The sequence below is a fragment of the Scyliorhinus canicula genome, chromosome 22, assembly GCF_902713615.1.
Source record: "Scyliorhinus canicula chromosome 22, sScyCan1.1, whole genome shotgun sequence".
Lineage (NCBI taxonomy): Eukaryota > Metazoa > Chordata > Chondrichthyes > Carcharhiniformes > Scyliorhinidae > Scyliorhinus > Scyliorhinus canicula.
The window spans coordinates 17417563-17488405 of record NC_052167.1 but is presented as its reverse complement, the minus strand read 5'-3'; the positions used below and the strand labels follow the sequence as shown (position 1 = coordinate 17488405).

The window sequence follows — 70843 nt, the reverse complement described above, 5'->3', positions numbered from 1 at the left end:
TGTATTCAAAGCAAAACTATGTTACTACATGTTCTTTTTTTTTTACATCAAGGGTTTCCAATCCAAAGAGCCGTGCTGGGGCAGCAGCTATTTACTGTCTTTCTTTACCACTTTGATGATAAATCAAAGCCAGGTGGGAATGCAAACTGTGAGAAGGGTAAACAGAGGCTGCAAAGACATATGGGCCGGAATTCTCCGGCCGTTCGCTGGCGGCAGGATTCTCCGGCCCCGGCAGCAGTGCACCCCCACCCGTGGGTTTCCCGGTGGTGAGGGGTGTCTTCAATGGGAAATCCCATTGACAGTAGCGGTGGGAACAGAGAATCCTGCCACCACGGAGCAGCGCACCACCTCCTACCGCCGAGAATCACGCGGCTGGGGGACTGGAGAATCCAGCCCATGAATAGGTCAAGTGAGTGGACAACAAGGTGGCAGATGGGGTATAATGTGGGGAATGTGTGGTTTACTGTGGTCGTCAGAATAGAAAAGCAGAATATTTTTTTCAAGGCGTGAAACTTCTAACTGTTGATGTTTTCTAAGGAACACAAGGTGGTGCAGCAAGCAATTGCCAAAGCAAATGGCGTGTTGGCTTTTATTGCAAGGGGTCTGGAGTGCAAGAAGAAAGACATCTAGTTGCAGTTGTACAGGACTTTGGTGAGGCCACGTCTGGAATACTCTCTGCAGTGCAGTACTTGCATTGGAGAGGGTATAGCAAAGTTTCACTAAATTGGCCCCTGGGGTGAGCTGGTTGTCCTTTGATGGGAGGCTGCCCCATATGGTTTATGGTCTTTTAAAGTGGAGTTGAGGATTAACGCATCCGATCACTGAATGGCGGAGCAGACTCGATGGGCCGATTGGCCTACTTCTGCTCCTCCGTCTTATGGTCTTAAATTGGGCCTATGTTCTCCAGTCTTGGGTCTGTATAAGGGTGAGAGGTGGTCTCATTGAAACCTACAAAATTCTGAAGGGTCTTGATAGGGTTGATGCTGAGAGATTGTTTCTGCTGGTTGGTTAATATAAAACACGGGGGCTCCGTTTTAGGATAAGGGGCCAATCATTTCGGACTGTGAAGGGGAGAAATTCATAGAATAGAATAGAATCCCTACAGTGCAGAAAGCGGCCATCCGAATGGCTCATTTAATTATCATTATCTGGATCAGACCCAGAGCGGGTAACTCTCAATCGGCGGTGAGCCCGATTTGGGCCTCGTCTGCAATTCACCCGTCACACCCGTCACTGCACCCCGCACAGTGTGGTGGCTGAATTGCATCCATAATGTCTGTTTCTCACCTGAATGAACCTGGATCGAGGTGATTTTGTACACCCCCTGCCTCATTCAGACTGGACAAACAGGTGATGGAGAGATCGAGCCAGCTGCCCCAGGCCTGTTCAAATGAATGATTAAGTAGGTCCCATTAAATTATTTCAATTGGGATTCTGTGCTGTTTGCTGGAACCTTCTACAATTCGAAATATAGGACCAGGAGTAAGTTTAATTCCTTGAGCTTCTTCCATCATTCAGTGAGATTATGGCTAATCTGCAACCTAACATACATATATATATAAATATATTCCATATATCCGTCTTTCGGATGGAGCCTGCATTCTGCCCAGTAAAATGTACACTTCTAATGTCAACGAAAGATGGATATAGGGGAAAAGAGAGCACAGGCGCTCAAACACGGGGGTACCATTTTATAAAATGTAAGAGGAGGTGGAAATCTCACTCGGGTTCTGCTGTTTGTGAAATGACACTAGATCATTTTGTGTAGCAAAGTTTTTTAATCAATGCTGAAATTCACAATGGTTTCTAATGAAATTGCAAACAGCACATAGTAGGTAACTGTTACCATCCTGTATACTGGAAGCACTTGATTCTCCAAAAGTAAACTTCACTGTAAGAGGCAATTATTGGTCAAAGTAGTTGACTGTTCAGCTCTGGCATGATCATAACTGATATTTCTATACATTTGCAGTGGATTTAAAAGCCTCATTGATGCAATGATGAAATCCCTGCCAAAGGATATTGTGTCGTACAACAAACCAGTCAAATGCATCCATTGGAACGGATCTTTCAAGACCTCTGAGACACAGGAACACTCTTATCCAGTTCTGGTGGAGTGTGAAGATGGGGAGACTATACCAGCCGATCATGTTATAGTCACTGTTTCTTTAGGTAATAAATGAGTTCAGTTTTCTTCTGCCTCTTTCAGAAAATTGACACAGGAGCTTGGTGTGTGTATGTACAGAGATCTGGCCTTTCAGGTACAAGTTAATGTGATGTGTACAGTACTGACACTACTTTATTAATGATGTTACAGTGAAACACCTTTAAGTGAGTTGCCGTTAGGCAAGACTTGCGGTTTGCCTGGAATGAGCATTGGAAGTTCAATATCCACTGAATTCTCAATGCATACGCTCTGTATGCTTTTGTATAACTGAGATTCTAGTAACCCTATTAGGGAAGCCAACTTAGAGGAGTTAATGAACCTGGCAGTGTAAATATCCGAAGGAGCCCCACCTGAACTCTGTTTTATTCATCGGCCTGTACAGCATCGGTTGCTGGAATTGACACCTGAGCCAGAATTCTCCATTTGGGAGACTGAGTGTTGCTGCCGGGACTGAATGGCATGCGATTCGCATTTTGGTTGGGGTCGCTATTCAGTAAGCAAGTGAGGCTTGCAATGGGTCAGCGCTCTGCCAGCACGAATTGAGAGCAATTCCCGGCCCAGCGAACATTGTAACTGCTGGGCCTGGAATTAGCGCCAAAGAACCTGACAGCTGGAGCTGTTTTTAAGCATTCCACTTGCCTCACACTCGCTGCAGGCACAAAGATGGCTCACAGGAGACCTGACCCCTCGCTTTGGGAGTCCGAGGTGGACCCACAGCTCCATGCCAATGAGGAGAGGAGGGACACCCTTTTCCCCAGGGTGGTCCGCAGACTCGAGCCTATCCTCCTGAACAGCACCTGTGATGTGGGGGCAGAGGCAGTCAGCGCTGCCAGCCCCACCAGGCGGAGACAGCTGGTGATCCTGAGGTGTGGGTGTCACTGGTGAGGCCTCTGCCCTGAGAGGGTCAGAGAAGCAGGGAGGGTTGCAAAGTCCATGGCAGGTGTCCTCTGATTGGGGTGAGCTCTGCTGTTCCCCTGCAGTGGGGCAGCGTTTCTGAGGACTGCCAACACCTGGTGGGCCCCTGATTGAGTTTGGCCACACCCATACCCTTGATGAAACCGCTGGGGTATGAGGGTGTCCAGAGGGGCGGCCTGAATGGGCTCCCACATCACCAGAGGCTCTCTGAGCATTTATAGGACAAAGTCAGCAGTGTGAACAGCCAGGAGCCCCGTAAGTAGCACCTGCACTTAAACCACATACTGCAGCAATGGTGGTCTGAGCCAGGCCCCCGAGGGGGACAGCCCTGCTACTTCTCCCCCGGCCCGGGCAGCTACCCCCTCCCCCCTCCCCCACCCCCAGCAAGCCCAACAATTTTTAAGGCTTTTCACAGTTTTCGTCGCCTCCCACTCCCCTAAGCAACCATGACACCCAGGCCTCATTTGTAAATACTTGCACTAATTAGCGCCCGTGAGTCTTCCAAATAAGAAGGGCGGAGCATCGTGGAGGGGTGGAGCATCGCGGAGGGGTGGAGCATCGCGGAGGGGTGGAGCATCGCGGAGGGGTGGAGCATGAAGTGTCCAAGCTGCTAATGATATTAAAATCAACGCAAATGATGGTTTTGCGTGGATCTGCCGGTGCGAGGCACAAACCTTGATATCACCACCAGCAAGGGACCCGGAACATGGGGTCAGAATTGGCACCGCAAAACGCATTCTTTCCATCCCGTGCGATTCTCCGCCCGATCGTGATTCCCGCTTCCGACGCCGCGAAGCGGAGAATCCGGATCCTGATTAATGCAGAGTATCAAAGGTTCTATTAACGGTTTCCTTTAAACCCCAAGTCTGTATTTAAAAAGTTTGGATGTAATAAGCTCTTCAAAATTATACGATTTTCTTTTTTTTTAAGGTTTCCTTAAGGAACATTATCAAACCTTTATTCGTCCCCCACTTCCTGACAGTAAAATTAATTCCATTCAGAAGCTGGGATTTGGGACAAATAGTAAAATCTTCCTTGAATTTGAGAAGCCGTTTTGGGAACCAGAATGTCAACTGATCAGATTGGTCTGGGAGGATGAGTCTCCACTGCTCAGTAAACGGCCAGATCTGCAAAAAGAGTGGTTCAGAAAGATCTTTGGTTTTATTGTTCTACAGCCCATGGAAAGGTAATTATGGACTTTCTATCTAACACTATATTTCATTCTGACCTTCTTCTTTCTTGGGAATATAAGTTCTCAAATGTTTATTGTGTATTCTTTGTGTATTCTAACACAAAAATAATATGATCTAAAGCAGTGTTTTGCTGTCATTTGCTGTAATCAACCAGTTATCCATGTACAAGGATTACTACCTCTGCCCCTGCCACCTGGAGATCTGCTGTCACGTTGTGGCAGGCTCGTCCGTCTTGCCCCATCCTCGCGCATCCGCTGTAATTTGTCTGCAACCAATCTGTGACGTCCGTCATCCAACCCCACCTAGGCCGACCCCTCTTTCTGCCGCCTCCACTTTGCCCTCCAGAAGAGATCTCTGTAGCTCTTCAGCTCTGATCAAGTGGCTGAAATCCTGATTCCTTTTCTGGATGTCAGTTGTTAAGAGTTCCTTCTGCTCTTGCGTTTTAAAGCACTTCTGGCCTGTATATGGAATTTTAAGCATATGTCTTCGCATCCACATTTTAACGGCCTTGTTGATTTCTGTCTCTTTTACTAATAATAACCACAGTGTGTGAGTGTACCCTGTGTATTGGACAAATGATCACACAAGTATTTAGTACAATCGCAGTTTATTGTTGAACATAGGATTAGTTCTGTACTTAATGAATCACATGCTACTACACATTAGACTACAACTATCAGTTTAAACAACCTTGACTTAACTTCCAAATGACCTGCTCTGTGCAGGGTAGATAAGGCCTTTATCTGTTTCCTCACGTGTGGCGGCTGGAGGTTGGCTGGATCGTCTGTACTGAGTGTTGTCTTCAGGTGGAGGTTGCTGGTCCTTGAATGTAGCTGGTAGATGTGCTGCAGTTGGCGGGCAGAAGCAAAAGACACAATGCTGGTTACGCAATTCTTCTTATCCTCTGATCTTTTGCGCTCTTTTGGGCGGTCCCAGGTGGGGATCCAACGGATCAATAGGGTTTTGATCGCCCTAATCGTTCCTGGTCAATTAGGGGGTGAGTAGCTTGATGGCTGAGCGGGTCAGAGTTGGCCATGGCCAAGGCACGTAAGCCCTCCCAAATAAGGCAGACAGACGCCCCTGAGCCTGCCACTTATGTTTAGTTTCTATCTGGAGCCCATTGTCCCGGAAAGACCTTTGAGTGACCTTTAGCAGGTGTGAGTTTCTGCACAAGTCTGAGTTGTTTGTGAAATACACAAGTTGTGTCTTGTCTGTGTCCCAACCTGACCACAATTCCCATCACTTTTTGCGGGCGGCCATTTTAGATGGCCACAGCCTCTATTTTCTTCCACAGATCTTTACTTATCGTCCAGGTTTCTGAAGCAAAGAGGAAAGTGGATAAAATGTAGCACTTTGAGTTTTTTCCTTGTTACAAGTTTGGGTTTTCTTGCTGTTTACACATTCTCGATCTTCACAAAATTATTTCTGCTTTCTCTAGCCTTCTCCTAATGTTGGCATCACATTTGCCATCTTTTGTTATCCTTTGTCCCAAATAGACAAATTCAGCTACTTGTTCCAGTGTGACACCCTTCACGTCAACCTTCTTTCCAGATTCCCTTCTGTATTCCTTCCATTTGTCTTTTGGTGCTCTTACTTAATCCATATTCTAAACTTCTAGATTTTACTTGATCTCCAATACTTTGTTCGACCTCTACTGTTTCTACACGTCATGCTGAATGGTCAGTGTACCACAAGTAAGTTATGTTCTTGCCTTCAATTATTACCCCTGGGAGTACATCATATGCTGTGAATATTGGTTCTGTGAACAGACTGAAGACTTTTTGGCGACAGTACACAACCTCGTCGTACTCCACTCTTCACATGAAACTTGCCTGCTATCCATTGTCAAACCTGACGTCGCTATTTGGCCCCAGTATAAACTCTGGATAAATCTCGCATCTTTACTGATGATCTCACATTGCAGCAACATGTCTCTTTACTTTTGGTGATGAACACGATCAAATGATCATCAATGAAGCATATGTAACTATTCTTGTTCACTTCTAGATTTTTATCGAAGATTGTTCTTAAATTCCTTTTCTTGTTCCTCCTCTGGACCTAAATCCAGGATGTGTTTCACCAATTCCTTCTCCAAATATGTTGCTATTTCTTTCTATTTTGACTTTCAATATCACTTTAATCAGATCACTCATTCAGCTTACAGTTCTAAAATGATTGCTTTGAGTTTGTTGTCTAACTTGACAAACGATGGATGTCTCAAATCACTTGGAATGTATGCTTTGGTATATATTTCACCCAAAAATTCTGTTATCTCTTCTAATTCTTTTTTTAAAATTTAGAGTACCCAATTATTTTTTTCCAATTAAGGGGCAATTTAGCGTGCCTAACCCACCTAACTAGAACATCCATGGTTTGTGGGAGTGAGACCCACGCAAACACGGGGAGAATGTGCAAACTCCACACAGACAGTGACCCAGGACCAGGATCGAACCAGTGTCCAAAGCGCCTAGGCAGCAGTGCTAACCACTGCGCTACCGTGCCGCCCGTCTCTTCTAATTCTTTTTCTCCAAGGCATTTTAGATGTTCTATTGCTACTTCCTCTATGCCTGGAGCTTTTCCTGAACTCATCAGTTTCAAAGCATGGCAAGTCATATGGCGCAATTTAATTTTTAAAAAAGACTCAGTTCTAGGTGGGATTAACGGGGTTGTTCCAGGTACTTGATGCACCAGGATTAACCCTGCTTTCGAACAACATTCTGTTTTGTTTCCGGGCCCCGGCAGGGAACGCCCTCCCGAGGCTGCACTTTAGCTTCATTTCCTGCACCAAGATCCAGTGAGTGGAGCTCCTCCGTGCAGGAAGAGATGCCGCCTTAATCCCTTCTTTTGAGTTACTGAAAGAAGGTGTTTGCTTCCATCGGGTCTTTTTCTTGATTGAATTACAACAGTCCCTCTCTTCTTTCATTCCTCAATTCAAGCTCTTATTGACCAACACACGTTCCTGATGTTCCTTCACTGGATTAAATGTTTAAGTGGCCCATTACAGTTATCACATCTGTTGATTTGACTTGATCAGAACATTTGAGGATGTCACCATAAAATGCCTTCATTTCCTGCTCACTGTCCTTGGGTCAGTGCATAAACTGGCAGGACAATCACATCAAAAGGCTTCTTTCCCTTTGATCTTTCTGATGTTGTCCAGTAACCTTGAACTGATCTCTTCTTTGCTATTTTGTGTTCAAAAATGGATTCCTACTTCATTTCTATTCTTCTCAACACCCCGCGAGGTAAACACATGATTTTCCTTGTCCATCTGATCAAATTCTAAACATCTTACTAAAGTCCTAGTAAGTCAACACAACATCTTTCCATTATCTGGACGCAATTATCAAGCTTTCCTGACTGATATAAAGTTCTTAGATTCCATGTTCCAAGGCAACTGCTAGGGCAAGTGACACTTCTGTGAGTTGATGAATGGAAGGGGAGTAGGGGCAGCACGGTGGTGCAGTGGGTTAGCTCTGCTGCATCAGGGCGCCGAGGTCCCAGGTTCGATCCCGGCTCTGGATCACTGTCCGTGTGCAGTTTCCACATTCTCCCCGTGTTTGCGTGGGTTTCGCCCCCACAACCCAAAGATGTGCAGGGTAGGTGGATTGGCCACGCTAAATTGCCCCTTAATTGGAAAAAATGAATTGGGTACTCTAAATTTATTTTTTAAAGTGGAAGGGGGAGAATAGATTGAACCAGCAAACACTGCACTGTTGGTAAGGTTGATACTGTCAACCAATAGCAAAAGATGCGTCCCGGATGGCATTTTTAACACTGGCTAGAGTAATACTCTGGGCGGCATGGTAGCACGGTGGTTAGCACTGTTGCTTCACAGTGCCAGGGTCCCCGGTTCAATTCCGAGCTTGGGAGATTTGATTCCCAGCTTGGGTCACTGTCTGTGCGGAGTCTGCATGTTGTCCCCGTGTCTGCGTTGGGTTTCCTTCGTGTGCTCCAGTTTCCTCCCACAAGTCTCGAAAAACGTGCTGTTAGGTGAATTGGACATTCTGAATTCTCCCTCAGTGTACCCGAACAGGCGCCGGAGTGTGGCAACTAGGGGATTTCACAGTAACTTCATTGCAGTGTTAATGTAAGACTACTTGTGACACTAATAAAGATTATTATTATTGTAATATATATGGCTAGAGTTGAGGATGCAAAATCAAAATCTGCAAGGCATCTGCAATTTACTTTCCAACAATAAACATACTTTTCCCCTTCCCCATTTAAGATAAGTGAATGAAAAATCGCCATAGAATCCCCACAGTGCAGGAGGAGGCCATTCGGCCCATTGAGTCTGCACAGACTCTCTGAAAGAGCACCATTACCTAGATTCCATTCCTGCCTCGTGCATTAATCCTGTTCAATCCACCTAACCTGCACACCTTTGGACTGTTGGAGGAAACTGGAGCTCCCAGAGGAAACCCACGCAGACACGGGGAGAATGTGCAAATTACACACCGACACCCAAGGCTGGAATCGAACCCAGTTCCCTGGTGCTGTGAGGTGCTGCTGAAATAAAATTTTATATGCCACGTTATACGTGATCAGCATGATTCAAATTCAGTTATTTAGAGTTGGAAGCTGATTCTATTTACCTTTTGGGAAACCTGACCAGACAGTGATTATTAGTTTTCAAAATGAAAAGTTTTTCTTTCATATGAGCTCAATAAAACTAATGGTGTACACTTTATTATAAAATAATGTGTTTTGCATGACATTGCATTAATTTACAGAGACTACTCATGACCACCTAGAACATACAACAGTACAGCACAGAACAGGCCCTTCGGCCCTCAATGTTGTGCCGAGCCATGATCATCCTACTCAAACCCACGTATCCACCCTATACCCGTAACCCAACAACCCCCCCTTAACCTTACTTTTTGTAGGACACTACGGGCAATTTAGCATGGCCAATCCACCTAACCCGCACATCTTTGGACTGTGGGAGGAAACCGGAGCACCCGGAGGAAACCCACGCACACAGGGGGAGGACGTGCAGACTCCACACAGACAGTGACCCAGCCGGGAATCGAACCTGGGACCCTGGAGCTGTGAAGCATTTATGCTAACCACCATGCTACCCTGCTGCCCAAAGTAAAGTTGTAATGCACAATTTTAATTTCCTAATGCATAATTTAATTGTAATGATTTGAATTTTAATGATATTTCCATTAGCATGATTTTGTTATGTTCTGGTCATGTATAATTGTACTTAGTAAGTCGTCCTCAATCAAGAAAACTAAATGACGTAGAGGACTGAATAGATTGGGATAAACATAGGGTATTAAATTACTGACAAATGTTTCTGTTATATAATAAGAAGCTAGTACTAATTTCCTTAAATGACTCAACTGCTAAACAGCATTTGACAAATGTACAAAATTAAGAAAATTAGGAACTCTTGGAATAAACAGTTTTCAAATATTTGTTGAGTACGCTGTTACAGCACTCAGATGGTTCAAGCAGAAGGCATGATGAGGTTTCAGTTTAATTTTGACGTACAGGTTGAATGCAGGAAAATGAATATTCATAGCTTTTCCAGGCTTCATGTCTCTTGTGTTTGACCTGCAGGCATGGCCATGTCCTTTTAGCTGTGCTTGCTGGGGAAGAAGCTAACTTTATGGAGAGCCTATCTGATTCTGAAGTGAAAAATTGTTTGACACAAGTCCTACGTAGATTCACAGGTACATTTTCTAACAAGTAAGGTTAATGGGGGGGGTTGTTGGGTTACGGGTATAGGGTGGATACGTGGGTTTGAGTAGGGTGATCATGGCTCGGCACAACATTGAGGGCCGAAGGGCCTGTTCTGTGCTGTACTGTTCTATGTTCTATGTTCTACAGTATTATGGCAATGTGTCAAATTCTAACGACTGCACAAAGTACTTACAAGCTCTTTTATTTAGGAAACCCATTGATACCTCAACCAAAGGATATTATACGATCAAAATGGTATAGTGATCAATACACAAAGGGATCTTATACTTACACCGCAGTTGGGAGTTCGGGAGATGATATTGATGCCATTGCACAGCCTCTCCCACTTGCCTCTACAAAAGCACAGGTATTGTATGCATTTTTCTTAATTGAATATAGTTAACATATGTATACATATATTGCAAATAATTAAGTTACTTTATTGGATATTTGGGAGGTTAAAACAGACAAATGTCACACTTGAATTTATTACAGCAGTTTGCTCTTTTAATTCTTAAAGATCTCCTTATGGAGTTTATTGAGAGTGAGGGAGATTTTAAAATTGGCCTCTAGACTATTTGAAAAAACACAAAGTCTACAATAAGGTGTTAAGCAGCAGCAGATTTAGGGCTGTTAAAACATTCACTAATATGTGGAATGGGTCATTTATGAACAAAAGCTCTCAAGTCATTATCGAGATAACTGTAATTACAGGCAGCCAGCCATCACTAATGTTGAATCCTTCCTACGGATTATGAAAAGGGAACAATAATTTTGGCTGTGTTGAAGTTCACATATTAATTCTGTGGACTGTGAGATTTGACAAATTGATTTTCAAATCATGTACCTGGTATTTGTCACTTCAGAAGAATCCGCTTCCAAGAATTGTGAGACCTTGAATTTTACCTTTTCTCAACCCTGAACTTTGCCTCTTTTAAATATTTTCCCTTCTTCAGATACTCTATACTGGGTGTGCATCTTGCCTTTCTCCTCTTTTCTGAAATATTAACTTTTTATACAATATTTACATTTCTGTTTTCTATCGGCTCACCTTCAAATGAAAAATTAACAGGGTGATTTAATAATATTATCATTGTTGCTGTTAGCCTTTGCAGGTTCTTTTCGCTGGTGAAGCTACCCACCGGGCATTTTACTCCACTACTCATGGTGCCCTGGAGTCAGGATGGAGGGAAGCAGATCGACTAAATGATCATTATTTGCCTTTCTCTTCCATGAATGCAAAACTATAAGACTTTCTCATAACCTATCATAGTCCACGTATAAACTCTTATCTTAAATCCTTATAAGTGTCCAAACTTACAATCTAATTTGTGTTAGAAATTGGAAGGGTAAATCGCCAAAGAATTTTAAAAATTAATTATATTGCCGTTCTTGAACAGCAAACTCTTATTTTCACAAATTAAAGTCTTATGGTAGAGACCGTTTAGCCTTAGCGAACCGTACAACATTGAGAACTTGGTGGCACCTGGAAGAACAGATTTGAGAAACGCTGTTTAGAAAGAACAGGGCGGCAGGGTGATGCAATGGTTAGCACGGCTGCTTCACAGCGCTGAGGACCCGGGTTTGATCCCGGCCCCGGGACACTGTCCGTATGGAGTTTGCACATTCTCTGCTGACTGCAGGGTCTCACCCCCACAACCCAAAACGATGTGCAGGGTAGGTAGATTGGCCACACTAAAATTGCCCTTTAATTGAAAAAAAAAAGAATTGGGTATCTACATTTTTAAAAAAGAAAGAAGGCATTCCAGATGATATCTAATCAAGATGTATAACCTATCTAGGGACCTTCCACAGTAAGACTTGCAGGTCCAATATTCAGGCCTGGTTGTACTATGTCCTTGAGCTATACTCCATTCTCTCTTCGGAGCTTGTTTCTATACCTATCCACGTCCTCGAATTTCTCCATTACCGCTGTTCTGTCTTTCTCACTCCCCTAGCCTAGACAATGCTCCTGCTGGCTCTTTCCCTCTCTTCTTGCACCCCTTTGACAGACTAGGATCCACCTACACCTTCAGCGGCAGCAATTCTCTGTGCCACATGAGGCTGAACAGCTAATTTCTAATCAGTCAATGCCACAGAATGGTGGGCCCTTAGTGGGGAAAGGTATCGCGTGATGGCAGCCACGCAACGTGGAGACAGTGCAAGAGGATATTTTGCATGGCCGGAGGCCATTGTGAAAAGTAGAGTAAAGCAATAAATCACATGACTGAAATATTACACATATTACTGATATACCAATATTGAAAGATACAGGCCTCCTAGATATTTTGAACTACTTTTTAAAAACTTGATTAAGCTGTAAATCGCTTGGTTTTCCTCTCCCCAGAAACTTGTTCCTAATTACATTTGCCGTTGTGCATTACATATAGTGGTGATACTGAAAATCTCTTTATGAAGAACACATTTATAAACTCACTGCGTATAGAATACAGAGGAAGTCTTTGCAATAAGTGTTTGCAATAATAATTCACCAAGCACATGATGTTGAAAATATAGTTGAACACCAGACTAGGAGCGAGTATTTGAGACAAGTTTCTTTCGGCCAAAAGGGTAATTTTAATTTCATTTTACTACGCCATTTAAAAATGTTTCCATGGTTATCTGGTATATAACAAAAAGACATATTGTAGTGTTCCTGCAGTAGGGTACTGTACTCCAGATTCTTCCTGCAGCATCTTTACTTCCTTAATATAAGGTCGCAAGATAAATATAGGTGAGGAAGGTGATTTAAATCAACTTAGTTCAGCCACCCACAAAAAAAGTCTACATTTCTCTTCCTCATTGCATCTTCAAACTGGCTCTTGAATGAATCTAATGTTTTCATCTCCAGCACACCATTCTGGAATATTATGGTTAGGTGGAATGACTTTGCTAAATTGGCCCTGAGTGTTCAAAGGTTAGGCAGGGTTACGGGTTCGGACGGGGGTTGGGCCGTGGTAGGGTGCTCTTCCGGAGGGTCGGTGCAGACTTGATGGGCTGAATAGCCAACTGTAGGAATTCAATGATTCCATGTGTTTGTCTAGGTACTTGTTGGAAACTTTCTCCTCCGCTTTAACCAATGTTTTTAGTATCCTGGTGAATCTAGAAGTAATGCTCTGGGATTAATCTTATCCATGTCATTTTGTTATTTTCTATATCACCCCACCCCATGCATCCCTACCCAGTTTTCCCATTCGAAGGCTAGAGGGGCCTTTATTTTCTAGTCAGCCTTGTAACTCAATCCTCTAGTAGTAGTGACCAGCTTTGTGGCTCTTTTCTGCATCACAAATACCTATCACTAATCAACAATTTCTTGATGCCGGAATACCTGACTCTAATTTGTTTCGAAGTACATACTGTGAATCATAAAACCAATGTTATTTGCTGGAATTGAAAATATCTATGATTTGCACAGAGTAAATTATTTTTTATTTCCAAAAAGAAAAAAATAAAGCTATCAAACATCTGTACGAATCTCTTGTCAATTTTTACTAGACTACAAGTTTTGCCGGTCTAAATGTACATAGGTGTTATTTTGAAACACATTTGAGAATATTTAGTAGACAAATGGAAGTGACGGGGTGGTAAAAAGCAAAACTTGCTGCAAGTACGGGAGACGCTCCCCTGGGGTGATTTGGAGACAGCCCCCGGATCTCAGGGTGATTTGGGGACGCTCCCCGGGCTGGGGGTGATTTGGTGATGCTCCCCGGCCTGGTTCTGATTTGGAGACGCTCCCCGGTCTCCGGAGTGATTTGGAGACGCTCCCCGGGGTGATTTGGAGACGCTCCCCGGGCTAGGAGTGATTTGGAGACGCTCCCCGGCCTGGTTCTGACTTGAAGACGCTCCCCGGGGTGATTTAGAGACGCTCCCCGGGCTAGGAGTGATTTGGAGACGCTCCCCGGGCTAGGAGTGATTTGGAGACGCTCCCCGGCCTGGTTCTGACTTGAAGACGCTCCCCGGGGTGATTTGGAGACGCTCCCCGGCCTGGTTCTGACTTGAAGACGCTCCCCGAGGTGATTTAGAGACGCTCCCTGCTCCCCGGGGTGATTTGGAGACGTTCCCCGGGCTAGGAGTGATTTGGAGACGCTCCCCCGCCTGGTTCTGATTTGGAGACGCTCCCCGCTCCCCGGGGTGATTTGGAGACGCTTCCCGGGCTAGGAGTGATTTGGAGACGCTCCCCGGCCTGGTTCTGACTTGGAGACGCTCCCCGGGGTGATTTGGAGACGCTCCCCTCGCGCAGGCGCAGGGCCTGGTCTCGGTCCCGCTGCTCCTGTCCGGGCTGGTGAAGAGTCCAGGCGGCTCCCGGGCCCAGGGTCCGAGGCTCCATGAACAGCCCCGCGGCGCGGGCCGCGTTCCGGCGCAGCTTCGACTTCGGGAACCGGGAGCTGACCAAGTGGTTCCCCGGACACATGGCCAAAGGTGAGGGTCAGGGGGCAGTGAGTGAGGGTCAGGGGGCAGAGAGTGAGGGTCAGGGGGCAGGGACTGAGGGTCAGGGGGCAGGGACTGAGGGTCAGGGGGCAGGGACTGAGGGTCAGGGGGCAGGGACTGAGGGTCAGGGAGTGAGTGAGGGTCAGGGGGCAGTGAATGAGGGTCAGGGGGCAGTGAATGAGGGTCAGGGGGCAGTGAATGAGGGTCAGTGAGTGAGGGTCAGGGGGCAGTGAGTGAGAGTCAGGGGGCAGGGAGTGAGTGAGGGTCAGGGGGCAGAGTGAGTGAGGGTCAGGGGGCAGGGAGTGAGTGAGGGTCAGGGGGCAGTGAGTGAGAGTCAGGGGGCAGGGAGTGAGTGAGGGTCAGGGGGCAGAGTGAGTGAGGGTCAGGGGGCAGAGTGAGTGAGGGTCAGGGGCAGAGAGTGAGGGTCAGGGGGCAGTGAATGAGGGTCAGGGGGCAGTGAATGAGGGTCGGGAGTGAGTGAGGGTCAGGGAGTGAGGGTCAGGGGCAGAGAGTGAGGGTCAGGGGGCAGAGAGTGAGTGTAGGTCAGGGGGCCGAGAGTGAGGGTCACTATAGTTATGAAAGCCCACCAACGACTACTTTCTCAGAAGACTAAGGTAATTTGGCATGTCAGCTACGACCCTCACCAACTTCTACAGATGCACCATAGAAAGCATTCTTTCTGGTTGTATTTCAGCTTGGTATTGATTCTGCTCTGCCCAATACCGCAGGAAACTACAAAAGGTTGTGAATGTAGCCCAGTCCATCCACGCAAACCAGCCTCCCATCCATTGACTCTATTTATAATTCCCACTGCCTCAGAAACATACCCCGGACATACTCTCTTCCACCTCCTTCCGTCAGGAAAAATATACCAAAGTTTGAGGTCATGTACCAACCGACTCAAGAACAGCTTCTTCCCTGCTGCATCAGACTTTTGACTGGGCCTACCTCGTATTAAGTTGATCTTGTCTCTATACCTTGCTATAACTGTAACATTATATTCTGTAGTCTCTTTCCTTCCTTATGTACGGTATGCATTGTTTGTGCAGCATTCAAGTAACAATACTTTTCACTGTATACTAATACATGTGACAATAATAAATCAAATCAAGAGTGAGGGTCACTGGGGCAGTGAGTGAAGGTCGGGGGTCGGTGGATGAGGGTCAGGGGGCAGAGAGTGAGGGTCAAGGGTCAGGGTGTGGCCCTGGGGCAGTGAGTGAGGGTCAGGGGGGGGTCTCTGGGGCAGTAAGTGAGGGTCAGGGGGTTTCTGGGGCAGTGAATGAGGGTCAGGGGATCCCTGGGGTAGTGTGTAAGGGTCGGGGGTAGTGTGTGAGGGTCAGGGGAGTCTCTGGGGCAGTGAGTGTGGTCAGAAGGGGTGGGTTGAGTGGTCTTTGAGTCAGTGAGTGTGGATCGGGGTGAGGTGCGGGCTGCAGGTCAGAGGGTCAGGGAGTCAGATTCTCTGGGTTAATGAGTCCATAGGTTGGTCAGTTGTGTGGGTTCAGGTGTCAGTGAGCTTGCGGATCAGAGTTAGTGAGTCTGTGGGTTAATAGGCCTAAATGCCAGAGGGGTCTGCAAGCCAGTAAGTTGGGCTGTCTGTTGCCTTATGCACTGGCCCAGTTCTTGAACCACTGTGTCACAATACACCTATACTCCAGCAAGCATCGGGGCAGAATGTCAAATATTAGATGTGTTTCTGCAATTGGACAGCACCTGCTGTACAATTCTTTGCGTACCAAGAATAACACTAACCACCAATTTAAGATCATTGTTCCGGCTCACACTGTAACTCACTGCTTGTTACATGTGTCTTAGTAGAAAGCTCTCTTGCCTCTGAACCAGAAGGTTGATGATCAAGTCCCACTATGGAGACCTCAGTGAAAAATCTACGCCTGCTAGAAGCTACATATATTTGCATTCAGGAATCTGAACTCTTCAGGCTAAATGAATTTATCCAGGCATTGCATCTGGTTTGAGTTAATAATAATAATCTATTGTCACAAGTAGGCTTACATTAATGCTGCAGTGAAGTTACTGTGAAAATCCCCTAGTCGCCACATACCGGCACCTGTTCGGGTACACAGAGGAATTCAGAATGTCCAATTGACCTAACAAGCACGTCTTTCGGGACTTGCGGGTGGAAACTGGAGCGCCCGGAGGAAACCCACATATAGAGAGAGAAGGTGCAGACTCCGCACAGTGACCCAAGCTGGGAATCGAACCCGGGACTCTTGACGCTGTGAAGCAACAGTGCTAAACACCATGCTACTGTGCCGCCCATAAACAAAAGTACAGGGACCTTGAACCTTAAATGTTCCTTGGGCGGTACCTTCCAAACTCATGACCACTGCTATCTAGAAGGACAAGGCAGTAGATACCTGGAGGTTCCCCTCCAAGTCACTCACCATCCTGACTTGGAAAGACATCGCCATTCCCTCACTGTCACTGGGTCAAAATTCTGAAACTCCGTCGCTAACCGCACCCGGTATGCCTGACCTCCGGGACTGCAGCGGTTCAAGAAGGCAACTCACCACCACCTCATGGGCAAGGTCAATTAGGGATGGGCAATAAGTGCTGGCCTAGCCAGCGATGCCCACATCCAATAAATAAATGGCGATGTTACTGAGGTGGAAATAGTCGTGGTGATGATTGGAATGTGGTCGAAAAACTCATTTCAGGGTCAAGGTTTTGAACAGACTGGTTTAGGCTCCGACAATTGCCAGGGAAGAGGGATGGAGTTGGCGGCCCATGGGGCAGAGTTTGTGATGGGGTCAGAAAACATTAGCTTTGTTCTTCCCAACATTTAGTTGGAAGGGGTTCCTGCTCATCCAGTGCTCAATGAAGGGCAGCTAGGGATGGGCGATAATTGCTAGCGTAACCAGCGACGCCCACATTCCATAAATGAATTCCTGATGTATTCTCTGTGGCAACACTTGGACCAATCTGAGTTGACTTGACAAAAATCAACATCCTTTTCACACGCAGTAGAAATTGATGTTCCCTTTGAAACTTGATATTCTTGCATCTGTCCTGATGAAGCTTCAACATCATATGTCTTTTCTCAGCAATAGTCAAAAATAAATATCGGGGAACATCTCCAAATCACCGCCAGGCCAGGGAGTGTCTCCAAATCACCCCGAGGAACATCTCCAAATTACCCACAGCCTGGGGAGCGTCTCCAAATCGCCCCGGGGAGCGTCTCCAAATCACCCCGGGGAGCGTCTCCAAATCAGCCCGGGAATAATGGGAATACCTTGTGGATAGATTCTCTATACGTTACAGGTCCACAGTCCGTAATCTGATGCGGTTTCTGTTGTGTTTCACTCCAGGGCTTAAAAAGATGCAAGCCAGTCTGAAAAACGTGGATTGTATTATTGAAGTTCATGATGCCAGAATATCCTTTACGACTTTGCTTTTCAACAATTCACCCCTAAATCTACTTGGGTATTTAAACATCTGGAAAATTTGCAGTTAAAGATGACAATGCACTAAACTGGTACCTAATCTCCTCCCTCTTTCCCCCCCCCCCCCCCCCCCCCCCCCCCCCCCCCCCACCCTCTGCCCAATCAACTGCTGACCACCTAGATTTCCTTCTTGGTCCCCACGCTAGCTGATGTTAGAAAACAACAATATTTTTCTAAGTACAAAGTGTTGATATTGTTAACGATTCTCTCTCCTCCAATACTGTTCGAACTCTTCAAATCGGCTATCCTCAACCCTCTGGGGGGGAAAAACCCGCTCCTTTGTGATTCTAGACCCTTCTGTCCTTGCAAACTACCAACCCATCTTCAACTTCCTTTCCTTAAACGTATCATTGACCCTCAAATCCATGCCTATATTCTCCAGGGTTTCATGTTTAAATCTCTCTAATCGAGTTTCTGCCCTGTCACGTTACTGAAATGGCTCTTATCAAAGTCATCCTACGTGACTGTGATGCTGTATGCTCTATCGGTAAACAATCCCATCTGCACCCTTTCATATGTTGACCACCCCATCCAGATCCAATTGGGTGAGAGTCCATTCGTATCTATTCCATCGTAGCCGGAGAAACACTTGCAATGGCATCTCTTCCTGCTGTTCCCCAAGAGCCTATATTCAACATGCTTCTATCCATTCCCTCGCCCTATTGATACCTGATTCCCATGGTGATGGGTCATTGATGACTGCAGAGGAATAGTTTAATACCATTCATCGTGTCTTTAATTAAAGTTTGTTTGTTTGTGGCTATAAAACACATTTGTACACACAACGATCTTTGACTATCAATATTACATTCCTTTATCTGGACGTAACCCTGTGTTTGAAGAGGCCTTGGGTGTCAGACCTCATCTTCTGGTGCTAAACAAATTGGATTTAGCTGATTTAACAAATAAGCAGGTACGTACTGTAACAAGCTAAGCTGTAGATTCCACTGTAACGTCATGCTATTTCCCAATTTCTCCATGAGATACCTGTATTTCTATTTGAGGGGGAGGGGAAGAAATGTAGAAGTTTGTGCACATCAACCCAAAGGAGCTAATCAGTGATGCAGTCCACTAACTCTGCCACCTTGCTGCACTGTGTTTTTCTAATTAAGCTATAAGAATGTGGCCACAGTACTACAGGACACTGCTGGGCTAGGCTGTCCATGCCTCACACAGTGCTTACCCTATCACGGGCCCATAATCTGCAGATCTGCAACCACTGAACCAAGGATGTATTTCTTCTACGCAATATCCTATCATTAAATGGAATGCATAAATTCACAAACTTTTAAAAAATAGTGAGCTTTGGAATCAGCATGTTAGGATCTCCTGGACAAGGAGATCTGAGACCAGCAGTGTCATGGGTATTTTAGATGACACGTTATACACATATTTGCTGTTCTTTAGTAGCCGATCGTCATAAAGCTTTTTTTCTTTGTTTCTGGATTCCCAAATCAAACACAACTTATCGAAATGGGAGCCAGATCCCTCTCTTCTGAAAGTAACGCACATGAAAGAAAGACAGTAAGGCTTGTATTTTTATAGCGCCCTGTCATGTCCTTGGGGCGTCCCAACGTGCTTTATCGAGCCAACGGAGTACTTTCCAAGTGCGGTTGTCCCTTTTGTAGGGAAAAAAACCTGGCGTTCGCAGCAGAACACAAGGACAGATGTGCACACTGTATTTGGTGGTTGGTAGTCCTGAGACGCATTGGAGTGAGGGTTGCAGAATAAAACTTAGCATTTGACTGAAGCCAGATATAAATATGGCCACACACGAGATCAGTAATGAGTTGTTTTCAAGCCATAAAGAGTAAAAAAAAATGTTTTGCCTCACTGAGGTCATACTCTGTTTATTATTTAGAAAATCCTAAGCCAATTGGAACAACAAGGAATCCAAAACATTCTCTTCACAGACTGCCTACGGGAGAGGGATGTAAATGTAAAGAAAGTAAGTTCTTAACTTGCAGTCGAATTTGTTTGCAAGGGATGGGCGGGAGGTGGAAAATCTACTGACTTACATACTCTCCCCGAGTCGGCGTGGGTTTCGCCCCCACAACCCAAAGATGTGCAGGTCAGGTGGATTGGCCACGCTAAATTGCCCCTTAATTAAAAAAATATATAATTGGGTACTCTAAATTTACATTAAAAAAAGAAAATTTATTGGGGAGGTATCCTGCTAGTTCTCTGTTGGCCAGTCCCACCTCCAGGAATTTCCCCAGGATGAGTTGACGGCCATAAATGGATATCCACTCAAAAGTATTTGGAGTGAAAATAATGATGACTGGTGGGTCGGCTACCCTCCTGAACTCCTGCTTCATTTAAAAAATGTCATCTAAAACTTGACCTCCCCTTCAGCTGCCCTGAGAGACAGACCCCTCCGCCCTCCCCTCGTGATAAACTACTTGCGACCGCCTATAATTCTGCCCCACCATATTTCTTAAAAGTTTAAAGTGCCCATTTTTTTTTCCAATTAAGGGCCAATTCACCCATCCTGCACATCTTTTGAGTTGTGGGGGCGAGACCCACGCAGACACGGGGGAGAATGTGCAAACTCCACACGGACAGTGATCCGGGGGCCAGGATCGAACCCGGGTCCTCGGCGGCGTGAGGCAGCAGTGATAACCACCGTGCCACTCTCCCTGTCCACCATATTGGCCAGTGCCAGGACTGGGCTAAACAGGCCAAGTGAAATCCCACCCAATCCTAGATCCACTAAAGAGGAAAATCTCTGCTAACGTTTCCCCGTATGATATTGTTGTGGCCCGCTTTTGCACGGCAGAGCTGCATTTCAACTCGGGTGGCACCTTCAGCGGACTTTAAATATGAGAAAGATTTCTTGTGAGTCGAACCAGTTTGTCCAATAAAGAAAGCTGACTCTTGTTTTACCGCTGACCCCTGGCTTTAGAGAGGACCTGACAGATAATCACATACTCTACTGACTATCCTCCGGTGGGAAAACGGAGACCTGTCCATAGATATTTCACAGTGTGTGTGTGTGTGACATTCGGATCACCGCTGATGGTCCGCTGCTGAAATTTCATGACGGGAATGTTAGAGTTGTACAAACTTCGATGCATTCTCACGGATCGACCGTTAAAACGATCAATTTGAAGCCACCAATTTTAAACGGGAGGCTGCGCTGGTTGCATTATCCCCGGCACAAATCTGGAGGAGTGCAACACTGGCCCCCTTGAGGCAGCCTCGCAAGCTGTCCCCAAACGGTGAACAAATACTGCCTCAAATGCAGTTTGCTGCAATTCTTGCTCTGTCCCCAGCTTGCAGTGTTATGCCGTTTAATCTGCCAAATCATTGCTGGCACATACAAACTGAACAAGCACACACAGCCCAAAGCACACAAACGTGCCCGAGTATGTTTCTGTAAGCCACATTTAACATTTGCATTTAACTCACTTTGATGTTTAACGTAGCACCAGAAATAATGTTGTTTTCTCACAATTGAAAGTAATTTCTCTAAGATGCAGAACTTTATAAAGGTTTTTTTTTTGTCGTTGCTTTATTCGTTAATTGCTGCTTTTGGCATTTTGACAGATTGTCCCTGCAGTTACAGAGCTCATTCAGAAAAGTGATCGCTTTCACAGAGCAGAGGTAAGCAACTTGAGTTTTTTTTTAATAATCAGTGGTATGTGGGCATCACTGGCTAGGCCAGTGTTTATTGCCCTTGAGAAGCTGGTGGTGAGCCGCCGTCTTGAACCGCTGCAGTCCATGTGGTGTAGGTGTACCCACAGTGCTGAGCGGTTTGATACAACCAAGTGGCTTGCTCGGCCATTTCAGAGGGCAGTCAAGAATTAACCACATCGCCGTGGGTCTGGAGTCAGATCTAGGTCAGACCGGGTAAGGATGGCAGATTTCCTTCCCCGAAAGAACATTGGTGAACCAGATGGGTTTTTACAACAATCGACAATGGTTTCATGGTCATCATTAGACTTTTAATTCCAGATATTTATTTAATTAATTAAAATTCACTATCTGGGATTTAAACCTGGGTCTCCAAAACATTACCCTGGGTCTCCACCGCCTCTCCTGACGTTGCTGTTTATAATATGCATTCACTGGCTTAATGTCAGAGCTGCCAGCTCATGCATGTACTGCATACAACAATCAAATACTAAGGTGCAAGCTTCATAGAATCCCCACAAAGCAGAACAAGGCCATTCGGCCCATTGAGTCCACAGCATCCCCCACCGAAAGAGCATCCCAATCAAGCCCACTACCCACCCCATCCATGTAACCCCACCTAACCGTTGTACACTGCGAGCAATTTAGCACGGCCAATCCAGCTAACCCACACATCTTTGGACTGTGGGAGGAAACCGGAGCACCCGGAGGAAACCCACGCAGAAGAAGGTGCAAACTCCACATAGACAGTCACCCGGGGCCGGAATTGAACCCGGGTCCCTGGTGCTGTGAGGCAGCAGTGCTAACCACCACGTGCCGCTTGTATGTAAACCACATTATTCTAAATTGGAGGTTACAGATAACAGGAACTGTGTATGTTCAGGAATGTTGAGGTCTCCAGAGAGCGACAGGGGTGTTGAAGGGACCCAATTGGTCAAACCTCCTGTGTGCACAGCTGCACGGAGACTAGAAGGTTCAACACAGCTGTGGCTTGCTGCTACTCACAGTCAGGTGAGGAGGGGCCGAACGGGTGCCCCTTTTAAAAAAACTTGTTCATGGGATGTGGGTGTCGCTGGCGGGTCCCATCCTTGAGGGACTTTGCTGTGGATCTGGCGTCACATGTGGACAAGACCAGGTAAGAACGACAGATTCTTTCCCTAAATGACATTCGTGAACCAGATGGGCTTTTAAAATAATCGATCCATGGTCATCATTAGACTTTTGAATTTAATAAAAATCTGGAATTAAATTTCACCATCTGCCGTGATGGGATTTGAACCTGGAAGCCCAGAACATTACCCTGGGTCACTGGATGACTAGTCCAGTATCAATACCATTACGCCACTGCCTCCCCTCTTTCCCTTCTCCACGTTTTAACTGCGGCAGGTTGTTTATTTAAAATGGATATACTTGCCAAGTCCAGTGATGTTTAACAAAAACAGAAAATACTGGACCATCTCAGCAGGTCTGACAGCATCTGTGGCGAGAGAAGAGAATTTGGTGCACTTTTGATTCTCCTCGGTGATCCCGATGCTACTGATTTATGTAGACGGCTGGTTTGGCTGTTCTACTAGAGGCGGCGGCGGCACTGGGGTGAATAATTTTAAGTCTCGATCTGTAACGTGAGCATCCCTGCATGGCCAAGCTCAGCAGAGAGAGGTGGAAGTTTGCACGGTGGGTTGGTAAGAGCGGGAGGAAGTAGGGACCCCACTTGAGTGTCTTCTCAAAGCGTCTCAGCCGCTGGTTTTCATGACACAGAGAAAGCAGAAGTTTAAACACAGAGAGGCTGGGCCTGTCACATGACTCTCACCCAGTGATTCAAACATGGTTATGTCCACGCCATTCCTCTGGAGGGTAATCCGTTTGTGCCTGGAAACCCTCTCTCTCAGCCGGTGTCCCATTGTTCGAGGGATTGGGTTTAGCGCATTCCCATTGTAACTTGATGAGTTAATGCCTGGGTGGCCCTGTTAAACATCCCAGGTGAGCTTGCCTTGATGCCTAACTAATGGGGATAGAGTAATTGTGGCTCACTCATTCTCCTGAGGACAATGTCCCTGACAGGTCTTTGTAGACGGGTTCCCTACATCTCAGTGGGTTGCAATGTGGAGATGACAGTGATGCAAATCGGGTAGCCAACTTTGTCGCGTGCTCAAGTCACCCTTTACTCTCTTTTCTTTTTAACGTTCAGTTTGGTTATTCAGCTGGTCATTTTCAACATAGGGCATGTTTTTGTTACATAACTGAATGGCTTAGAGTTCCTACATGTTCAAAAGCCATTCTCAGCAGCGGGATCTTCCAGTCCTGACGACAGCGAGCCCCGCCCCCAGGGGCTTCCCCACAGCAGGGGTGGATTCAATGGACCAGAAGATCCCGCCACAGAGAAACACATCGCGAGAGACGTGGAAAATCCCCCACCCCCGCATTGAGTGACCCACGGCTGTGATCAAAACTCCCTGTTCATCACTAATTAAGTAGATTGATGAGTATCCATGGGTACAACCTTGAATAGAGGCACTGTGGGCGGCACGGTAGCTCAGTGGTTAGCACAGTTGCTTCACAGCGCCAGGGTCCCAGGTACGATTCCCGGCTTGGGTCACTGTCTGTGCGGAGTCTGCATGTTCTCCCCGTGTCTGCGTGGGTTTCCTCCGGGTGCTCCGGTTTCCTCCCACAAGTCCCGAAAGACGTGCTGAGAGGTGAATTGGACATTCTGAATTCTCCGTCCGTGCACCCGAACAGGCGCCGGAATGTGGCAACTAGGGGCTTTTCACAGTAACTTCATTGCAGTGTTAATGTAAGCCTACTTGTGACAATAAAGTTGAATTCTGTTACATGAACTCCGAATCAGAATGGAAGTTAGTGAGAAATATCTTTCGCAATAGTTCTTCAGAAGAGCGATCGATTTTGTTTAGAAAGAAATCACTGGTCAGGGACTCGGGAGTAAAATCGTTGGAGGAGGTCAGTAGCTCCAATAGGAGATGGAACACCTGGTGGGGGGGGGGGGGGTGGGGGGATAGCCTTTTCTCACGATGTTGTGTTTCTCTACCGACTGTGGTGAATCTAAGTGACATTGATACAAAATGTGTACCGGCCCAATCGTTTAGAACTAGGGCTTGCTCGATCAACTGCAACGCCAGGTGATTGTTAAATATCCTCATTTATCTTGTTTCCCCGCAGAATTTGGAATATTGCCTGATGGTAATCGGCGTACCAAATGTTGGGAAGTCATCCCTCATTAATGCCATGCGAAGAATGTATTTAAGGAAAGGTGCAGTATATTTCTCCAAGCTTCCTACATGGGCTTAAAATGGACTGAATGTGTGCGGAGATTACCGTTGACAACAGTGCCAACTCTCCCTGTTCTTGATTTTGTCTTTAAGCTGCTAAGTTCTTTTTCAGAACTCGTGGGAGAATTAAGTGAATAATGGGAGGATATGGGGTACTGCAAACCCCAACCAAGGCCAGAATCGAACCCGGGTCCACGGTGCAGTGAAGCAGCAGTACTAACCACTGCCGCACTTCTTAAACATTATTGGACAATTCTTTTCACAATTATTTTTTATGTCTTCACTGTTCCTGGTTGGGGGGGGGGGGGGGGGGGGGGGAGGAAGGGGGGGGGGGAAGGGGGGAGGGGGGTTCCTGGTGTGAAATGTGGGACCAGACACTTGCACATACCGCACTGAAATTTCCCACTACAAAATACGCAATTGTGTCCTGGGACGACTGTTCCATCTACCCGGCCCTCTGCTTCAGCCCTCCACCAGCGGCACGCTGACTTTGGAGGGTGCAGCTTTCCCTGATCACTAAGTGGCACCTTGTCCTACGACCCTCCAAAAACACAACTGCTTAACCAATCACCTAGCGTTTCTATCAATGGTCTGAACTACCTTGGCCAAGGTGTTTGTAACCCTCTCTATCTGGGGAAAGTACAAGGTATCTCACTTCTTCCCCAACCTCCCTCCCTTCTGACCACATATTCACCCCATCACCTTCTCTTCCCGCCTCTAACATTTCCCAATCCAGGCCCTGCCTCGGCCCACCCATGCCTCTTACACAACTGGTCCTGGCTTTTCCAATGCTCCCCGGGTCGGCCTCCCGTCTTTGATTTTTATAGCTTTTGAGCTCATTCAAAGCTCAGCTGCCCCTGTTTCTGAACTGCAGCAAGTCCCATTTGCCTGTCCGCCCCGTGCTCAGCTTCTGATCCAGCCACCTCTCAATTACGAAACTCTCATGTTGATTTTGTCCCTCCGTGCCTTGGCCCTCCCTCCCTCTGTAACCTCCAGCAGCCTTGCAATTCTCCCAAGGTTTCTGCACTCCTCCAATCCTGACCCCTTTGCACAAACCATCACGCCAGCACTGACGGCCAGTTACCAACGCGCTAAACTCTGAAAATCCCTCCCTCGGCCTCTTCACCTTCCTCCTCTTTGAAGACACCCCCTAAAACCTACCTCTACTGAGTCTTTGCTCACCTGCTGTAGCACCTTATTGTTGGCCTGTGCCACATTTTGTACGAAGGTGTTCCTGTGAAGTACTTTGGGAAATTTTGTAACATTAAACTTATTACATAAATGGACGTTGTTGTTGAAGAGATGAAGTCAGAAGCGTACTTTGTCGTGCCATTATTTATATCCTAATAATAACCTTGAGTTTCACAGGCAGCAGGGTCGCTCAGCACTGGCCGTTTCCCATGTTTGTTTGGGTTTTTATTTCAGGCAAAGCCTCCAGAGTTGGTGGGGAACCAGGAGTTACCAGAGCCGTCCTCACAAAGATTCAGGTAAACATAAATGAAATGAGGCTTCCGTTGCAGAGGCCCCCCCTCCTCTGTAGGGGCAGGATGCTAGATAAGGCATTGTTCAGATATAATTTGCAGTCAGCAAATAGACTGGCCCGATCAATGGAGTACCGGGTGAGTGAGTCACAGCCAATGCCACAAATAAGGATATAAATCATACTGCGCAGCACCCTGTACATGTGTTTGTACAATAGTTTGAGTGGGTAATTGAAATTAAATAGTTAAGTTACATGCAGACAATCAGTTCAAATGTTATTGATAGTATATGGCATGTGGTTTTCAACAGTACCATCTTTCTGAAGTGCCAAACAATATCTGATGGAGGTGCTGTCACGTGGAATGATTCTTTCTCTTGCAGTTAATGCTTTCTCTCCCTCTCGCTGTAGAAAGTAGACACAATGTTGTCACCGTAGATTGACAACGAGGAAACTGTTTTCCCCACCAGTCCCTTGTAGTCACATCTATATATGCACAAACATAACCAGACATAATAATTATGCAGCAATTTGACCCATCTGGTTCACTAATAATGTCCTTTAGAGAAGGAAATCTGCCATCCTTGCCCGGCATGGCCTACATGTGACTCCAGATCCACAGCAATGTGGTTGACTCTCAAATGCCCCCTGTGGTGATTGTATATCAGTGTAGATGCAATACAACTGAGCAAGCACTAGAGGGAGCACGGGAGAGCTATAAATACAGAGGAACAGGAAGTGAGGACACACTTCACAGAAGGGGGAACTGGCAGCAGGACAGGCAAGCAGCATTGAGGTAGCTGTAAGTTAAGCACTGAAGACAGAATGAACTCACAATAAAGCATCTACTCCAACTTTGAGACTACGAGCTTTATTAAGACACAAGGAACAACACACCCCCTAAAAATGAAGGACAGCTAGTGACAGGCAATAAAAGCTGGCCCAGCCAGTGACGCGGACGTCCCGTAAAATGGAACATTTTTTAAAAAATGAATATACACAATGTCCATTTTTGAATGTTTACCCTTCCCTTGCATTGATATGTATTTGAGACCTCTAGTGGTAGCAAGTGGTATTGCATCTTCGGCAAAGAATTCGTACAGAATTTGACACGTTCAGAGTTTTATACCTTCCCCTTCCCTTCTGCCACCACCAGAAATTCTTAATTCTCATGCCTTGACGCCATGTGAGCAGAGCTCCCAGGCAGCGCAGTGGTTAGCATCGCTACCTCACAGCGCCTAGGTCCCAGGTGTTCGATCCCGGCTCTGGGTCACTGTCCGTGTGGATTTTGCACATTCTCCCCGTGTATGCATGGTTTCGCCCCCACACCCCAAAAAGATGTGCAGGCTAGGTGGATTGGCCACGCTAAATTGCCCCTTAATTGGAAAAAGTGAATTGGGTACAGTAAATTTATTTTTAAAAAATGTAAGCAGAGCTCCTACATCTGCACACGGTTCCTCCTACAGCAGGAATCACCCCACCATCTACACAATTCTATATTTTGTGAAACAGAATTAAGTTAGAATGGAATGAAGTTATTTGCCAAAATAATTGGCGTAAGCAATGGGAGGCTGCGTTGGAATGTGTGTGACATGGCTGAGAGCATGGAGAGGGCTTTGAGTCTGACGGGGACGGACAAGCTTTCACCCACAACCTAAGGCAGAATTTGTAGATTGTATCCCAGGATGGCTTCCCTAAGCTATCTGACTCAGCGATACCTGCAAGAGATAAGTCACTTTTTCAGTCAAAGATCTGCGATAAATGCATCTTCAATAGTTCTTGAAACTTCTTTTAAATAATGATAATTATTATTGTCATAAGTAGGCTTTCATTAACACTGCAATGAAGTTACTGGGAAAAGCCCCAAGTCGCCACACTCCGTCACCTGTTCGGGTACACAGAGGGAGAATTCAGAGTGTCCAATTCACCTAACCAGCACGTCTTTCGGGGACTTGTGGGAGGAAACCAGAGTACCCGGAGGAAACCCACGCAGATACGGGGAGAACGTGCAGACTCCGCACAGACAGTGAATGAAATGAAATGAATGAAAATCGCTTATTGTCATGAGTAGGCTTCAATGAAGTTACTGTGAAAAGCTCCTAGTCGCCACATTCCGGCGCCTGTCCTGGGAGCCGGGAATCGAACCTGGGACCCTGGCACTGTGAAGCAACAGTGCTAACTACTGTGTTGCCGTGCCGCCCTAAAAGGGAACCCAACAGAGACGGAAAAAACTTTTCAAAAATTTAACCTCCACTATATTTATTTTTTTTTAAATTTAGAGTGCCCAATTCATTTTTTCCAGTTGAGGGGCAAACCCTGCACATCTTTGGGTTGTGGGGGTGAAACCCACGCAAACAAGGAGAGAATGTGCAAACTCCACACGGACAGTGACCCAGAGCCGGGATCGAACCTGGGACCTCGGCGCCGTGAGGCAGCAGTGCTAACCACTGAACTCATTGGTTCCTGAAGTCCCTTGCTGTAGGTAGCCTTTGCTATTAGAACTTCATTGAGAGAGTGATTTATCAATAGATGAAAGAATGCTTTGTTTTTAACGTTTATTATTTGGATAATGTTAACCCTTTTGTTCCGGCCTGTTCCGGCCAAGGAAAACTTTGCAAACAGCTGGACTATTTAGTTCACAATTAGGCTGGATTGCCAGGCACCAGTTTAAACAGCGAAATGGCCGTGGTTGTAACAGCTGCCACCCCAACCCTTCCTTCAGTACTCCTTTTACTTCATTAACAAATCCTTAAAAGAAATGTATATTCTTTAGAAGTAGCTTTGTTACTGAGGCCGATAAGAATGGGAGGGGGGGGGGATTACTAACGTTGTGAAGATTATGAGGAGGAGAGAGTTGATTTAATTTGCCCTGTCGTTATGGGGCAGCTTAAGATAAAGGTTTGTTGTCTGTTCCTGGGCTGTTCTTTTCTTTGTTCTTTGTTTATTTGGCAATTGTGGAGAACAGCTGAAGGTTTCACCTCGCTGTGGCCTGGCTCTATGCTGTTAATAGTTCCCTTGCATTGGCTTCCTATCTATGCAGGCCAGTAAATTGTGCCTTGTGTGCTCAAATATAGGGCACGCATTTTCCTGGCCACCTTCCCTTGTCCTCCAGAAAGGAGATAAATCTTCACTAACGTTGTCTGTTTCTGCAGGTCTGCGAGAGACCCCTCATATATTTATTGGACACTCCTGGTGTATTTTCTCCGCGCATAGGGAGCTTGGAAGTTGGCATGAAGCTGGCTCTGTGTGGTATGTTTCTTAACCCACATTTTTGTTAACGGGAGCTTGTGTACGTTTGCTGACATATGATAGAGTTTGTGAATTAATGTTAATATAATAAACTAAATGTAGTGTTTATACAGCGACTAGTAAAATTCTGTCAGCATTCAAAGGATGAAAGGTTAAAATCATGTTTTACGGATTGAACAATGTTAACCTCTCAATGCATTACCCATTGAGTGATCAAGCACAAAGTTGTCCTCTATTCCTTGTGTGACAATGGAGACAAACAGTAATCCCCCCCCCCCCCCCCCCCCCCCCCCCCGGAGAATGGGAGTGTGATGTGGAGGGCAGGTAACCCAGGTTCCCCACTTCCTGTTGGCAAGAGCTGAGAAACAGGCCACCTTTCCACTGGCACCCCAGGCAACATGACCAATTACTACCAAAACGTTTTAAGGAACACGTTGGCATCAGCTTGAATCAGAGATGGGTTTGGTTGGGGGAGGGGGGTTGGTGCTCATGCACAAAGCTCGAACATCTCGAATGCACCAGAAACGCCTCAAATAAACAGTGAATGGAGATAGGGTCAGGCATGGTCCAAGGGTCGGTGCAGACTCGATGGGCCGAACGGCCTCTTTCTGCACTGTAGGGATGCTATGATTATTCATCGCTAATTTCCCTTGCGAAGGTGGTGGTGAGCCGTCATGTGCTGGTGTCCATAAAGTGTAGGTACGCCCACAGTGCTGTTAGGGAGTGAGTTCCAGGATTCTGACCCAACGACAGTGAAGGAACGGCCGATATATTTCTATGTCAGGGTGGTGAGTGACGTGGAGGAGACGTTGCAGTAGATGCTCGTCCAATGCTGCCCTCGACCTTCTAGATGGAGAAGCCTCTCAGTCCAAAGATGTACAGGTTAGGTGGGTCGACCACGTTAAATTGCCCTTAGTGTCCAAAAGGTTAGGTGGAGTAACTGGGTTATGGGGGTAGGGTGGGGGCGTGGGGGTTCTTTCAGATGGTCAGTACAGACTCGATGGGCCGAATAACTTCCTTCTGCACTGTAGGAATTTTATACCACTGGAAGTTACAATGAAGGTTAATGAAGAATTGAAAAACATGGTCCTTGTAATTCATACGCCATACTCCTATCTTTAACCCTTAATGGATATAACTCTTGAGATTGTAACATACTAAATTTCTTCTCGTCTCAGTTTGGCTCAGTAACAGTACCCTTACCTTCGAGTTGGATGATTGTGTGTCCAAACATCACTCTGGAACACACAACCTGGGCTGATAGTTCAGCGCTGTACTGAGGGAGTGCTGCAAGACCAGAGACGGAACCATAGGAAATGGGAGCCGGACTAGGTCTTTCACCCCTTCAAGCCTGCTCCACCATTCAATATGCTCATGGCTGTCCCACAACGCCATTCTCCCGCCCTCTTCCTATACCCCTTGGTGCCTTTAGAGTAGTGACTTGGCCTCCACCGCCTTCTGTGTTAGAGAATGTTACAGGTTCCACCACAGTCTGGGTGAAGAAGATTCTCCTCATCTCAGTCCTAAATAGTATCTCAAGACTGTGACCCCTTGTTCTAAACCTTCCTGGTCAGAGGAGACATCATCGCTGCACCCAATCTGTCCACCCCTGTCAGGCATTTAAACCTTTCAATGGGGTTGCCTCTCATTCTTCTAAACTCCAGTGGATACAGGCCCAGTCGACCCAATCTCTGCTCCAGTGATAGTCCTGCCATCCCAGAATGCCAACTTGCTGGTGAGCTGTGAAGCCAAACGTCCTATCTACCCTATCAGATTTGTGTAAAAGATCCCATGGTATTACTTGAAGAAGAGCAGGGAAATTCTCCCAGTGGCTAACCAATATTTAATGCTCAATCAGCCAAGAGTTAGTCAACTCATTGTTGCTTATGGGATCTTGCTGTGTTCCAGTTGGCTGCCGAGAACTGTGACTACCTTTTGAATGTAATTTCTTTACTTTGCAGTGCCCCGAGTATGTGAAAGACGCTATGTCAATGCAATATTTTTCTTTCTTCTTAAGCAGTAACTCTGTAAATGTTTTATTTCCACCAGGAACTATATTGGACCACTTGGTAGGAGAAGAAGTAATCGCTGACTACCTACTTTTCACACTCAACAAACAGCAGAAGTTTGAGTAAGGATTGTTTTCTAAACAACTTTGAATTAGATGCATTTGAAACTCGTCTGAAAATTGCATCTGCGCACAGTGTGAATGGAAGCTATTGGTTTGTAACATACACTCGCAGTAATAAGGGTCCTGGAATAATTTGGATAGTTATGTTTTAAGTTAGGAGAAACAATTATTTTCTCTTCGGATCATCAAACCACCGGTAAGTGTTTGGGTGCTTTATTTATAAGAATCTGTGTCCCTCTCTTTGGCTCAAATCTGTGTATCCCTTTTGGCTGCCACTGGTTTAGTAATCTAGAGCCCCAGGTTAATGGTCTGATTTGAATCTCAACACACCAGGTGGTGGAAATTGAATCCAATAAAAATCTGGTATTAACAGTCTCACGTGAAACCATTGCCGATTGTCGTAAACGCCCATCTGTTCACTGATGTCCTTTAGGGAAGGAAATCTGCCGTCCTTACCCGGTCTGGCCTATACGTGACTCCAGACCCACAGCAATGTGGTTGACTCTTAAATGCCCTCTGAAATGACCGAGCAAACCAGTCAGTTCAAGGGCAATTGGGGAGGGGCAATAAATGCTGGGCCCGGCCAGGGACACCCACATTCTATGAACGAATAATGTGTGCAACATTTGGTAAAGACAAGCCCAAGACTACCTCTGATAATCCCTATAGTGGTTATCCACCATTACTCCCTGTCAAGACTCTCACATTCCAATAGCAAATAGTTATTATTTACCAATGTCTATGCGAAGCAGAATGTTGCCATTCAAATCCTATCGAATATTAAATCCATCTCCTTCATCATCCCTGGGTTTGCTATTCACTGCTCCATTTTCAAGAAACTTGATCTGAAAATCCTCTTTTTGTAATCAGTTCTTGCTTGACTTGGCCCTACTCTATTTCTTCAACCTCCTCTAACTACGTTTCGCAAGCATTCCCCCATCCACCTGCCTCCCCATCCACATTTCTTGGCAGAGCCTTCAGCCATCAGATCAGTCATGATCTCATTGAATCTCGGAGCAGCCTCGAATGGCGCACTTCTGTCCCTCCGTCTCAATCTTGCACCCTGGAATTCCCTGTCCAAATTCCTCTACCTTGCTACTTCTTCTCCTGTCCACAAAATCCTTTCCTTGACCTGATTTTGGCTATCCCATGCATAGATTTACATAGAATTTACAGTGCAGAGGAGGCCATTCGGGCCATCGAGTCTGCACCGGCTCTTGGAAAGAGCACCCTACCCAAGGTCAACACCTCCACCCTATCCCCATAACCCATGCAATGGTGTAGCGGTATTGTCACTGGACCAGTCATCCAGAGACCCAGAGTGATGCTCTGGGGACACAGGTTCAAATTTGAATTCAATAAAAATCTGGAATTAAAAGTCTGAGGATGACCATGATTGATGATTGTTGCAAAAACCCATCTGGTTCACTAATGTGCTTTAGAGAGGGAAATCTGCCGTCCTTACCCGGTCTGGCCTACGTGTGACTCCAGACCCCTCAGCAATGCGGTTGATTCTTAAATGCCCTCTGAAACGGCCAAGCAAGCCACTCATTTCAAGGGCAATTAGGGATGGGCAACAAATGCTGACCCAGCCAGCGATGCCCACCGCATCGCATGAATGACTGAAAAAACTTTGCAAAGCAATTTGGGACAACTTTTGCTACATTAATGTTTAACATTGTTGAGGCGTTCAGCAGTGGGGAGAAGATTGGTAAGAAGGGTAGACCGTCGCAACCTTCACAACCGCAAGTCACCACAACTCGCTTCACAGCCAGTGAAGTACCTTTGACTAGGAGTCACTGTTGTATTGCAGTGAGCCATGGCAACTGAATGGTGCACAGCAAGCTCCCGCACGCGGCAGCAATGAGATTAATGACCAGATAATTCTGTTCTCATTGTTGTCGGTTGAGGGATTTAATGTTGGGAGAGGGTCACTGCTCTTTCAATAGCGCCGTTGGATCTTTTGCATGATTTGGAAAGTAGATGGTACCTCGGTTTATCATGTGATCTGAATGGCAGGGACCTTCAACAATCCAGCACTTCCTCAGCACTCAAATGTCAACTTGGATTTTGCACTCAAATATGTGGGCTAGTGAGCTTCTTCCTCGGAGAGTGCAACAACTGAACCAGGGCGGACTTTAAAAAGAAAGCATTCATTGGATATTTGCCAGATAAATTACAGTCAGGTTTTGATTCCAATTACTGAGCAGATTGCCGTGCCTTTCTTTCAGTTACGTTGAACAGTACCAGCTGGGAGAGCCCTGTGATGATCTCCCGACTGTGCTCAAACAAATAGCCATCAAACTGGGCAAGACACAGAAAGTGAAAGCCATCACTGGTGTTGGTAAGTGGAGAATTGTGCTTTGCTGTTGCTCCTTACTGAAATGAAATCCAAGTGGTTTGGGGGTGACAGGTTATCGGGGGGTGAGTGAGAATGTGGAGTTGAGGTTACAGTCAGATCAACCATGTCCTTATTGACTGACGGAGCAGGCTCAGGAAGCCAAGTGGCCTACTGCTCCTAATTTGTATGCTCAAAATGTTCATAGAAAATTAAACTGTTGGTACAGATAGACGGGGAGGAGCGGTGGCACAGTGGTTAGCACTGCTGCCTCACAGCAGCAAGGACCCGGATTCGATCCCGGCCCCGGGTCACTGTCGGTGTGGAGTTTGCACATTCTCCACGTGTCTGCATGGGTCTCACCCCCACAACCCAAAGATGTTCAGGTTAGATGAATTTGCCACGTTAAATTGCCCCTTAATTGGAAAAAGTTTTAAAAATATATTCAATGAATAACTATGGATCACTATTATCCCAATCACGAGGAATCTGCAGGTAACTCGCCTGGAACGTTACTGGGTCTGTATTTTTCATTGTGCTATCCGTTTTATGTTGCAATACCTCTTTTTTGTTTAGAGTTACGAATCTCACAGAAAGCATGAGTACTTTATCAAAATGAGCAATAAATCACATATTGGTATTATCGAATGAAACACCCAAATGTATTGGTGCCTTTTAATTTTGATACTTGATGTGATTAGCTTTTGATGACATTTGATTGAAACTCCCATCAGACTGGATTCAAATAACAGTCAATGCTGCTATTTCCAGGTAATGTGAACATTCTCATGCCGAACTACAGTGCAGCGGCATATGACTTCATCAGAAAGTTCCGGAAAGGAGAACTGGGGAAGATTATGCTGGACTGAGGTCAACACTGCACTTTTTGTTAAACGTTGAAGAGCAGGAAATCTTGCCGGAGATTTGAGACATTTGTTTGGAAACGGCACTGCGATGGTGGTTGCATCAACAACAAAAAGCTGAGTAATTAATCTATCGTGGCTACCTTTTCTGATCAAATAGTGACGGCTAAAAACGTGCTTGCTCGCTCTTTGCAGGTCGGTGAGCAGGTCTAACGAATGGACATGGATAAATGAGGCACTTTCACATCCATTGCCTTTCGGTCCAAGTTGAGAATCTGATTAAATTTAACAGCTTTTTTGAATATTAGTGAAAGCAGCAAGTGCTGATGCTATCACTGGAGGATCAGATTTGGAGGAATTGCTGCTCGGGCACATTGGAATGGTGTGCATGTTGGGGCAGCGCGGTGGCACAGTGGTTAGCACTGCTGCCTCGGCGCCGAGGACCCGGGATCGATCCCGGCCCCGGGTCACTGTCCATCTGGGGTTTGCACATTCTCCCCGTGTCTGCGTGGGTTTCACCCCCATAACCCAAAGATGTGCAGGGTAGGTGGATTGGCCATGATAAATTGCCCTTTAATTGGAAAAAAAATAATTCAGTACTTTAAAACAAAAAAGAATGGCGTGCATGTCAACTCAGCCGCCACTTCATGTGGCCTTTATTACTTATCATTTTTAAGCAAGAATAAATATTTTGTATAGTTTCTTAATTCCGTCATTTGGGAAAACCTTCAATGGGAAAGCACCCTCAAACAGTGAAACAATATCAGCCAAAATTAGAGGTGAATTGTGTGTTGCAATGTTGAATGTGATTTCCGAAAGGATTAAAGGTTTGTGTTTCCATTCACACATCCAACTTGGCCAGTTATTGTTATGCATCCTTTGTGTGTGATAGATCTAAATTGGCGCTGCAGTGGCCCAGATTCACGCTGCTTTCACCGGAATCTGTCATATTTTTGCTCCTTCATTGTAGAGACCTCCGTGACATTAGATTGTCCTAGTTAACTGTTGTGTCCGGTGACTGCACAATCTGTCCTACATTGTCCAGTTGAATTGTGTCACTAGGATAGATGTAACAGCTGCCTTTTCTTTATTGAAATTAATATACAAAACAGGGCAAACGCAATGTTTAAATGGCTTACGGCGTCATATTCAAGTGTTTCAGTCCAAATGAAGTGTAACTCCTCAGTGGCAGCTGGAAGGCATCTAATACTGTTGCAAAAATAGCAAGTTATTACGCTGCTGTCAGTCAGTAAATGGGATCCCGTACGGCACATCCACAGTCACATAACTCTTTTTCTCTTCCCAGATTGTGATTGTTTTCAGTGCATTCAATTCCGACTTTGAACAAATTTGAAGCAAGTGATTATTAGGATGATGTAACGTGTTATATAGCACAGGGTACCCCAACTAAATCAACGTTTATTTATTCCAGCTACATAGAACATAGAACATACAGTGCAGAAGGAGGCCATTCGGCTCTGCACCGACCCACATTAAGCCCCCACTTCCACCCTATCCCCGTAACCCAATAACCCCTCCTAACCTTTTTTGGGGCACTAAGGGCAATTCAGCATGGCCAATCCACCTAACCTGCACGTCTTTGAACTGTGGGAGGAAACTGGAGCGCCCAGAGAAACCCACGCAGACACGGGGAGAACATGCCGACTCCTCACAGACAGTGACCCAGAGGGGAATCAAACCTGGGTCCCAGGCGCTGTGAAGCCACAGTGCTATCATGCAGCATTCATCTATGCTGTATATAAAATGTAAATGACGGAAAAGAACAAGATAAAAATTGGTTCTATCAATTTTAAGGCACCACATCATGTAGCAAAATAGTTCCATTTCACTTCCTTATAATTACTTCCTCCATACCTACTTTAAGATCATAGAATCATTGAATCCCTACAGTGCAGAAGGTAGCCATCGGCCCATCGAGTCTGCACCGACCCTGTGAAAGAGCACCCCATCTAGGCCCACTCCCCCATCTAACTGTTGGACACTAAGGGGCAATTTATCACGGGCAATCCACCTAACCTGCACATCTTTGGACTGTGGGGGGAAATCGGAGTGCCCGGAGGAAACCCAGGCAGACACGGGATGAAGGTGCAGACTCCACACACAATCACCCAAGGTCGGAATTGAACTCGGGTCCCTGGCGCTGAGGCAGAAGTGCTAACCACTGTGCCACGGTGCCGCCCTAAGATGTGCTGTACTTAACCAATACTACACCATTATTTAACGAATGCCCTGTGTGACTGGTTCTCGTATAACCATCAACAGAAACTCTTGGAAAAGATTTTGTCAAATATTGGGTGTGATAATCTGACGGAAGAGCATTTCATTTTGCAACCATGGTATTTTATTGTCTTTTTTCAGTACTAATGTGATCTCTGCTTCTCTGAGTACCCCATCGTTCTCAGATCCCAGTACACCAAAATTGAAGCAAGTGGTTATTAGGATGATGTAAACTGTCTGTTTCTTCTGCTCATTATTGAAAGTCAGACTCATCAAAATAATAATAATAAACTGTGGAGGGAGCTGATTTTGAGACCAGGAAAGGTTTATTTGGTGTTCCCTGCCTTCGGTAATATTCTCTTATAAAATCCATTACTGACATCAGCAGCTCGCTAATTTTTGATGTTTCCCTCATTTCTCCATTTACTTTCAGTCTTGGTGGTATCCTGCACTTGGGGACCTTCTAAATTCACCTAGATTTTAAAATTTTAAAGAAACCACTCCTTGAAAAGATCAGCCTAACGACACAGTTGCATTGGCATGGAGGAATTTATGTCTTGATTGCTGAGTCACCCAACCAAAGGGTGCCTTGTAGAGATGATCCAACCCACAGCATGCAGCCTGTGTTGCTGCAGCCTTACTACTAAGAACACCAGTGTTGCCTGCTGGTACAATCTGTGTTCCGAAGCGTTACTTATGGAGCCATAGGTAACACCATGTCACCATGTGGCTGTTTCGGAAAAGGTCTCATGTAGTCGAGACACTAACAAGGACGTGTAAGACCAGCCCCGTTCACACAAGGACACTTCCGGCTTCCTCACTGAAATAGATCTTAGTCATGACAAAACACTGTGCCTAAAGTATTTTATTGTCAGGAAATATTTTCATACAAATGTGTTCCAAACAATGAAATGAAACAGTCACCAAACACAAATCATTACAACTTATTAACAATGCAAAGTATTGCTGCATGTAAGCTACATATTTTCAGTTCACATTTTGTCACGTGATAATTTGACAATCTTTTATGAAGTATGCGCTGTATAAATTCATAAAACAATGCATTCTCTGTGTAACGATACTTCACAGAGTAGCTCTGTCAGTAGTTGGTACCTTGAGCACTTGCCTATATAAAATGGAAACATGTTCTTCCTGCAACATTACTTTATAAAATATTTTCAACCATATTAGCGATACTTAAGTGCTATTTACTACTGTATAAAATGTTTCAAACATCACTTTTAAAATATTGAGTAAACTACAGACAGGTTACAAATCGATCCACCACGTGGTTTGACGGCCTTGTATTGTGAAGCCCAAAGACACTGACTCCATTATATATATATGCAGCGTTTAAGTCCCCACTTTTCCCCAGAAGGGGTTTTAATATTTATTTAAATCCTTCTAAGAGAAAGAAGCTTTTAAAATTTCACGGTGGAAAAATAATACGGGAATTAAAATCGCGCATTTGATGCCATTTTGAAATTTTCAAGATTGCGAGCGACTGATTTTGTTACATTCGGTAGTTACGGTCGAGGCAAATTTACAGGAAATTGACCAAAGTGTCTTGTGTTTGTATAATGCTGCCTTGAGTAACGATAATGTAGGGGCCAACACCATCGACACAGACTCAAAATGTTTCCTCAGATTGAAAATACGTCGAATGTGAGGTAAAATAGGCCCCGTTTTAATGTTACATTTAAAGATTTCCCAGTGGGGTAAATGCCCAGTCTCATTCTCGCCACTCTGAATAAAAAAATTCCTCTGAACTCCTCATTGGATTTAGCAGTAACACTTAGATTTCTGGTCCCTAATTTTGATTCTCCCACAAGTGGAACCAGCATATCTCGTAACTATTAGGCTCATAACGAACACGCTAGCTTCTAATAAAAGTATTGACAGGGCAATTCAAATTCTGCAGTGGAGTGATACGTGTCAGCCTGCACTGCCTTGGCCTTCTACCGATTACCGTATAATATCCATCGGAGTCGCGACAAATTTTAAAACTTTCCTTGGAGTCTGCCTAACATCAAACTTTTTAAGAGGGTGAGATTCCACTTTGCCTATTTGGGGGCTGGGGGCAAGTAGCCATCTTTATAAAGTGCTGCAATGCTGCCTTGTGCTAGCGACTAAGCTTTTGCTAAGGCAAACAGTTTGGATATCTGAAAGTGACTGGCGGGTCAGTTAGCTTTCCCTGGCATTCGGAGGCGAGTGGTAGCTGTACTTTTAAAGATAACTTAGCAACAGTGTATTTACATCAATTGCTACGTAGAATATAACATTAATTTCAAACTAATGACTGTTGCAGCAAAAATCACCCGACAAATGGATACCGTGGCTTGATTCTCTTGGGAAACTATTAGAATGCACACAGTCTTCTAAGCAGCCTAAACCTAGCAGTGCTAGAAACAAATACGATATCTGTTAACATCAAGAATGGCACTAAAATATTAATAATGATTGTAGATGTGATAAAACATTGAGAACACGGTTTAATACTGCTTTCTACAGTTTTAAAGTTGCAAATATTTGAAGGTAAGGAAAGAGCAAATGGATGACAAGCTGAAGGAAGGCCAGAATGATGTAGCTGAGGATGTCCAGGCCCTGTAGCCGTAGACCCCTCCTTCGGATGTGCAGTTTTTGGCCGGGGAGCAGCTCACGTTCACATAGCGCTGCGCCCCCTCGTCCCAGGTCAGCCTCGATCCCCTCAGCCTCCCAGCCGCGTATCCGACCGCGAGTCCGGCCGCTGCCCCGGCCGCCGCCCCTGCCACTGCCACCCGGGCGTTGGAGCCGTAGGACCGGTAGCGACTGGGGTACTTCACCCGTACCCGGGAAGCGCGGAAACGCCCACGGGCTGTTCCCCGGGCTGAGCCTCGGGCTCCTCCTCTCCCTCCCTTACAGGCGACGTTTTCGCAGAAAATGGCTACCAACAGAATAACCGCCCAACATGTTGCTGTGGTTCTATTCATGATGAAGCATTCAAGAGACCTGGAAAGATTGACATTATTTAGCGACATGAAAAAAATCCAAGGTGGCTTCTTTTGGAAGCAAATAACGCTGACACCCAGAGCATAACCAGACCAGCAAAGTCAAAGGCTGTCAACTTTTGTAGATTGAAATTAACATTTTCTAAGGCCCCACTCACTGTGGCATTTGTGATGTGGAGATGCCGGCTTTGGACTGGGATGAGCACAGTAAGAAATCTTACAACACCAGGTTAAAGTCCAACAGGTTTGTTTGGAATCACTAGCTTTCGGAGCACTGCTCCCTCCTCAGATGACTCACCTGATGAAGGAGCTACTCTCCGAAAGCTAGTGATTCCAAACAAACCAGTTGGACTTTAACCTGGTGTTGTAAGACTTTTTACTGTGACGTTTTTGACATGCACTGGAATATCAGAGGCCTCATTTTCAATCCTTAATTTGTACAAATGGAGAATGGTTGGCAATATATTCGCAGCATGAGTTACCCCATCACAGGTGAGAACTCAGAAAACCTACCCTGGAAAGTCAATCGTGTAAATCCAGTGATGGTGTTATTAGTTCATCCAATTTTCTCCACTTTTGCTGGATTATTGTTCCATTGTATTGTGTATTTCTCTTTGTGTCGACTTCCAGCAACATTAACCCCTGTAATCCCACATCTAAATCCAGCCAGCAGAGGAACTCTGTCGTAAAATGCTTGGTTCAGGAGGGTGCTACCATGATGCAGTGAGCTAGTCTACAGGTCAGTTGTCGATGCTAAGCCCGAGAGTGAACTTGGTGTTGTCAACTACTGGAGTCACAATGGACAGGAAATATATTATTGTGCATGGGAGAGGCATTGTCCAGATGTCCAGTATTGCAACTTTGAATAAAGCAAGTCCACATTTTCCACAGGTGTTTTATTGAACAATCTTCTCCACTAAGCTACTATAGTAATTACCGTTCGAAATCTGGACTGCCACACACAGACCGGATTCATGACTGACAGCCAAGAAACGTAGATGAAAATCACAAAGTATCTCAGTTTTAATTATCGTCTATACTTACTCACTGAGGAGGAAGTCTTGTGGCGCAGTTGGTTAGCATCCCTGCCTCTAAGCCAGAAGGTCCGGGTTCGAGTCCCACCCCAGGACCTGATGGCCAAGGAAGGTGCGTTCATAACGCGGTCAAACAGGTTTTGTGCGTCAACCTGCAAATCCTTCCGAACACGCCAAGGGCTGGCGGTGAGAGCGGGAGAGATCTCTGGCCAGCCACGCTCGATGTGGAGTGGCCCCCCTCAAGCTAGAAGCCTCCCACCTGTTCCGGGAACGACTAGCTATGGAAACAGACAAAAGTCTGTCTTCGAGTACCACGAGGAGTGGGAAGAGAATTTGAATACTTACTCATACAATCAGTGTGGAGATATTTTTTTTTAAATGTGTTTTAATCACATAGACCTTCATGTGTCTAAACATTCTGACGTCACCCGGCCTACTCTACCCTCAATGGAAATGTCTTGCTCCCTTCTCTGTCCCTGCAACACAAAGTGGAAATGGTTAAAGACAGCCCAAAAATAAAATAGTACACTCATGACATACACAGAATATTACACATTAGAACATTTGACGCAACTCAAATTTTGTTTCTTGAAGCAGACTGATGTAAACGCACAGAATGAAAACATTGTATAACATTCTTTCACCAGCACATACATGTTGATACAGCGTAATTGGTAATCCAACACGGATTAAATAGATTTCCGGGTAGAACAATGCTACAAACATACAATGGTTAAATCATAGAAATGGAATTGAAGAGCGATCATTTGAACGGTAAGCAGCAGACCATAACCTGGATATTTTGACTGTTACTCACCAATATTATATATGTTCAACCCTGACTTAAATAGCTTCTCTTTTGAGTGGGGATCTGGACAGAGAAAGTCACAAAGAGGACAATGGGATTCCAAGATGAATAAGCATTGTTGACTATATTAACAGTGGTCAGCACTGGAGTTTACACATTCAGTGTCTTTGTGGGTTTCCTCCCACAGTCCAAAGATGTGCAGGTTAGGTGAATTGGCCATGCTAAATTGTCCCTTAGTGTCCAAAGATGCATAGGTTAGGTTGGGTTACGGGAATAGGGTGGGAGAGTGGGCCATGGTAGGGTACTCTTTCAGAGTATTGGTGCTAACTCCATGGGCCGAATGGCCTCTTCCTGTATGTAGGGATACTATGATTCTATTATAACAAAGCAATAATGTTCAAATTGAAAAGATGTCCATTAACACGACCGCAACTTGCGCCAGGCTCAGCCTGATCCAGTTTAAGGTCGTGCACCGGGCCCACATGACGGTGGCCGGGATGAGCAGATTCTTTGGGCTGGAGGACAAGCGTGCTAGATGTGCCGGAGGGCCGGCTAACCATGTACACAAGTTCTGGTCGTGCCCTAAACTCAGGAGGTATTGGCAGGGATTCGCAAATGTCATGTCCCGGGTATTGAAAACTGGGGTGGTAATGAGCCCGGAGTTGGCAATCTTTGGGGTTTTGGAGGACCCGGGAGTCCAGGAAGAGAGAGAGGCTGACCTTCTGGCCTTTGCTTCCCTGGTAGCCCAGCGACGAATACTGTTAGCATGGAGGGACTCAAAGCCCCCCCCCCCCCCCCCCCCCCCCCGAGGGCTGAGGTATGGCTATCAGACATGGCGAGCTTTCTTGGCCCAGGAGAAAGTCAAGTTCGCCTTGAGAGGTTCGCTACTAGGGTTCGCCTGAAGGTGGCAGCCATTTATTGACTTCTTTGCAGAGGAGTAAGCGTCAGCAGGGGGCGGGGGCAAGAGTAGAGTGGGGGATATTGAGGCAGGTCCGTGCGTGAACAGAGCCGTGGTTTGCACTGTGTTTAATTTGTAATTTGTTTCTTGACTTCATTTTTTTGGGACTGTACAATGCCACTTTTTCTACATGCCTAAAATACCTCAATAAAATTGTTTGTTAAAAAAAAGTGGGGGGGTTGGAGCGTAGCCGAGGGGAGGGCGAGCTGGCACTCTCATACTTTAGTAATTATTACTGGGCGGCGAATATAGCCACGATTAGGAAGTGGGTGGTGGGGGGGGGGGGGGGGGGGGGGGGTAGGGTCAGTGTGGGAATGACTAGAGGCGGCATCTTATAAGGGCACTAGTTTGGGGGCACTCTGCCGTTCCCGCCGGCACGCTACTCCACCAACCCCGTGGTGGTCGCAGCCCTGAGAGTCTGGGGGAAATGGAGGAGACATGTGGGAGCAGAGGGAGCATCGGTCTGGTCCCCAATTTGCCCCGGGGAGGTTAGATGGAGGGTTCCAGAGATGGCAGAGAGCAGGGATCGAGAGGATGGGCGATATCATTCGGGCTTTTGCCTCTCTGTTAGCCCGGAGATGGATATTATTAGCTTGGACTCAAAGCCGCCAAAATCATGGCTAGCTTTCTCTGTTTGGAAAAAATCAAGTTCGCCTTGAGAGGGTCAATGTTCGGGTTCGCCCGGAGGTGGCAGCCGTTCGTCGACTTCTTTAGGGAAAATGAACCGTCAGCAGAAGAGGGGGGTGCTGTGGGGTAGTTCAGTGTCGAGTAGGAGGCTAGAAAAGGTGGGACCTGTGAGGGAAGAAGACGGCTTATGCACTATGTTTATAATGGTATGTACACTGTTTTTTCTGTTACTGTTATAAAACCATAAATACCTCAATAAAATGTTTATTAAAAAAAGAAAAGATGTCCACTCTGTTACAGTTCGAATATTAGTCAGTTATAAATGTTGTTTTTCTATATTTGCTTAATACTAACTTAGCAATCTCACACAGGACTGGTAAATTAAACGTAGGTTTGGTTTATTTGACAATGTGGTCCAAGATTGTTCATTAGAGGGATTTACTATTAGGATTCAACAGCTATTGTTAATGGAGAGTACGAACTGCAATTCCTCCACACTACATGCTGCGAGCTAAACTGAAAGTTGGTCTGAACTGAACAATGTCTGCCAATCACATGGTTTACATCATTATGCATTAGCATATTCTCTCTTAAAGCAATATCACAATAATAACTGCCCAATTGCGTGAAGGGTGTGGTGAAGATTTGTTGGAATGAAGGGCTATGAGTTATAAAGAAACATTTGAAAAGTTGTGGCTTTAGTCACTAGAAATGTTTTGAAAGTGTAAGTAGTGAAAGATTGTTTCTACCGATGATGCATCAGTAACATGGGGATATAGACTCAGTATTACCACTAGCAGGAAGTTAGGAGGTTTCTTCCGTACAATTATTCAAACACGAGATAATTTACAATAAGTGACTATTAAGACAGAGACTGTAAATGAATGGCCAATGTGTAACCCTTATTTACTGGGCTCCACACTGAGAACACAGGTTCTACCGAAGGTGCCTTATCTCCCAGCCCAGGCAGTAACATTCACCTATAAACAATGAAAGTAACGGAGGCAATCACAAGAGGCACCTTGTGAATACAGAAAGGGGAAGAGAAGGGAGAAATGTGGGTCACAAATAACCCATTAAAATCCACCAAACAAGTATGTATACTAGCAAATGGTGGGCTCACCACTGAATCCGCACAATGAGATGCAATTGGGTCATGAACGTTTTTGGTTCGCTTCACTGTGCTTAATTCATTCATTTATGACGGTGAGATTTTTCACAAGAGATTTTCTTCAGTAAAAATTCAGAAGTGGATATTCTAATTCCATTCTAATGCCCGTAATCAGAGTAAAAACATGGCATCTAGAATCAGATTGCGTGGATAAACAATATCATTATAATGTTTACATTGTTCTATCCATAATAATGTGATGTCCCCGATCCATGTGCTTTTCCTCTACGCCCTGCTTATTTTTGCAATACAATTTCACAAATCATAAAACGGTGTTGTCTGATATCTTGAGAATTTAACAGTGTTGTATTTCGGGCCACATCACTATGGTGATCTTTCAGTGCAGAAGACTGCACACATAGTAAAATTACAAAGACACAAATACAACAATCATTCTTATTTTAGAAGTTTAAAACACAGCCTGCACACTGATAATTTCAATCATTCAATTTCTATATTACATAAAGTCTGCATTTCCAGTCAGATTTTGCCAATATAAATTTGTCGGTAATTATAATGGCATTTGCAATATTCCACACTGTAATTACACATGCCCGCCAGCAGACCGTGTAGAACACCCCCAGTGGCAGGGAGGTATAATTACAGTGTGATAGGTTGGCACCAGCAGGTTCTGTTAGTCACAGAATCTCTACAGGGCAGAAGGAGCCCATTCAGTCCATCGAGTCTGCATCAACCCTCTGAAAGAGCCCCCCCCCCCCCCAACTAAACCCACTTGGGGCTGGTTTAGCTCACTCAGCTAAATCGCTGGCTTTTAAAGCAGACCAAGCAGGCCAGCAGCACGGTTCGATTCCCGTCCCAGCCTCCCCAGACAGGCGCCGGAATGTGGCGACTAGGGGCTTTTCACAGTAACTTCATTGAAGCCTACTCGTGACAATAAGCGATTTTCATTTTCATTTCACTTGCCTGCCTAATCCCCGTAACCCCACCTAACCTGCACATCCCTGGACACTAAGTGGCAATTTAGCACAGCCAATCTACCTAACTTGCACTTCTGTGGACTGTGGGAGGAAACCGGAGCGCCCAGAGGAAACCCATGCAGACACGGGGACAAAGTGCAAAGTCCACAAGGACAGTCATCCAAGGCTGGAATTGAACCCTGGAACTATGAGGCACCAGAATTTTATTGAATTCAAATTTCACACGCTGCTTGGTGGGGATTTGAACCCGGGTCTCCAGGGCACTGTCCTGTGTCGCTCAATTACTCAGCGAGTGAAAACACCACTACACCACCCCATAATGTTGACATAGGAATTCATAATAGAAATTTAAAGTGACAAAACACATGACATAAAATGGAGGCCAAATCATTTCTCAGCGCCCCTGACCCAATTATCCACCTTTTAATCATGCTGCAACTGAAGACTTGGACTTAAATCTTGTCCCATCCTGCAGTGTTACAGGAGATGTACTAGCACATAATTAATACAGTTGCTACCAGGTTTAACACACGCACACCCCTCACAAAAACACCATGAAATATTATAGCATCAGTCTTCTGTGACATTTCTCAACACATTGAGTGGATTAATTGTATAAGCTGATAGGCATGAGTATGTTGCATTGATATATCTCAGCATATTGAGTTTATTGACAAGCCCGTTGTATTCTTCCCCAGGCCAGGACCTATCCTACTTCAAATCTCACACAGGGGGTTTTTAAAGTCATCTAGTAGGGAAGGGACTGCTGAGGTCGCTTAAAATCAATGAAGATTCACATCTCATTTAATACCTAGACCCTTCTAACGTCCCCTGTTGGATTCAGAACCCTCCCACATAAACACACACACCTTGGTGGGGGATGTTTAGAGCGGGGCGTACATTTTAGGCTCATATATTGACAGGTATCAATGTTACTGTCACATCTCAGTACGCTGCTTAAAATATACCATGCATCGGTGGACCGGATAATTCTCCCATTCACATTGTCGAAACACTCTTGTCCCTGTGCATTAATGAAACACCGGTGTTGTAAGACTTCTTATTAATGAAAGACTGACATCTCTCAGTGCATTGATTGTATAAACAATGCATAGGTAGAATTTGCTTTCCTAAAACAATGACCCCCAAATTTAAATTGCTAACCTGTTATTCAGTCAAAGAATTCCTAAGTCTCCCTACGTTCAATAGCAGCTCAAATCTGAATCTAGCCCACGCTGGAGCAGTCAGTTTATCGCCCATGTTTTCTCTTTGTCTATGCAAATTGCTCACTTGGTTATTATTTTTGCAATTACTGGAGGTCATTAGGGCTATTTTTTTTTAAGTCTTACGTTTTTTTTTATTGAATAAACCAAGCGTTACATTCTTTTTTTGTTGCAAATTGAGCCTTTCCCCCAGAAATGTCAACTATCCTCTCTATCTCTCTCTTTCTCTCTCGGTCTTTCTGCTTGACAGTCCTTGCATTACCCAACCTTAAATCGAGCGCCCAGCACTGTACCCACCTCTGGCAGGGATTCTGGAGTCCGAGATGAGCTGAACTGCAGTCAATGGCGAAGGATATGGATTCCCCTTCTCTCCCCCACACCGCCCAAAACCCTAATCGGGTTATGATTTGCACCAGAGGGCTGCCTTCAAATAAAACAGCCGCCTGTACTATCAGCCGGGTTCACAGCCCACAATTCTGGGAGTGAAATGAACCTGTGACAAGCAGACCAGGCGAGAAGGGCGAACGAAATGGGAATGCCTGAACAGTAGGAGGAGCTTTGCAACCAGCCCTGCACGTCCCCTAGTTACAGTTGCAAGCGAAGCACCTCCGCACTGAGAATTAATTCTCTTCAACGTTTTAATCTTCACCATTTGAAGGATTGCACAATCTCCTTACACTGCCTCATTCTATCTCGTATTGTGAATTTCACTGATTACTTTATTTTTGTCTCTCTTCCTTTTGTATATTGGATCAATATTGACCTGTTCTGTCTTCAATTCAGAACTCCCATTTTCTTCTTTTATATAAATTTACAGTACCCAATTCATTTTTTTTCCAATTAAGGGGCAATTTAGCCAATCCACCTTCCCCGCACATCTTTGGGTTGTGGGGGCGAAACCCACGCAGACACGGGGAGAATGGGCAAACTCCACACGGACAGTGACCCAGAGCCGGGATCGAACCTGGGATCTCGGCGCCGTGAGGCAGCAGTGCTAACCACTGCGCCACCGTGCTGCCCACTGGAGGTCACTCTTAACCGTGGGGGGGGAGAAAAAAACCCCAAAAGCAAAACGATCTCGAAGGCTCTAACAACGGACTCAAGCGAGGCAGCCTGTGTGTCCAATCCAAAGGCTCGGATTTCACCACTGCTAGCAAATGTGGAGGGACAGGAAGTTTGGGCATTGTCTTGTGGTTGGAGGTGTGGCTCTGAGGATTGAAGCAATGTTGACAAGGGGGAATGCTCGCTCAGTGTTATTGTACATGGAATAATTTTAAGATCATGTTGCAATTATTTTTTTAAAAAACAAATTAAATGCCCACCAAATATTAAGCAATGTAGAGGATGTTTCTGCTTGTGGGGGCAGTCCAGGGCAGATGAAAGATAGCCAATAGCACATCCAATGGCGGGTACAGGAGAAAATACTTCACCAAGAGGGTGGTTAGAATGTGGAACTTGCTACCATGCTGCGGAGCTGTGGTGAATAGCACAGACACATTTAACGTCAGGCTAGATAAAAACAAGGGAGAAAGGAATAGAAGGATGTGTAGAGAGGGTGAGATGATCTAGGGTGGGGAGGAGGCTCATTTGGAACATAAACTCTGGGCCCCAGTCGGGGCTATTTCTATGCTGTGAACTGTATGTAAACAGATGGCACCATCTACTCTACTGCTGTAACATTTTAAACTGGCATTAATGCATCAGATAAGATTGCTTTTGCAGCATCCAGGGTGTTTTTCTAGAGCACAGACACCTCTAGCTAACAGAAGAGTATGTGAAGGTTCATTCAGTACCAGGGATGAGGGATTTTGATTCGGAGTTTAGCTTGGAGGATAATAGAAACATAGAGAAACTGGAATTGCTCTCTCTGGAGCAAAAGGTGATTGGTTGAGGGGATGTAGAAATCTAGGAGGCATGAAGAGGAAGGTTTCAACCGATTCTAAACTCATGGGGCCGATGGGCCGAATGGTCTCCTCCTGTACAGAGTTCACATAGGCTGTTCCTGGTCAAGTGGAAAGCACGTTAGTCCCCGAATCCTCAGGTGCATTTTGAAAATGGAAAACAGAGGAACAAGCTTTATTTTAACAGTGAACATTTTTCACTTGATATCAGAAGCTTCATTACCTCCACCCCAAAAATTAGAAATGGGGAACTAAGAGTGAGACCACATCATAGAATCACTCCAGTGCAGAGGAGGCCATTCGGCCCATCGAGTCTGCACCGACCCTCTGAAAGAGCCATCCTACCCAGGCACACTCCCTCCACCCTATCCCCGTAACCCAGCCCAACCTTTTGGACACAATTTTAGCATGGCCAATCCACCTAACCTTTTGGACTGTGGGAGGAAAGTGGAGTACCCGGAGGAAACCCACCCAGACACGGAGGAGAACGTGCAAACTCCACACAGTCACCCGAGGTCAGAATTCAACTGGGCTGGTTTAGCACAGGGCTAAATCGCTGGCTTTGAAAGCAGACCGAGGCAGGTCAGCAGCACGGTTCAATTCCCGTACCAGCCTCCCCGAACAGGCGCCGGAATGAGGCGACTATGGGCTTTTCACAGTAACTTCATTTGAAGCATACTTGTGACCATAAGCGATTTTCATTTCATTTCCAGTGCTGACCACCGTGCCACTTCTGGGGCCACCGTGCCGCCCCTGGGTGAAGGAGGCAGCCCTCGGAACATGCCCCAACCCAGTCCAGCAAAACTGCAGAAACTGATGGAAATATAAAATAAAATTAGACACTGCTGGAAATATGCGGGGTGAAATGAAATGAAAATCGCTTATTGTCACCAGTAAGCTTCAATGAAGTTACTGTGAAAAGCCCCTAGTCACCACATTCCAGCGCCTGTTCGGGGAGGCTGGTACGAGAATTGAACCGTGCTGCTGGCCTGCCTTGGTCTGCTTTAAAAACCAGCGATTTAGCCCAGTGTGCTAAACCAGAGACCGGTTGTAACATTTCGATCTGCTCAAGAAGTTGCTTTGAAGCCAGAAACTACCTGTTGCAATTTATTGTTACAGAGGATTTGGATACATTATTTTGTTTGTTGCACTGGGGTAGGGTAACTAGCGCTCAATTGAATCCATTCATTCATTAACCTGCCAGAAATGTCAATCATTAAATTGGGGGGGGGTGTGAAATTTGGATGATTGACAGCTCTTCCCGGGGAAGGCGGTGCTAACGGGCTCTCGCGATGCTCTCAGCTTGCAAGGCCGAGGCAGAGCCCAGGACAAGGTAGCAGCAAAGATGTCCTTTCTGTGCAGAGTGGCTGCCTCTTCCTCCTCCTCTCTCTGCGCCTTCAGGACCTGGCCCTGCATCCTCAATGCAGCCAGAGCGTACAGCGCAGGTAAGCTGTGCAACCCCCCCCCCCCTTCAGTCACCCCCAGGGGGAGGGTGGTGTAGACACACACACACAGGCTTTGGAAACCCGAGCTCAGGGCCTCCCGTGCATTATTGCACAGGACGTGGTGAATGCAAACTGCTCCAAAGGAGCGAGTGACCTTCCAAAAGCCAGCAAATCCCCCCCCCCCCCCCCCCCCCGGTCCTGCCTGCAACTCAACTATTCCTGGCTAATATACTGCAATGGCAAAATTCCACTGCAAACGTTTTCTGTGAACTCTTTCCCCACCCCCTTATTTTAAAAAAACTAATCGAACATTAAGTTGGCCTTTTGCAAACCTTTACAGGAATAAACGTGACGCTGCAGTTTGCAATCAGTGCCAGACCATTGAGTGAGATTTTAAATTTTAACCCATTCCAAACCAGTGACTGGAAGGGAGTTAACATTGGGCTGGTTACCACTGGAGTGTGATTTCTCCAACCCCTGCACAGATAAAGTGGGACCTGGGACGAGGAAGATCATTCAGTCTTTGGATGGGCATGTCACCCTGTTTGACTGCTGGCTGATTTTAATGTTAAGGAGGGAGAGAGGGGGGAGGGGGTGCAATGGGTGCTGAGATTGTGACATTTTTAGTTTGTACGTCCTGAGCAATTTTATGCTGAATCTGTGAGTTTAAAATGTGACTTTCCATCAGGCGTGGAAGTTACTGTCTGACTACCACGTGCTCCTAGTTGTGTGTAACCAAATGATCAGACCTGGGATGCACCACAGTGGTTAGCACTGCTGCCTATGGCGTTGAGGACCCGGATTCGATCCCGGCTCAGGGTCACTGTCTATTTGGAGTTTGCACATTCTGTCTGTATCTGTGTGGGTTTCACCTCCACAACCCAAAGACCCAAAGATGTGCAGGGTAGGGGGAATAGCCACACTAAATTACCCCTTAATTTGGAAAAAAATAATTGGGTGCTCATTTAAAAGAAAAAGAAATGATCAGACCAATCCCATTGTGTTTCCCAATTGTGTGACCCATTGAAAGAGAGCTCGTGTCACTTGTACACCGAGGAGGCAGCTCAGTGTAGCCAACGTGGATACAACCCTGCCCTCCCAAACCCTGAATTAAGGTAAAGTCGCCATAGTCCCAGATGGCCATAGGCTGCTTTCCCCTCTGAGGGGGGAGAGCTGACTGGTGGTGATTTAACCAGAGGGTCACCACACCTCGGGTGAGGTTGAGAAGGCGGGGCTTTCATGAATACCCTCAGCCGGTATGGAAATTGAACCCGTGCTGCTGGCATCGCTCTGCATCACAAACCAGCTGTCTAGCCCACCGAGCCTCCAAATCCCGAACTATCTGGCAGCAGGGTCATATTTGGATCGCACAGCATTGTGGGCTGACAGCTCCCATTATTGATTCTGGCTGGGTGAAGGGTGTCAGTTTGTTACAACTGGAAAAAAAACGTGTAATAATCATAGGAGTTTAACAGAGCAGGAATAAGGCCCTTCAGCCCATCATGTCTGTGCTGGCCATCACCAATTGCAATTTTCCAGCGCTTGGCGTGTAGCCTTGTGTGCTGTGGCGTTTCAACTGCTCATCTTGGAGGCCAGCTGTTATCGCCCCCATCACTGTCCCTGCACGATGGGCATGTAATAAAAAAAAATTCTGTCAGATCTTGTTTTCAATATGTGTAAAACGAAAAAAACTTAGAATTCTTGCTTCATTTTAAAGCTGGAATTCTGCCCCATTTGTTTGATGACAAAGGGAGTTGAGGTCTAACTTTATTGACTCTTTGCTGTATTGGAAGTAGCCTGATACGTTGAAACATGTTTACAGTGACCAACTAACAGGGCTTTTCCCCAGTGCATTGCCAGCTGTAAACTCAGGATTGAATCAATGTGTTGAGCCTGTGGACACATGAGGTCCTTAAGGTTATTTTCACTACATTCAGTTGTGAATTAAGAAAATACTAATAATCACCTCAAAACATATTTTAAAACAATTCTTTCACAGGGTGCCTCAGTGATAAAGTGGTTAGCACTGCTGCCTCACAGCACCAGGTACCCGGATGTGAATCTGACCTTGGGTGACTGTGTGGAGTTTGCACGTTCTCCTCGTGTCTGCGTGGATTTCCTCCGGGTGCTCCAGTTTCCTCCCACGGTCCAAAAATGTGCAGGTTAGGTGGATTGGCCATGCTAAATTGCCCTTAGTGTCCAAGGATGTGTAGATTTGGTGGGATTACGGAGGGATGGGGGAGTGAGCCTAGGTAAGGTGCTCTTTTGGCGGGTCAGTGCAGACCCGATGGGCCAAATGGTCTCCTTCTGCACTGTAAGGATTCTTTGGATTCAGGACCTGGCTGTCGCTGGCTAGGCCAGCATTTGTTGCCCATTCCTTATAGCCCTTGGGAAGGTGGTGGTGAGCTGCCTTCTTGAACTGCTGCAGTCCATGTGGTGTACGTACACCCACAGTGCTGAACCATTTTGAAGCAGGTCGAAAGGGTCGATCAGTTTGATACGTGGTTAATTATTGACGTCGGAGAAAAATGGACATTGGACATTTAAAAATGAACCAATGCGTAGTCCCCATAATTTGTGTTTCCGTGCATTCTAAAGTTTATTTTAGACTGACTATTTAATAATCTTTCCCCAATTTCTCCAAAATATCTCATTGTAAAATTGTGCTTTCGAAACCGATCTTTGTGTGGCATTTTGCAACATTTACACCAAGATCTGAGCCAGCACTTGCCATCTATAGCATTCATGCCAGTTATGTTCCCTTTCCCCCAGGTCTTGTGCATATCTGGGCTAGGTTCCACAGGTGTATCTTTTCCGAGCAGCTGTTCTTCATGTTTTTTTTACCCAATTGTTTTTTGTTCCAATTAAGGGGCGATTTAGCGTGGCCAATCCACCTACCTGCACGTCTTTGGGTTGTGGGGGTGAAACCCATGCAGACACTGGGAGATTGTGTAAACTCCACACGGACAGTGACCCAGGGCCGGGATTCGAACCTGGGTCCTCAGCGCCATAGGCAACAATGCTAACCACTGTGCCACGTGCCGCCCCTGTTCATGTTTAAGCTGAGGCAGTGACAATGGGCGGGGGGGACATTACAGTCCATTCAGCCGTGCCTATTATTGCACATTTCCCCTTGAACTCGCACTGTTTAGTGATCTGGAGTGGGAACCCCAATGTTTTTTTTTCCCCCTCATTGCAAAACATCACTGCTGCCTTGGCTTGGGTGAGCTGTGGATACGTCACTGGGCTTGTAATCCAGCCTGGAATAATGACCCCATAAACGTGAATTCAAATCTCCCCATGACAGCTGGGGAATGTAATTTAATTAAATTGAATTGGAATATCAGAATGGGGTGACCTTTAAACTACTGATTGTTGTAGAAACTGTTCTGATTCACTAATGTCCATTCGGGAAGGAAAAGAGGTGTTCTTGTTCAGTCTGTCCTGTTGTGTGATTGCAGAGTCACACCAACATCTTTAATTCTTAATAGTAATAATATTTATTGTCGGTAGTAGGCTTACATTAACACTGCAACAAAGTTACTGTGAAAATCCCCCAGTCGCCACATTCCGAGCCTGTTCGGGTACACAGGGAGAATTCAGAATGTCCAATTCACCTAACAAGCACGTCTTTTGGGACTTGTGGGAGGAAACCGGAGCACCCGGAGGAAACCCACGCACACACGGGGAGAACGTGCAGACTCCGCACAGACAGTGACCCAAGCCGGGTATCGAACCTGGGACCCTGGAGCTGTGAAGCACCAGTGCTAACCACTGTGCCGCCTCCGCTGTATCCAAGATGAAGACTCGCCACATCCAGGACGAGGGTTGGACAGTAAATGCTGGAATTGTCAGTGATGCCCACATCCTGTGATTGAAGGTTCTTTTTTAAAAGCGAATGCGGCAGAGGTCAGGCTTCAGGCCTGGCAGCTTTTGGGAACACAGGAACAGGCCATTCGGCCCCTGGAGCCCATTCCTGCTGATAGCTCAGACATGCATAACATGGTCCCCTCACCACCGATCAATTTAGCCACATGATTTCCTCATGGCAATGAATAGATAGAACCTTAGAATTCCTACAGTGCAGAGGGAGGCCATTTGGCCCATCGAGTGCACTGATCCTCTGAAAGAGCAGCCTACCTAGGAGCACTCCCCCCGCCCTATCCCCATAACGCCACCTAACCGGCACATCTTTGGACGCTAAGGGGCAATTTTATCATGGCCAAACCACATTTATAGAACATAGATCAGTGCAGCACAGAACAGGCCCTTCGGCCCTCGATGTTGTGCCGAACAATGATCACCCCACTTAAACCCACGTAACCCGTATACCCGTAACCCAACAAAGTAGAGCACCCGGAGGAAACCCACGCAGACGCTGCGAGAAAGTGCAAACTCCACCTGGACAGCCCCCCCGAGGCTGGTACTGAACCTGGGACCCTGGCGCCATGGGCCAGCAATGAATTGCAACAACTGTTTAAAGATGGCCGCAAAGCTTCAGATCGATTTCGTCTTTTGCTTTATGTTACGTAAGTGATTATTAACAAGCTGCTTTTATCATTTCCTTTTCAAGGTGGCCAGTATCAACATATATTAGTGGAGAAGAAGGGCGAGCAGAAGAATGTGGGGTTTATCCAGCTAAATCGGACAAAAGCGTTGAACGCACTCTGTGACCTATTGATGAAAGAGCTCAGCCTGGCTCTGGATAGGTTTGAAGATGACCCTGCAGTTGGAGCCATTGTCCTCACAGGAAGCGAAAAGGCATTTGCAGGCAGATATCTAGGAAGATGTTCATTAATGAATTGTGTTTTCTAACATTGAGGAATGTTTTGCAATGCAGGAATTTATAGCTAATCCACCCAGATCATTTACCATCCTGGTAGCTGCCCAATAACAATGATTTAAATTATAGAATAGAATCGTAGAAATCTTACAGTAGATAAGGTGCCCGTTCGGCCCATCGAATCTGCACCGGCCCTCTGAAAGAGCACCCTACCTCGGCCCCCGCCCTGTCCCCACAACCCCGCTGAACCTTTTGGACACCCAAGGGGAAATTTAGCAAGGCCAATCCCCCTGCATATCTTTGGACTGCGGGAGGAAACCGGAGCACCCGGAGGAAACCCACACAGGCATGGGGAGAAAGCGTAAAATCCACACAGACAGCCGCCCGAGGCCGGGTCCCTGGCGCAGTGAGGCAGCGGTGCTAACCACTGTGCCACCCTGCCGGCCCACTTAATAATAATAATCACTTATTGTCACAAGTAGGCTTCAATGAAGTTACTGTGAAAAGCCCCTAGTCGCCACATTCCGGCGCCTGTTCGGGGAGGCTGGTACGGGAATTGAACCTGCGCTGCTGGCATTGTTCCACATTACAAGCCAGCTGTTTAGCCCACTCTGCTAAACAGGCCCCTTTAGCGATTGAAAGTGCTCGATCTCCATCGATGAGTCTAGAATGCATTCAGACATGACACTATTGCTAGTGGTGGAGAGCTTTGCGAATCCTGGGTCCAAAGTTCCTCATTCCTCCTAAGCCATGACATGTGGTCAACGTATCACATGTGGTGTCTCAAGTGACTGGTATACCGTACCTCAAAAATGGATTATTGAGGAGACAAATGTAATTTTGCATTTGATTGTTCAATACATTGCCCTGTGTAAAAGTAAAAAAGGATATGTCATTGCAAAGCATGAGTATTTTAACTTGTCCAGAACCCTTGGACGGGATTCTGCGCCCGCGTATGCCCGGCGACCAGAGAATCCCACCCAAGGTCAATGGACGTCTCTGTTGTCCGCGTCTCGCCCATGATATTCTTGAGGCCGGCGGGGCGGAAGAATCCAGCCTCTTGTGTCGATATTCTGACTTGAACCAGTGTAGCTCGCCCACCACCCCTCTGCTGGTCGATCCGCGTTGGCTCCGAGCCCAGCACTGCCTCGATGATAAAAATATTTTCACCCTCATGTTCAAGTCCTTCCAGGGCCGCCTCCCTCCCTATTTCTGGTAATCTCCTTCATCCCTGCAGCCCTCCAAAAACTTTTTCCACCCTTCCCATTTCCTTCACCCAGCCTAAGGCCTTCAGTCCTCTTGGTCTCAAGTTCTGTAATTCCCTGGGCAGCACGGTGGCGCAGTGGTTAGCATTGCTGCCTCACGGCACCAAGGTCCCAGGTTCGATCCCGGCCCTGGGTCACTGTCCGTGTGGATTTTGCACATTCTCCCCGTGTCTGCGTGGGTTTCGCCCCCACAACCCAAAGATGTGCAGGTTAGGTGGATTGGGGCAGCACGGTGGCGCAGTGGTTAGCATTGCTGCCTCACGGCACCCAGGTCCCAGGTTCGATCCCGGCCCTGGGTCACTGTCCGTGTGGATTTTGCACATTCTCCCCGTGTCTGCGTGGATTTCGCCCCCACAACCCAAAGATGTGCAGGCTAGGTGGATTGGCCACGCTAAATTGCCCCATTAATTGGGTAAAAATGAATTGGGCACTCTAAATTTAGAAAAAGAAGTTCTGTAATTCCCTCTCTAAATGGTTTCCCTCCCATTTCTCTCATTAAGAGGCTGGATAAAAACTGGCCGTTTTTTCCAGTTTCGGTGATGAGTTTTGGCTGATTTATGTCCCGTGTAGCGTCTTGGTGTTTTACCGTGAGAAAAGGTGCGTGAAAGCAAGTTAATGCATTTTGCATTTGTCACTAACCTCCTGCTTGATCGTGACTTTTTGTTTTACAAGCTGGCGCTGATATCAAGGAGATGGAGATGAAAACCTTCCAGGAATGTTATGCTGGCAACTTCCTTTCCCATTGGAACCGTGTGGCCACCACTAAAAAGCCTGTGATTGCTGCTGTGAACGGCTACGCTGTAGGTAGTCCTGAGGGTTGAATGTTGGCTCTTCTGAGCTTGTTGAATATGTGCCCACCTCACAGCCTGCTCGGGTACCAGGTGATGGGCAGGAAAGGAACGCAGTGTGATGTTAACTAACTTACCGGATTTCTCACGGGGAGCCACAATTCTGGATCCCATTCCTGACTGGGATTAAAGATAAAATACTTCTGAGGCAATGGGTTTCACCTGTGTGGGTTGGGTCATTTTTCAGACGAGTAGGCCCACTGGCTGAGGGGAGCAGGCTGCGGCACAGATATATAGTCGTCTTGCATCTGTGTTTTTATGTAACTGTGCAAGACTATATCTGAGCCTGCTGTTGTATTTATTCCAGAGAATTCTGTCCATGATGATGAGGGCAGTTTATAATTAAGCCACCTAGCCAGGATGGTCCAATGTTCAATTTACTTGAGTTTACCGAGACTTCAGGAGAGGCACCTATGTTTGGTCTTGACCCAAGGCTGGGCAACATCAGCCCAAGGTTTTCGCACTCAGAGGGGCGGCATGGTGAAGCCGTGGTTAGCACTGCTGCCTCATGGTGCTGAGGTCCCAGGTTCGATCCCGGCCCCAGGTCACTGTCTGTGGTGGAGTTTGCACATTCTCCCCGTGTCTGCGTGGGTTTCACCCCCACAACCCAAAGATGTGCAGCTTAGGTGGATTGTCCATGCTAAATGAAATGAAATGAAAATCGCTTATTGTCACGAGTAGGCTTCAATGAAATTACTGTGAAAAGCCCCTAGTTGCCACATTCCGGCGCCTGTTCGGGGAGGCTGGTACAGGAATTGAACCGTGCTGCTGGCCTGCTTGGTCTGCTTTAAAAGCCAGTGATTTAGCTCAGTGAGCTAAACCTGCCCCTGGTTGCCCCTTAATTGCCCTTGCTTGCCCTTGCCCCCTTGGTTGCCCTTAATTGCTAAATTGCCCCTTAATTGGGGAAAAAAAGATCTGGTCGTCAAAATTTATTTTTAAAAAAAGTTTTCGCACTCTGCTTTTGGCTTCTGGGCAAGGAGAGATGCCCTTCCCCTTCCTGCCCGTACCCAAGGTTGATTGTCCTGCCAACACTTATTCCCTCGACTTTACACATTAATAATGAGCATTTAGACGGGATACCCAAGAGTGAAGAGTGCCTGGGAAACGGTATCCACGCGAAAGTCAACGCCTTCGGAAGAGGGGAGATATCGGGAGAAGAAAACCTGTTCGATGAAGACCGGCTTGCACCATCTGTACATGGACCTTCCTCCCCCACCTGCTGCGCGATCATCAGTCAGTATAACAGTCAGTGCTGATACTGTACTGACCAGAACGGGGGAGTTGAAGCTGTCTGTTCAATCCTCTCGGATTGCATAGCAAGTTATGGAATGGACACTATTCCGTGGCTACAGAATTCCCAGTTCTAGGGCAGTGTTGAAAACCGCTACCAGGGAAATGGAATGGAATGCATGGACATTCCATCTGGGGGTCCAACCTGTGATAAATGTATCGGATAGATGTAAGTGGTCAATCTCCTTTCTCGTAGTAGTAAGATAGTTAAATTCAGCATCTCTTCCCCTCATTGAACTCACTCCACTCTACTCACTGTGTGTTCTGTCTGTTCTATCTCAATCCTCTAGCCCTGAAATTCAGTCGTTGGACATTAGCTTTCTAATGAACTGCCTCCCCGCACTATCTTCAGTGATTAAATTCATCTGCTACTAATAGCAAAAGGTGGGAGTTCAGATGAGCCTTATTTCCACTAGTGTCGCGTGGGTTAATTTCCGGGTCTTTTCCGACTTGATGCAGATCTTTTGCTGCGGCACCACATAGTCTTGGTGCCCCTCCGACAAAGTGGGAAGATTTATAATCGGCACGTTTACCACGGCAGATTGGGGAATAAAAGAATGATATTGTTGTGCGCTGCCAAACGTAGATGTGAAGGGTTTGTAACTCATGTTGACATTTGGTTATACAGTAGCTAAGTGTCCAAGTGAACTAATGGCTTGCTCTGAAAATTGATGGTGCCAAATGAAAAATGTGCACTTAAATACTGCAGATGTGTAGAGAACCTAGCGCATGATTGGATCATTGTTTTGTCCTGTAGCTCGGAGGAGGTTGCGAGTTGGCCATGATGTGTGACATCATATTTGCGGGCGAAAAGGCGCAGTTTGGGCAGCCAGAGATCCTGTTGGGAACCATTCCGGGTAAATGCTCTGCACTACGTTATTAGTAGGTAATTGGTAATGTTTTATTGTTGGGCTGCAGTATTGTACCCTGGGCGACTGCCCTGTGAAATCGTGTTTCTTACCACCTGTCAGTTTTAAAGCTTGTCCCTTCAGGGTCAAATGCGGAGTGGTTGGCTCACCACAAACTTGGCACCAGCCGCATGCTCTATAATGGGTGCGTGGACTGTTCACCCACTGGTACAGGTGTGCCCAGCAAAAGTCATTTTGGATAAGCACTTCTGTCATAAACATAGAACAGTACAGCACAGAACAGGCCCTTCGGCCCTCAATGTTGTGCCGAGCCATGATCACCCTACTCAAACCCACGTATCCACCCTATACCAGTAACCCAACAACCCCCCCCCCCCCTTAACGTTACTTTTATTAGGACACTACGGGCAATTTAGCATGGCCAATCCACCTAACCCGCACATCTTTGGACTGTGGGAGGAAACCGGAGCACCCGGAGGAAACCCACGCACACAGGGGGAGGACGTGCAGACTCCACACAGACAGTGACCCAGCCGGGAATCGAACCTGGGACCCTGGAGCTGTGAAGCATTTATGCTAACCACCATGCTCCCCTGCTGCCCCTTTGAACGTCTATTTAAAAATATACGAAAACTACAATATCTGTTGCATGGCATATGGAGGATTACGTGTTTTGACCATGTGTATCACTTTTGAAAATCGATATTTCCGTGTTGCAGTCTGATATTTCCCATGACTATTCCATCGCCTGCTGGGCAGATTTAATTGTGCTCTGAAACCTGAGAGACCATCTGACATTGAGTATTAAGGAGGTTATCCTTTCTGCTCTGTCATTCGCAGTCGATAATCCAAATCATATCCGATTTGTCTCGCTCCCCTCCCCCTTGTAATTCTTTCCAGCTATTGGTCAGACTCCCTTTTTGAAGTTAGTGTTGAATCTGCCTCCACCACCCTTTCAGGCAATGCGTCCCGAATCGCACAACTCGCTGCGTAAATAATAATAATAACCTTTAACTGTCGCAAGTATGAAGTTACTGTGAAAAGCCCCAAGTCGCCACATTCCGGCGCCTGTTGGGGTAAGCTGGTACGGGAATTGAACCCACGTTGCTGGCCTTGTTCTACATCACAAACCAGCTGTCGAGCCCACTGAGCTAAACCACCAGAAATATCTGTTCCCTCATCGAATAATGTATGATAAAATGTAACTTGCTGGTTTGTGGGAAATGTGACTGGATTAAGTGTTTTCAGTGAAAGAGTATCCTTAGCTTCCATTGGTAATCGTGACCACACACACACCATTCTCACTCACACACCAACAGCTTTTAAAGAGACATTTTTAAGGGTGCAGATTCCTTGCTCTTGAGTTTCTTCTTGCCAGGAACACAATGCTGCAATTTGTTCTCCCAGGGGAGGAACCACAGTCCAAAGAGATTGGCACTGGCAAGATCGGCAGCAGTATACATGCTGAGCTTCCTGGTAGCACAGCTCCCCCTGTTGGTGCAGCTTCTTGGTACCTGTCTCTTCTGACTTTCAAAAAAAATTGCACACAAAGTCCTGATTAGTAATTAAACTAAACACTTTCGCACTTAGTTCACCGTCTCCGAGTATGATCGACCCATCGAATCCCTACAGCGTAGAAGGAGGCCATTCGGCCCATCAAGTCTGCACCGATTCTCTGGAAGAGGTCCACTCCCCCACCCTATCCCCGTATCCCCACCCAGCCTACAGGTATTTGGACTGTGGGAGGTAACCGGCGCACCCGGTGGAAACCCACTCAGACAGGGGGACAACATGCAAGCTCCACACAGTCACCCCAAGGCCGGAATTGAACCTGGGTCCCTGGCACTGTGAAGCAGCAGTGCTAACCACTGTGCCACCGGTAACCCAGGAAATAATTTCCATTCTTGCCCCCTCTGGTCTTGACGTTTTAATGCGTAGCACATTCTGAACTTGCACCGTGTTATGAAGCTCAGTCAACCACAATTAAGACACCCCCCCCCCCAAAAAAAACTTTGCCAATTGTGATCTTAACTGCTATTTAATACCATCATGAGGCTTAACTCCCCCACCATTCAGCAGTTTGAAAGCAATAATACTCACAATTCCAGAAGATATTGCTAATTGGAAAGGGTGATCAGGAAAGTACGACGTAGTTATATTTGTTAGTGTCTGATATTGGTCATACTCGGGGAGAATCTGTTTAGTTCAGTAGCTGAACTTACATTGGCCTCCAGTTCTGGAAGGTCACAATTTTAAAATACTCGCTGTTTTTTAATCACGGTCAGCTCACAGCTTCCTCCGCTGCTGTGTAGGAGAGAATGTGGTATTGTCACTGGGCTAGTAACACTAAGACCCAGTGTACAAAGAAAAAAGGAATTTGCAGCACAGGAACAGGCCCTTCGACCCTCCAGGCCTGCACCGACCATGCTGCCCGTCTGAGCTCAAACCCCTTACCCCTGCGAGTACCATATCCCACTGTTCCCAATGCTCTGGAGACATGGGTTCGAATCCCACCACAGCAGACAGTGAAATTTGAATTCAGTTTTAGTAGGAATGAGGACCATGAACCCATTGTCGTAAAAACCCAGCTGGTTGTCTAATGGTCTCTAGGGAAGGAAATCTGCCATCCTTCCACCCGGTCTGGCCGACATGTGACTCCAGATCCACAGCAATGTGGTTGATTCTTAAATGCCCTCTGAAATGGCCCAGTGAACCATGAAGTTAAAGGGCAAGTAGGGACGGGCAATAAATCCAACAGCGTTACCCACAGCTCCTGAACAATTTTTTTTTTAATCCCCCCGCGCGCCGAGATATCAGGAATCCTCCAATTCTGGCCCCCTGATCACACCACAATTAAAATTGCCGTTGGTGCTTCCAGTTGCAAAGGCCCAGAGCTCTGGAGTTCACTCCTGAAACCTCCGCGGCTCTCTCCCACTCCTCCCCGCAGATATTCTTTGACCAAGGTGTTGGTCGTCCGCCCCTAATATCTCCTTAGTGTTTCGGGGGTGACGAATTTTCATTTCTGGTGCTCATGTGAAGTGACGAGGGGGTCTGTTGATGATGTTTCAAGGCGCTATGTAAATATGGCAATTAAGATGTTGACGAGACGGTGATGGTAAAGCACGGTGTCTTTGCTGCAGGTGCTGGTGGAACTCAGAGGTTGACGAGAGCAGTAGGGAAGTCACTGGCAATGGAAATGGTCCTCACTGGAGACCGGATTTCAGCTCAGGAAGCCAAGGCAGCAGGTACGGTGTTTCGACTTGGGATTGTTGCCGTTCCGTGATCTCGGGTTACCTCTTCTGTTCTCCCTTCCGCCAACATCAGCTTGACTCAGCTGGCAGCGCACTTTAATCGGCCCCACCCCACGCGCACACGATCCAGGTTCAGTACTGAGGGAGATGTTTATTAGTGAGCCTGCCTGCCCGTGAGAGTGTAAAAGATCCCACCATGTCCTGGCCAGAGTTCATTCCTCAGCTAACACCAGTGGAATCTGATGTCTGCTCACTCAGTGGCTGTGTGAGGGAGCTTGCTGTGTGTCAATTGGCTCCAGGTTTGCCAGCAGCAGTGAGATCTCATCAAGAGGGGAACCCCAGCTTGTGAAGTACTTTGGGATGTTGCAGGGAAGTGAGAAAAGCCTTCTCAATAAGTACAAGTTTTACCTGACCAGCGGCTAACGGGTCGATAGGGTTTCCAATCGGGACTACCAGAATTGATCTCGTTCCAGATTCCAAGAATATTTCTGCTTCAGGGTATCACCGCAGTTCTGTTTTAAGGTTTTGAACGTACATTGAGACATGGGCCCTGCGAAAGCTATCAAAGATCCACATTTTCTTTCCTGCTGTCTGAATATTCATAGGACTTAGGAACAGGAGTAGGCTATTTGGCCCTTTGAGCCTGTTCTGCTATTCGACGAGATCATGGCTGAAATGCTTGTGGTCTCGGATTGCCAGTTACGATTGATTTAAATGTATTCCTGGATGATTCATGTCATGACTTGGCCCGGAGGCTCCAGCCATTAGTCGGCCAATGTACCCCCACCCTTATGACGCACGGCCTTCCAACACCAATTGGAAAGCAAAACCACCCATTACCCAACTGGTTGATGCTTGACTGTCAGCCTAATGTCCTGTGAGGGATTCTCTGATAATGGGGGTATGTCTCCACGCCCGCGAGAAAACGGGCGTGAATCACTCTGGACTTTCCTGGCGAAAGTCCAGACTGATTCTCTGTTTCGAAGGGGGCTAGCAGGGCCCGGAGTAGTCCTCGCAGCTCCGCCTGCCGATACGGGGCTCTGCACTTCCGGCTGCGGGTCCGCGCATGCGTGCGGCGGCCCTGTGCAACATGGCGGACCCGCACAGCGGGCCGGCCCTGTAAATATAGCCGCCCCCCCCCTCCCAGATCGCACGTGCCTGCCGATCGCTGGCCCCCGATTGCGGGCCTGGTCGTCCTGGAGACCCCTCTCACCCCCGTGACGGATCCCCCCGACCCCGCCAGGGCGGCCGCGGACTGTACCCACACCCGCCACTCCGAGTACTCGTCGGGTGGAACCATGAGTGAACCACACCGGCGAGAACTCAGCCAGCTGCCGACGGAGGATCGCCATGGGGTCCTCTTTCAATGGCCCCCGATTGGTGCCGCGTCAACCGCGCGCGATTGGCCCATTCTCGGCCACGCCCCGAGCACGATTGCAGCACGGAGACTCGGAGAATCCCGGCCCCTATCTTTCCCATTTTCAATATTTTTAGATCTGGTAAAGAGAAACATTCAAAGAAAATGGCAGCAGAGGCCAATCGTTTTTGATACCCTGCTGATTTTTCTCCAGGGTCGCACAGAGCAGTGTCCTCAAGACTGATCTTCAATCCCTGGAGACTCCCGGCCAATCCTGGAGAGTTTATGTCTCCATCCATTTTTGCTGTGTGCTTCCTTCCCCACCATAACCCATGACTCGCTTGTGGATGAAAATCTAACCCAGCCTTGAACACACTCAATACCCGAGCTACCACTACTCTGCGGAAGTGAATCCCACAAGCTAACAAGCCTTTGAGAGGAAAAGGATTTTCCTCCTCCTCCTCCTGTATTAAAACGGGAGACCAATATTTAAATTGTAGAGCTATGGGATTGTATTTTCCAAAGCACTCTTGGTTTTGGCTTTGAAATCGCACACAGTGCTCCGACAAAAGGAGTAAAGTTAATGCAGGCTGCTGGGACATGTGATTTAGAACATAGAACAGTACAGCACAGAACAGGCCCTTCGGCCCTCAATGTTGTGCCGAGCCATGATCACCCTACTCAAACCCACATATCCACCCTATACCCGTAACCCAACAACCCCCCCCTTAACCTTACTTTTATTAGGACACTACGGGCAATTTAGCATGGCCAATCCACCTAACCCGCACATCTTTGGACTGTGGGAGGAAACCGGAGCACCCGGAGGAAACCCACGCACACAGGGGGAGGACGTGCAGACTCCACACAGACAGTGACCCAGCCGGGAATCGAACCTGGGACCCTGGAGTTGTGAAGCATTTATGCTAACCACCATGCTACCCTGCTGCCCCTCGGGGGCAAGACAAAATAATACAGGGTGGACTATAATAATTTTGAGATTCACAATACACAACTTTTGAATTGATAATGTACGTTCCAGTTCACATAACTTAAAAGTTCAAGAAGCCTTTCCTGTGTAATAATAACGGAGCCTGGTGGGTTTTGTTTTAAATTTCAAAAGGACTCGTAAGTAAAATATATCCAGCCGCTCGAGTGGTGGAAGAGGCTATCAAATGTGGAGAGAAAATAGCAGGCAACTCAAAACTCATCACCGCAATGGCAAAGGAGGCAGTCAATGGCGGTAAGCAGATTAATCCTTTAACCTCAGCATTGCTCCTACTATGTTTTAAAGTTGTGGCCCGAAATTAGTCTTGCCAGATGTTGGTTACTTCATAATGTAAAATGCTTTACTTCCTGCAATGAATTACAGTGTTAATGTACAGTAAGAAGTCTTACAACACCAGGTTAAAGTCCAACAGGTTTGTTTCAAACACCAGCTTTCGGAGCGCAGCTCCTTCCTCGGGTGAATGGCGAGGTATGTTCCAGAAACATTTATATAGACAAAGTCAGAGATGCTGGACAATGCTTGGAATGCGAGCATTTGCAGGTAATCAAATCATTACAGATCCAGGGAGAGGGATAATCACAGGTTAAAGAGGTGTGAATTGTCTCAAGCCAGAACAGTTGTAATGATTTGATTACCTGCAAATGCTCGCATTCCAAGCATTGTCCAGCATCTCTGACTTTGTCTATATAAATGTTTCTGGAACATACCTCGCCATTCACCTGAGGAAGGAGCAGTGCTCCGAAAGCTCGTGTTTGAAACAAACCTGTTGGACTTTAACCTGGTGTTGTAAGACTTCTTACTGTGCTCACCCCAGTCCAACGCCGGCATCTCCACATCAGTGTTACTGTATGATTTGGAGGATTTATTTAGAATTTAGAACAGTACAGCACAGAACAGGCCCTTCGGCCCTCGATGTTGTGCCGAGCAATGATCACCCTACTTAAACCCACGTAACCCGTATACCCGTAACCCAACAATCCCCCCATTAACCTTACACTACGGGCAATTTAGCATGGCCAATCCACCTAACCCGCACATCTTTGGACTGTGGGAGGAAACCGGAGCACCCGGAGGAAACCCACGCACACACAGGGAGGACGTGCAGACTCCACACAGACAGTGACCCAGCCGGGAATTGAACCTGGGACCCTGGAGCTGTGAAGCATTGATGCTAACCACCATGCTACCGTGAGGCCCCAATACGTAGATACGTTAATACGTAGATTTATCCTAATGTATAATTAGGGGGGTCAAACTTATTTATTATGGAAAATGATTGTGTGTCTTGTTTCGGAATTGTCAAATCAGTTATGTTGAATGTTTACCTAGTGAGACCACCCTTTGGCTCCCCTTTCTGATTATTTCAAAATGCTAATTTTTAACTATCTGACACAGCGCTATGCCCTGGGGTCCCAGGTTCGAATCCCTCTATGGCAGATGGTGAAATTTGAATTCAATAATTTAAATAAAATCTGGAATTAAAAGTCTAAAGATGACCGTGAAACCATTGTCGATTGTCGTTTAAAAACCCATCTGGTTCACTAAATGTCCCTGAGGGAAGGAAATCTGCCGTCCTTACCTGGTCTGGCCTACATGTGACTCCAGACCCACAGCAATGTATGTGTTTCACTCTTAAATGATGGCCCAGTCAACAACGCCCACTTCTGATGAATGAATGAAAACAAAAACTACATTCCAGTGCCTCAGCAGTGAGCTGTACGTCAGTCCCTCGCCCCGTGTGTCTGAACTGGTGTCCACTTTAAGCTTAATGGATGCAACTGGATAGCCCACGCAGTGAAACAGGATGTCGGCGGTAGATTTGCTCTGCTCGCTCTTCTTGGTTTTACCCTGGGGCAAGGAGATCTGCAATTTCCTAGTGCGTAGAATCTCTGTAAAATTGAAATAGAGCTTAAACCGCGGGCCTCGGAGGTTGTATAACACAGTTCAGTGCTGTAACCCATTCATTTTGAGTTGGCAGCTGAGATGCATAAATAAGACTAAAATAAGGAATGTGACCATAAGAAAAATCCCGAAATAAAACGATGGAGTTCAACAGTTTTAATATAAAATCAGGTTTACGTTAATTCTCTGAAGGTTGTAAGTTCTAGCGTTTATCTCTTAATGAATCATCTTGTTCTTATTCAACATTGCGATTTATTGTAAATGTTTTATGTGTGTCACCAGGGTCCAGGTCCATTTATTTATTTCTCGCTGGCAAATTAAAAATCAGACTTGCAAGAATTTGAGGCCCCTCGTGCAAGCCAGGGTTTTAATGGCTTTGATTCACTGTGGCTGCTTAACAATTCTGCTCTTCGTTCCAGCTTTTGAATTGACATTGGCAGAGGGTAACCGACTGGAGAAGCGTCTGTTTCACTCCACTTTTTCCACTGTAAGTAGCGACATCTTATTGAAACAAGTTGCGTTCTCGTCCGGCAAGAATTTCTAATTGGGCCGTGTCAACCCTTTGTTTCAGACTGATCGCAAAGAAGGCATGAGTGCGTTTGTCGAAAAGAGGAAGGCTAATTTCACTGACCAATGATTGAATGGATGGACTAAGACATCCTGAACCGCAGTGGGAGCTAAATTATCGATGTCGCTCAGAGAGTTGCAAGTCGAGTAGATCACGAGTGTGGTTCTGAAAATAATTATTTTGGTGGCCCTGTATTTTTTTTTAACCAAGGTAATTGAGGGGGAATAATTTAAATCTTTCGTGTCCTCGATTGAACAGCCAATCTGTCCAATCCTGTGCCTTCCATGAATAATTTCAGCTGATTTTCGTTTCATTTTTGCCCATGTTAAACGTGCTGCCTTTTAGGAAGCAGGTGAACCATAAATGTGTCGGGTTTTTGTGGAATAGTGTCTATTACTTCAACTACCTAGCAGGCAACAGCAAGAGGAAGTTGGCGATACAGGTCTACTCTTCAAATCAGCTTTCATTGCGATTGGGCTGCGTGCAGAAGATCTTGTTACGGAATTCTTACCGCTCAGCTGCTCTTAATTCTGTGGGAAGTCGAAGTTTTTTTGTAAGGGGATGCTGTTTGTTAGTAATCCTTGATTCGCCAGTTATAAAAGATTGAAATAAAGATAATTTGCCCATTGAGGCTGTCAAAAACCTCAGCTGCAACACCTTGTGTTTGACAGGGGGAGTTGAAGGATGGATGAAGGATTAGCTTCTGAGAAGGTTTTAAAAGGCAAGAAGTGACGACAGTGGTTAGTGGCGACAGAGAGAGAGAGAGAGACTCCCAGAATGCAAGTGACAGGAAGTCATTCCATGAAAGAATTATGAATGGACTTCCGGTGACGGCCATGCGTGGGTAGGCCATGTTATCGGCAGCTCCCGCCGCTAACGGGCCCTTTTAAGTAACTTTGCAGCCCCTTTTCGACATAAATCGGCAGGCAAATGGCGCTAGATGGCTCCCCACATCAGTTTAGACCCACCTTAGATCAAGCCAAGCATCCTAAAGTGAGCCATCGTTACCGACACCAGCAGTGTCAATTTGTGATGAATAAATGGAAAGGCAACAGTGGATTATAATGGTCATTTTGGTGATGTGATGGAGTTCGCACTCCCATTTCAAAAGGGGCTGGTTTAGCTCACAAGGCTAAATCACTGGCTTTTAAAGCAGACCAAGCAGGCCAGCAGCACGGTTCGATTCCCGTACCAGCCTCCCCGGACAGGCGCCGGAATGTGGCGACTAGGGGCTTTTCACAGTAACTTCATTGAAGCCTACTCGTGACAATAAGCGATTTTCATTTCATTTCATTTCAAATTCAGCCCTGGTTAATGGGAAGAACATCTCCTTTTGTGTCATATTAATCTCGTCTCTGAATGGGTGCAGAATGACAAGACAATGCTACTTCAAATGTGATAGCAATTGGCACCAACTTGCGAATGTAACTCATTGAGCGCCAAGGTGGTCGGTTAGTTTGTGAATGGAAAAGTTACGCTTGTTTAATATTCGGTTGTGGAGGGAGGGGGGAACACTTTGAACTGAACTGGCTTAGAAATTTCATAGATATTTCATAGAATTTACAGTACAGAAGTGCTTGGATGTTGATCCTGAATGCAGAAGTGCTGCACTCCTAACTATGATCTCCACAAAAAAAAAAACCCTCAAAAAAAATAAAAAAGATTGTTAATTAAATTGACGTGAAACATCTCAGCCACCGTAGGCTGCAGCAACTAAATTATCGTTGCTACTTCCTGTGCCCAACAATTGTCCAGCTCTACATCAACTGCGGTGTGGTGTAGCACTGGAAAGTGTGGTGTAGCACTGTAAAGTGTACCAGGAGTGTTGGGATTTCTTTTCGAGGTAACCACAGTGTTTCAGGAATTCTGTTACCTTTTGGTTTGCGTGATCACGTTTGACTTTCTTTTCATTATAAATGAATCGGTTGAATGACAATACTGAGAGTTGGTGGAATAAAGAAGTCTTCAGTCTAAAGCACAAACCTGACCCATCTCTCCGTGATAATGTGTCATGGCCTTGAGTTACCGTTGTTACGGAGACTGGAGACTATAGAGAACTACATTTGAAGATTAAGTCCATTCATTTGTTTCCTAGTTTCCAACATATCATGAGTGCTCCAAATGTTGAATTTGAAAAGTTTGGCACAATCCAAATATTCCCGGATCTTAGGAAGGATGTGCTAGGGCAGCATGGTGGCCTAGTGGTTAGCACAACCGCCTCACGGCGCTGAGGTCCCAGGTTCGATCCCGGCTCTGGGTCACTGTCCGTGTGGAGTTTGCACATTCTCCCCGTGTCTGCGTGGGTTTCACCCCCACAACCCAAAAATGTGCAGAGAAGGTGGATTGGCCACACTAAATTGCCCCTTAATTGGAAAAAATAATTGGGTAATCTAAATTTATTTAAAAAAAAGGAAGGATGTGCTGGCGTTGGAGAAGATCCAGAAGTGGTTCACAAAAATGATCTCCGGAATGAAGAGCTTGGACACCACTAGAGTTTTAATCAGGATTTGATCTGATGGCTATTTGTGGGACCTTGCTGAGCAAATTGGCTGCTGCAGTTTCCCAACATTGCAACAGCGTCCACCCTTTGAAAGGAATTCATTGGGTACAAAATGCTTTGGGATGTCCTGAGGCCATGAGAAGCATTATGTAAATGCATTTAGTTTTCTTTTCTTCTGTAAAGATAGAATGTGTTCATTAATATTGCCATTTCCCGGCTATATTTACTTGTATTTCTAAATGACTAATGACTGAGCACAGAAGCATACATTTGGCCCATCAAGCCTGCCTGATACATATCCCCCCCAATCCCTGCAACCCCATAACCTAACCTTCACATGCCTGGACACTAAGGGCCAATTTAGCATCGGCAATCCATCTGCCCGTTCATCTTTGGACCTGGGGAGGAAACCGGAGCACCCGGAGGAAACCCACGCATACACGGGGAGAACGTGCAAACTCCACACACACAGACAGTGACCCAAATGGATTGGCGATGCTAAATTGGCCCTTTGACGTCCAGGGATGTGAAGGTTAGGTTAGATAAAATTGCTGTGAGGCAGCAGTGCTAACCATGGTGCTCCCATGCTGCCCAGCGAGTGTTCCTCACAACTCTGAGAGACATTTCAGGGCAGAATGAGGCCATGTTGCCAGGGCCAATCAGAGGAGGGGAGCCAGGAGGGCCATTGGGCCTGGGTCGCAGCTCAAAGGGGGCCTCAAATTTAGACCCTTGTTAATTTTTTGACATTTGATACGTTTTGCACCTTTGTTCGTATATGTGTAAGGAAATAATACAGGCAAAGAAAGTAACCTTTGCTGTTCCATATCGCATATCAGGCAGAATCTGCACAGATCCTGGTGTGTGAAGGAGGGTGTAAGTGCGTTTGTATGTTAAGCGGCAGAGCTAGCACGCGGTTGAGGCTTTCAGACTATTGGTTCACAGTAACTCTTTATAATGGATAGTTTTTGACCATAAAGTCCTCAGAATGAAAACTCTTTGGATTGCCAGCCAAAGGAATTGCTTCAA

General features: G+C 46.2%; 4 protein-coding genes across 8 annotated transcripts in view; 3 read left to right on the top strand and 1 right to left on the bottom strand.

Annotated features, from left to right (window-relative positions):
* si:dkey-275b16.2 (peroxisomal N(1)-acetyl-spermine/spermidine oxidase) overlaps positions 1-13446 on the top strand; it is an 18124-nt gene extending 4678 nt beyond the window's left edge. The window contains exons 3-7 of one of the 2 annotated variants that reach the window (XM_038783018.1): positions 1973-2172; positions 4013-4268; positions 9853-9981; positions 10123-10342; positions 11082-13446. In XM_038783018.1, coding sequence (XP_038638946.1) covers positions 1973-2172; positions 4013-4268; positions 9853-9981; positions 10123-10342; positions 11082-11225 — 949 coding nt within the window. In that variant the 3' untranslated portion in view covers positions 11226-13446. The remainder of the gene's footprint in view (positions 1-1972; positions 2173-4012; positions 4269-9852; positions 9982-10122; positions 10343-11081) is intronic. The other variant, XM_038783019.1, reaches the window with a different exon arrangement.
* Positions 13447-14208: 762 nt separating this feature from the next.
* Positions 14209-35693, top strand: mtg1 (mitochondrial ribosome-associated GTPase 1). Its single transcript, XM_038783045.1, has 11 exons — positions 14209-14394; positions 17730-17794; positions 18673-18777; positions 19726-19812; positions 21414-21470; positions 24675-24765; positions 26210-26271; positions 29417-29513; positions 31563-31644; positions 33876-33988; positions 34754-35693. The coding sequence occupies exons 1-11, from the start codon at positions 14301-14303 to the stop codon at positions 34849-34851; spliced, it is 951 nt and encodes a 316-aa protein (XP_038638973.1). The 5' UTR covers positions 14209-14300; the 3' UTR covers positions 34852-35693.
* A 2237-nt stretch (positions 35694-37930) lies between these two features.
* On the bottom strand, positions 37931-47407 carry LOC119956081 (shadow of prion protein-like). Of its 4 annotated transcripts, none has more exons than XM_038782922.1 (3): positions 47127-47407; positions 41119-41580; positions 37931-40071 (listed from the first exon to the last, which is right to left on the bottom strand). In XM_038782922.1, exons 2-3 carry the CDS (start codon positions 41151-41153, stop codon positions 39597-39599), a joined length of 510 nt encoding a protein of 169 aa, XP_038638850.1. In that variant the 5' UTR covers positions 41154-41580; positions 47127-47407; the 3' UTR covers positions 37931-39596. The 4 variants fall into 4 exon arrangements, with proteins under 4 accessions (XP_038638850.1, XP_038638852.1, XP_038638851.1 ...); XM_038782924.1 differs by having other exon boundaries at positions 41115-41580; positions 47127-47406; XM_038782923.1 differs by having other exon boundaries at positions 41450-41580; positions 47127-47401.
* A 2599-nt stretch (positions 47408-50006) lies between these two features.
* Positions 50007-67960, top strand: echs1 (enoyl CoA hydratase, short chain, 1, mitochondrial). The gene is made up of 8 exons (XM_038782916.1): positions 50007-50175; positions 54749-54946; positions 56896-57023; positions 59119-59218; positions 62371-62475; positions 64962-65081; positions 67169-67236; positions 67321-67960. Exons 1-8 carry the CDS (start codon positions 50076-50078, stop codon positions 67384-67386), a joined length of 885 nt encoding a protein of 294 aa, XP_038638844.1. The 5' UTR covers positions 50007-50075; the 3' UTR covers positions 67387-67960.
* Positions 67961-70843: the final 2883 nt, after the last annotated feature.

Excerpts from the sequence above, each read along its gene's own strand:
- mtg1 (XM_038783045.1), top strand. The coding sequence starts at position 14,301 with ATGAACAGCCCCGCGGCGCGGGCCGCGTTCCGGCGCAGCTTCGACTTC. Across the intron at positions 24,766-26,209 it reads AAGAATGTATTTAAGGAAAG|GCAAAGCCTCCAGAGTTGGT; the intron begins GTGCAGTATATT and ends TTTTTATTTCAG. Across the intron at positions 31,645-33,875 it reads AACAAACAGCAGAAGTTTGA|TTACGTTGAACAGTACCAGC; the intron begins GTAAGGATTGTT and ends CCTTTCTTTCAG.
- LOC119956081 (XM_038782922.1), bottom strand. The coding sequence starts at position 41,153 with ATGCTAACCAACTGCGCCACAAGACTTCCTCCTCA. Across the intron at positions 40,072-41,118 it reads GCCACAAGACTTCCTCCTCA|GTCTCTTGAATGCTTCATCA; the intron begins GTGAGTAAGTAT and ends CAATCTTTCCAG.
- echs1 (XM_038782916.1), top strand. The coding sequence starts at position 50,076 with ATGTCCTTTCTGTGCAGAGTGGCTGCCTCTTCCTCCTCCTCTCTCTGC. Across the intron at positions 59,219-62,370 it reads CCTGTTGGGAACCATTCCGG|GTGCTGGTGGAACTCAGAGG; the intron begins GTAAATGCTCTG and ends TCTTTGCTGCAG. Across the intron at positions 65,082-67,168 it reads AAAGGAGGCAGTCAATGGCG|CTTTTGAATTGACATTGGCA; the intron begins GTAAGCAGATTA and ends TCTTCGTTCCAG.